Raw genomic sequence first — 72,089 nt, 5'->3', positions numbered from 1 at the left:
GTCGTTGAAGGTTACGTAGTATCGGCATCCGCCGATCGTCGGCGTTTGAGTCGGTCCCCATACATCCGAGTGTATGACGTCGAGGAGGCCTTTGCTTGCGGAGCCCTCCTTTGGGAATGGGAGTCAATGTTGTTTGCTGAGTTGACACGCTTCGCATACTCGGTCGACTTGAATTTCGGAAGTCCGATGACGACTCCCTTTGTTTGCATAGCTCGAAGGAGTTGGAGGTTTATGTGGTCGATTCTCTTATGCCACAACTTGATGCTTGTCTCGGTTTTGAGACCTTTGGTGTACATTGCCAATTTCACCTCGTTCGAATCGAGGATGAATATTCGGCCGTCTCTCCACCCCTTTGCTATTAGTCGGCCATCTTTCTCGATGAAACAACCTTCGTTGTTGAAGCGGACTTGCATGCCTTGCTCCATGATTTGGCTGAACGAGACCAAATTCTTCGTTATTTTGGGCACGTGCAAGACATTCTTGATGCAAGTTTGCTCGCCTTCTTTCCCGAATGGGACATTGCCGATGTGCCGAATGGGATGCGTGGTGTCGTCTCCCGTCTCTATGTAGCCGGGTTGATCCACTGTACGCAAGTCATTGAACCACTCTTTGTGGGATTTCATGTGATGTGAGGTGCCGGAATCGACGAACCACATGTCTTATGAATTGGAGGTGCTTGCGGAGTTGGAGGCCTTCATAGAGTTCGCTCTATGCCTCATTACGAACATTCTGCCACGGTCGCCATAGTCGGAATTCGTGCCATAATTTGTAAACATTTCACTACGATCGTCATAGTCTGAATTCGATACGTGATTCGTGAACATTCCGCTATGATTGTTGTAGTCGGAGTTCGATGCGTAGTTTGTGAGTTGTCAACTTGTTGAAGCCGACTCACGTCTCTTTTTCCGACACTTCGCCTCGTAGTGCCCAATTTTGCCACAATAATTGCAAGGTGCGAGCCTCATTTGCCGATCATGTTCGGCGTGGAAGCTCCCCCTTCTTCCGAAGGTTCCTCGATGGCTTCCGTGAAGGTTTGAGTTCCCTTTGTGTGATGGGCCGAATTGGCCTCTTCTACCGCCGTGACCTCGTCCTCGGCCACCATCTGAACTTGAGAAGAACATTTGTCCTTCCGACGTCTTCATCTTGGTTTGGACATGGTTCTCTTTGACCAATAACATTGATTGGAGGTCAAAGAACAAAGGGTTTTATCTTGCCTAGATTGCCGTCCGTAATGGATCGAATCGTCGTGCAAGGCCGCCCAAGCATACTTGAACCATCTCGTCTTCGTCGACGTTTATTTTGATGGAGCCAAGTGAGTCGCAAATGCTCTTGATCTTGGTAGTGTAGTCCGACACAGACATGTCTTTTTGCCGAATGTTGTTCAACTTTTGTCGGAGTTGAAACTTTCGGGCGGTTGTGTTGGCGGCGAACATTTTCTTTAAGTTCTCCCACGTCTCTTTGGGCGTCTTGGCGTCTCGAATGTGGCTAAGCATGTGGTCGTGGACACATGTTGCCAAGCAATGCATGACTTGACTAGCCGCTTGCTCCCATATTGCGTAGTCGGTGTTCTTTGGGTCGGGTCGATTTTCTTGAGTGCCATTGATGTAGCTCCAATACCCTTGGCCAATGAGGTATTGGTTCATCTTGTACTCCCAAGATGAATAATTGTTTCGGTCTAGCTTTTCACTAGGGAGCGAGCTACCCATTTGTGTGTTCATGTTGATTGTAAGCAAGAGTTAATTAGTACCTAATTATGTGATTAGTTGATAAGCGGAAGATTATGTGATATGTGTGTGTGTGTGTGTGTGTGTGTGAGAGAGAGAGAGAGAGAGAGAGAGAGAGAGAGAGAGATTTATGAACAACACAAGATGGGGGATGAGTAACTATATTAAATTGGCATTATCATCATCATCATCAAATACAAAAATACCCACAATGAGGTATATATACATCCAATGTGCAAAGGTGCACATGTGAGTAGAATATAGGTACTAAGGTGTAAGTCCTATATTAAATGTACTTAGGAGTGGAGGATCTAGAATATCCCACTTAAGTACAAGGTCCTATTTAAGCCGTTATAGTCAACACTTCTAACTAGATTCTATCTAGGTAACTATGAAGTTACATGGTTGACTAACTAACTAAACTAAGTTGAGCTTGATCTCTCAACACTTTGTTTGACCTCTTCATCATATGAATTAGCTTTGACCTTTGCTTCCTCTCCTTGACCTTCCTTCTCTTGGGTCTTAATTTGGCTCGGGTATGTCTCTTCGGTGTTAGCCCTTTCTCCACGGACCGATATGTTCCCATCTACCATTACGCAAGTCTCTTGAAATAGTGGGGAGGAAGTCTCAGTACACTTGTCGTCCTCCTTCATTGTGTTGTCCATAGCCACCTCTACCTTTAAGTCGTTATCTGTGGCCATCTCTTCAAACTCATTGGTCTCGTACCCATTGACCTTCTCGATCGAGCAAGCCTCGATTATGCTTCCCTCTTCGTCATATGTATCAGTTTCGACCTTCACTTCCTCGCCACCACCTTCCGTCTCTTCATTGTGTTGTCCATAGCCACCTCTACCTCTAAGTCATTATTCGTCGCCATCTCTTCAAACTCATGGGTCTCGTACCCATTGACCTTCTCGATCGAGCAAGCCTTGATTATGCTTCCCTCTTCCTCGTATGTATCAGCTTCAACCTTCGCTTACTCGCCGCCGCCTTCCGTCTTTTGGGTCTCACATTGGCTTTCAGATGCAACTGCCCAAGTCTCTAGAACAAGTGTGGAGAAAGTCTCGACACGACCATCTGCCATTGACTCGTCCATAACCACCTCTGACTCGATGTCATTTTTCGTGACTATCTCCTCAATCATGTTGGCCTCACATTTTTTATCTCCCTTCATCACTTGATGTTTCTGAAACAACATGTGTTCCAAAACGCTTGTCCACTCTCAAAGCAGTGTTCCCTACTATCGAGTCTTCAGCCTTATCCTTGACCGTTGTTACTCCTCCATATGAGAAAGAAACTTGTTCCACACCTTCTCTCTCGGTATTTTTGTACCAAATCTGGGCTTCTGTATTTTTGTACCACTTCATTAACCCACATTTCTCAGAGGTCTCTTCTTCCTTGATCTCCATTTGCCTCAGTTTTTGCTCCCTTTTAAGCTCCTCTTCAACATCGACTTGTGATGTTAAGTTCTCGAATGCTTCTCTCATCAAAGCTTCTATGTTGGGTGTCTTTGAATCTTCTCTCTTTGATCTCTCTTCCTTTGGTGGTGGCGTGGTGCCACATCTCATCCTCCTTTGATCGTCCCTAGTAGAACATGATGTTGTCGACAAGATTGCCATCTTTCTCTTGTCATGTTGCCGACACACTCTTTCAACATAGGCCCAATTTTTGGTGAGGCCATTTACACCATCGTCATCCTCAAGTCGGATTCCAATGACCTTCCTTTCCTTCAGATTTGTTAGAGTTATGATCTAACGTAAGCATATGATAAGGATAAAAGATATAAGAAATAAGAAAGGTGAGAGAGAAAGAAGGCACCCGACCACCCATACCACCGCTGTAGTGTCGAGTCGTACATGGTGTTGGCGCGCTCGCTACGAGAGTTGACCCACCACAACATCAGAGTTTCGACGTAGTCAAAAGATGATGAAATGAGGGTAGCAAGGCCTCATATTTATAGCGATACCCAAGCGCCCCAGACAAGTTCACACTTGGCCTAATGGGTTGTCTCAATCCTGAGGATTAAAAGTAATCCTCCCCTTCTTTACACTCTCATTTAACCCTCACACTTATCCACGCGTATAGAATATTACGGTAAATTCTCACCACAGGATATTATGTGGTCATGCCCGTAATATACTCCCCCCTCTTTAAAACATTGCACTCTTGCAATGGAAAGTTAGGGAAGTTAGTTCTAAGAGTATTTTCGTGTTCCCATGTGGCATCTTTGATAAATGTATCCATCCATTTAATTTTAAATTCTCGGATTATTTTAGTATGGAGATCTTTTGTTTTAACATCGACAATTCTTTTTGGTACATGTGGTTTAGAAGATAATTCTTCAGAAGTAATCAGAGTTTCAGTTGTAATTGTATTGTCACCAGAACCTAGAAGTTCTTTTAGATGACTTACATGAAAAACTAGATGAATTTCAACGTCATCGGGAAGAGTGAGACGATAGGCTGATGAACCAATGCGTTTGAGGACTTGAAAAGGTCCACAAAATCGTGGGGCTAACTTAGCGCACTTACCCATAGACAATGTCTTAGAATTGTGAGGTACATGTAAAAATACCTTCTGTCTAGGGTTGAATAGACGAGGTTGCCTATTATGATTGGCGTAAAAATGCGCTCCATTTTGAGTTGTGTTTATATTATCTCGTGCAATATGCAAAATATCTTGCATATCCCGAAGAAAGTTTTGCGTACTTCGCAACTCATCATGATGTATATTAACATCAATCGAGGCTTGTGGCTGAAAACCATACATCAACATAAAAGGACTATATCCCGTCAACGTATGGTTGGAGTTGTTATAAGCAAACTCCAAAATTGGGAGATAACGTTCCCATTTTGTTGGTTTTGCACCAACGTATGCTTGAAGCATGTCCTCAATAATTTGATTTACTCGTTCAGTCTATCCATTGGATTGAGGATGATCCGTGGAGATCATGCTCTACGTAGTTTCTAACTTCTTAAAGACTTTTGTCCAGAAGTCACTAGTAATCTTTGGATCTCGATCACTCACAATATCCATCGGTAACCCATAAAAATGAAATAACTCATCAACAAATTGGTAAGCCAATTCAGGAGTTGTTACCGTGGTTTTAGTAGCAATAAATTTGGCCATTTTAGTTAGTTTATCAACCTAGATGGCATCATGGCCTTTTTGGGTGCGAGGAAGGCTAACAATAAAATCCATGGATATACTTTCCCACTTATTATTGGGAATGTCCAAGGGATGTAAAAGTCCTACGGCTTTAAGTCACTCGGCTTTGTTAACTTGACATTGGTGACATTTAGTCACATTGTTATGTATGTCAGGACACATCTTAGGCCAATAAAATTGAGTGGAGATGAGAACGAGTGTACCATGTATTCCAGGGTGCCCTACTAAGGGTGCATCATGACATTCAAAAAGAATTCTCTTTTTGACCTCAGGCAAATCTGGAACACAATGTTGGGATTTCGGTCCCTTCGGATGGGATGGTCGGATTTCGGAGTTGAATGCCGACAAGCCCGGTTGCGGTTTCGGAACCGGATGATGAAGACCCCGGCTTCGGAGCCGGATGACGAATGTACCCGGAGAGAGATCCGGATGCGGGGACATATCTGTGAATATGTTTGCCAAGGGCCCTTGAGGCTATAGTTGTAAATAGCCCCAAAGTCATATGTGTATAAATATGACTTAGGGCAAACAGTTTTAATGTTACTACTCATTTTTCTGTTTTTCCACTCAAGAGGAGTGAAGAGAGAGCAGCCGTGAGAGAGATAGAGCGTGAGAGAGGAAGAGGTCGACGCCTCTGTGTATTTCCGCCGCCTGTGGCGAGGACAGCGAGCTCAAGGTCGTCGCCTTGCAGCTCGCCATTGTATATTTCTCTGTGCATAGTTTTGGTTCGGAGTCTTGTACTCCCGTGGTTTTTTTTCCCGTACAGGGTTTTCCACGTTAAATCATGTGTCCCATTTTCTGCAACAACGATTCGTGTGTTTCCTTGGTTGTGGCCGAGAGGTGAAGTTTGGAAAGTGTTGATTAATTTTCCATCAATTTGGTATCAGAGCGAGCTGCTGCAGAAAATGGAAGGCGGCGGCAGCGGGCAGCCGGGGATGATGGTGCTGAATGCGCAGAATTACGCCGACTGGAAGATCAAGATGGAGGATCTTCTGATTGTTCGGGACCTGTACGAACCGATTGACAGGTCGGAAATACCGAAGGGAGTACTTGAGTGAGAATGGAGGCTTCTGAACCGGAAAGCCGTTGCAACCATTCGGCAATACGTAGACGTGAGCGTTCTACAACATGTGGCGAACGACATCAACGCATATGAGATGTGGCGGAAGCTGTCGGGCCTCTACGAGAGGAAGAATGCGTTGAACCGGACCTCCCTGATGAGGAAGATAGTGAACCTCAAGTACCGGGACGGCGAGAGTATGGTGGAACACGTAAGCACGTTCATGGGATTCGTGAACCAGCTTGCGGCGATCAAGTTCCCGCTGGAGGATGCAATGCAAGCCATCATTCTGATGTGTACATTGCCGGAAAGCTGGGAGAACTTGGTGGTGACTCTCAGCACCTCCTGCACGGAAGATAACTTGTCCCTACAAACGGTAAATACAAGTATCTTGAACGAAGAAGCGCGTCGGAGAGATAAAGAACCGGCCTCCGACTCGAAGGCGCTGCTTACCGAATCGGAACGGGGAAGACAATGGAACCGGAGTCCGCAAAGACGGGAGAAGTCGGGGACCCGGTCGCAGTCAAGAGGAAGGCCCACATGCTTCCACTGTGGGAAGCCGGGGCACTTCCGAAAGAATTGTCGGCATTACCGAAAAGACAACGGAGCCGACGACACCGATTCGAAGAAGTCTTCGGAACGGAACGGTGCTTACCGGGGAGCCACGGACCGAAATGGTTCGGATCGGCGAGGGCAGGACCGGAAAGGAACGACGGCACTCGCGGCAAGTGAAGAGGAGATCATGCTCATCACCGAAGAAGGTGAACTAAACATTGCCGGCGATGAGACGACCTGGGTGGTCGATTCCGGAGCATCGTTCCACCTGACCCCGGAGAGAAGATACTTCTCATCCTACACAGCCGGTGAGCATGGCTGTGTTCGGATGGGAAATGAAGGTACGTGCCGGATTGCCGGCATAGGAGACGTGTGGTTGACAACCCCGACCGGATGCAAAATGCTGCTGAAGGATGTCCGACACGTTCCGGAGGTTCGATTGAACCTGATTTCGGCCGGGAGGCTAGACGATGAAGGCTACACGGGTAGCATCCGGAACGATGTCATGAAGTTCAGCAAAGGGAGCCTGATAGTGGCTCGGGCCCGGACGGTCAACACACTGTACCTGATGAATTCCCGGCTATGTCCGGAGGAGCTGAACGTAGCAGCCGACACTGCCGGTGAGCTGTGGCACAAGAGACTGTGCCACATGAGTGAGAAGGGGATGAAGAGGCTTGCAGAAGACAACCTTATTCCAGTGAAGCATGTGCACCTGGAGAAGTGCACCGATTGCCTGGCCGGTAAGCAGAACCGAACCTCCTTCCACTCAAGGCCACCGACGAGACGTAGCGCACCATTGGAGTTGGTGCACACTGATGTGTGTCAGGTAGAAACGAAGTCACATGGCGGAGCCCAATACTTCGTAACATTCATAGATGATCATAGCCGAAAACTGTGGACGGCACTGCTGAAGACAAAGGACCAAGTGTTGTGCGTCTTCAAAGAACTCCACGCAAGAGTGGAAAGGGAATCCGGCAAGAAGCTGAAAGCGATACGAGCGGATAACGGAGGGGAATACCGGGGGCAGTTCGCGGAGTATTGTCGCTCGAAGGGAATCCGGCTCGAGTTTACTGTGCCGAAGACGCCGGAACTGAACGGGCTGGCCGAGAGGATGAACCGGACCATAATGGAGAGGGTCCGGAGTATGCTGGCGCATGCGGAATTACCCAAGGGGTTTTGGGCTGAGGCAATGTCGACGGCGACATACGTGATAAACAGATCACCCTCAGTACCTTTGGACGGAGACACGCCGCAGAGAGTGTGGACCGGCAGGGAAGTATCCTACCGGCATCTGAAGGTGTTCGGGTGTCTCGCATACGTGCATGTGGCAAAGGACCGGAGAGGAAAGCTAGATCCAAAGACCCGGCCATGCATATTCCTCGGTTACGGCGATGACGAGTTCGGCTACCGAGTATGGGACCCGGTCGACAAGAAGATATTCCGGAGTCGTGATATCATCTTCATGGAGAACAAGACACTCGCCGACTGGGAGTCGGAGAAGAAGATGAAGAGCTCCAAGTCGACCGGTGAGGATCAACTCTACGAGGAGCAGTCCCGACCGGCAAGGGACCGGTTAGCACTCGAGGATCCGGCCGAAGACGGTGAAGAAACAGAACTGGCCGAGGAAGATGAAACTGATACCGGAACCGGCCCCGATCCCGAAATAGATTCGGATGAAGAAGAATCGGAAGAACCGGTTACCGAAGCTCCGGAACGGAGATATCCTCTAAGAGAGAGAAGGGCCCCCCGGAGATTTCCGGAACCAGAGCACGTGCTGCTAACCGACGAGGGGGAGCCGGAGAGCTTTGAAGAAGCAAAGCATGACACCCAGAGCCGCAGGTGGTTGAGTGCCATGCAGGACGAGATGGATTCCCTGCATGAGAACCACACATATGAACTTGTGGAGTTGCCGAAAGGAAAGCGGGCACTCCGAAACAAGTGGGTGTTCAAGCTGAAACCGGGAGATGCCGGAAACCCCCCGAGATACAAAGCCAGGATCGTGGTGAAGGGGTTTCAACAAAAGAAGGGCGTCGACTTCGACGAGATATTTGCCCCGGTGGTGAAGATGATCTCCATCCGGACGGTGCTGAGCATAGCGGCAAGCATGGACCTCGAGGTAGAACAGATGGACGTGAAGACGGCATTCCTTCACGGTGACCTCGAAGAAGAGATCTACATGCAGCAACCGGAAGGATTCGAGAAGAAAGGGAAGGAGCACCTGGTATGCCGGTTGAAGAAGAGCCTTTACGGACTGAAGGAGGCTCCCCGGCAATGGTACCGGAAGTTCGACTCCTTCATGACCGACGAAGGGTACCTCAAAACGCAGTCCGACCACTGCGTGTTTGTGAAGAAGTTCGAAGGAGGAGACTTTCTAATACTCCTCCTGTACGTGGACGACATGTTGATCGTCGGACGGGACCAGGTCAAGATACGGATGCTGAAGAAGGCTCTTCACCGAACCTTCGCAATGAAGGACCTGGGTCCGGCGAGGCAAATACTAGGGATGCACATCATCTGGGACCGGAAGAAGAAGCAGTTGTGGCTGTCACAGGAGAAGTACGTGACAAAGGTGCTTCACCGGTTCAACATGTCGGAAGCAAGACCGGTCGGGTCAACACTCCCGGCAAACTGCAAGCTGTCCAGCAAGCAAAGCCCCAAGACAAAGGCTGAGAAGGAGGACATGATGAAAGTACCATATGCCTCTGCCGTCGGGAGCTTGATGTACGCAATGGTGTGTACCCGACCGGACATAGGATATGCAGTCGGAGTGGTGAGCCGGTACATGAGCAATCCCGGCAAAGAGCATTGGAACGCGGCCAAGTGGATACTCCGATACCTGAAGGGCACGGCAAACGTGTGCCTCCGATTCGGCTCCGGTAAGCCCGAACTCGACGGCTATACCGATTCGGATATGTCGGCTGATGCAGATACCAGCCGGTCCACATCAGGGTATGTGATGACGTATGCAGGGGGAGCTGTTTCATGGCAGTCGAGGCTGCAGAAGACGGTTGCGTTGTCAACCAGGAGGCGGAGTACATGGCGGCTGTTGAAGCCGGCAAGGAAATAATATGGATGAAGGACTTCATTAGAGAGCTCGGTATCCGGCAGGAGGAGTACCGACTCTACTGCGACAGTCAGAGTGCAATCCGCCTTGCGAAGAACGCGGCCTATCACTCCCGGACGAAGCACATCCAGTGAAGATATCACTGGATCCGGGAAAGGATAGAAGACAAGGAGTTCGTGCTGACGAAGATCCACATGGACGAGAACGGGTCGGATATGCTGACCAAGGTGCTCACACCCGACAAGCTGGAAGCATGCCGGAAGAGGATCGGATTGGAGAGACATCCCATGCCGAAGTGAAGGGGGAGTTTGTTGGGATTTCGGTCCCTTCGGATGGGATGGTCGGATTTCGGAGTTGAATGCCGACAAGCCCGGTTGCGGTTTCGGAACCGGATGATGAAGACCCCGGCTTCGGAGCCGGATGACGAATGTACCCGGAGAGAGATCCGGATGCGGGGACATATCTGTGAATATGTTTGCCAAGGGCCCTTGAGGCTATAGTTGTAAATAGCCCCAAAGTCATATGTGTATAAATATGACTTAGGGCAAACAGTTTTAATGTTGCTACTCATTTTTCTGTTTTTCCACTCAAGAGGAGTGAAGAGAGAGCAGCCGTGAGAGAGATAGAGCGTGAGAGAGGAAGAGGTCGACGCCTCTGTGTATTTCCGCCGCCTGTGGCGAGGACAGCGAGCTCAAGGTCGTCGCCTTGCAGCTCGCCATTGTATATTTCTCTGTGCATAGTTTTGGTTCGGAGTCTTGTACTCCTGTGGTTTTTTTTCCCGTACAGGGTTTTCCACGTTAAATCATGTGTCCCATTTTCTGCAACAACGATTCGTGTGTTTCCTTGGTTGTGGCCGAGAGGTGAAGTTTGGAAAGTGTTGATTAATTTTCCATCACACAAACCTTCCCATTACGGTCGAGCAGATTGTTAGGAATGTGGAAGGATTCCTTTGAGGATGTGGTGGTGTCTATTCCAGACTCAATTCTTGCCCAATATTTCACAAAATAACTGTCATCAGGATACTTTCCTCCAAGGTGATCATAAAGATCTAATGTTATTTCACTAAAGCTAAGCATGTTAACTTCGCAGATGTGACTTAGTGCATCAACAACAATGTTCATGGAACCTTTACGATATCATATGGAAAAATCAAAGTCCTGGATGAGATCAACCCATCATGCCTTACGACCTTTCAAGTCTTGTTGGTCACAGAAATATTTCAGGGACTTGTGGTCCGTAGTTACCACAAAACGATTTCCATAAAGATAATGACGCCATGTTTTGAGCGCATGTATAATTGCAAATAATTCATTTTCTTGAACCATATACTGAGATTGAGCAGAATCAAGTTTCTTACCCTCGAATGCTATTGGTTTGCCATCTTGATATAAGACAACACCTATAACATAATCACTTGCATCGGTTTCAACTTCAAAAGGTTTTGAAGGATCGGGTAAAAGAAGCAATATGTAAAACCGTGCGCAAAATATGTAAAAGAAGCGGTTTCAACTTCAAAAGGTTTTGAAGAATCGGGTAAAACCGTGCGCAAAATATGGCCGTAGCGGTATGTAAAGCAAGAGGTCATTAGAATGTTATTCCTCATAAGGAATAATTTTGAGAGTAAGTGTAGGATGCTCAACTGTCAGTAGTGTAAGTACTTGTGTCAGCCCAACTATGAGGGCTTGTATAAAATGTGCTCACTGAGCACGAAGTATGTACAGAGAACATATAAAGAATTCTTTTTTAATATAGTTTCGTTTTGCTCTCTCTCTCTCTCTCTCTCTCTCTCTCTCTCTCTCTCTTTGTGATTTCTGCATTTTACGGAACTATCGTACTTCCGAACTGTTGTCGTAGTGTATTTCGTACACTATGTGAAAAACGTATATAGTATTCGATTCAATAAATATGAAGAAATAGAAGAAAATGTTAAAATAGGTGATACATGCATAGGGTAAGATTTGAACCTTGTACCTCCATGTTAACGATTTTAAGCCGTACTATTGAACTAGCATATTATGAGTTTTTAAAGTTATACTAAACTTTATCCCATCTAAATATTCTAGATAAGCATGATAGAAAAAGTTATTCATGCATACACACTCGAGTTAAAAGAAAAGATGTGATAGAAAGCTAATCATGCACATGTAGTGTGCATGAAAACTAAAGTTAGAAAAAGCATGATGTTTGCATGTGATAAACTTAGACTCTTCCATTACTATATGATGAAGTAGAGATGATAGAAAGGAGAGATAAGGAAGATAAATAGACCCAAAACCACAAAGATGTATTGCTAATGAATAATTATGATGGAAGGAAGAGAGAAAGAAGATACATAAATCCAAGTCTACAAGGATAAATTGATAACAACTCAACCAAGACTACGTGAATAGGCTAGAAAACATCACAAGAAAGAGACTCTCACGCACCACCTTACTCTTCTTCCTTTATATAAAGTTCTCTTCCATTGGATTAGCTTCCCTTGCTTTCTTTTTTATGCTTTTTTTAGAGTTTTCATCTAGTCCTATTCTTATCTATGACACAACGATATTCAAATCATCATATTTTCCTTCGTCCGAGCTCCAAATTTAACGATTTAAAAACCTATGGATAACTCTCTTCACAAGCTTTCTAACCCATATTTTCACGTTATATTTGGCTTCCAAACGAATGAGTTATGAGCGTTCGTTGCAGACTGCGTTCTAGTGGCCCGCTTTTTTCTTCTTTTACTTTTCACCATGTGTCTTGCTTTTAAATTGACCTATCCTCAAAACCTTGGCTCGTGATCTTGCCCTCCGGATGTGAACGCACCATACCTTATATTCTTGTAGACTTCAATACCTTGAATTCTAAAAACACTTTCACACTATATAAGGGAGAGAGAAAGATGTATAGAGGATGTTGATTTTTTGTAAGGGGAATTAATATAAAATATTCGTGGGATTCATGATTTTACCATGAAGCCACGAAGATGCGCCCTCGAGTCGTTGAATTTGTCAGGTAGGTTTACGTTAGGTTCGAGGACATATGAATGGCAAGAGGAAGGGGTTGGGTTAGATGCTGACGGAACGTGAGGCTCAACGGGTGAAGGATTGTTGGTTGTGCTATTTTGAAGCTCTCGCAATGACTGACGAAGGCTTTCATTTTCTAATTGAAGTTGCTCCAAGGCTACCATTACTTAGTTTAAGGCCGAGGCAGACATGGTAACAAGAAGGGAAGGTGAACAAACTATCACAGACGTAGACGAGGGCAAGGACAAGTAGGCGAGCTCAATATTAAGAAAGAGAGAAAGATAGATATATAGATAGAGAGGAGCATAGACAAGAGAACAAGAGAGAGAGAGAGGGTAGACAAAAGAGCGTGAACTAAATTATGCTTCCGTAAATAGTGTTGTTCACCTTGATTGTAATCAAGGTGCACTGAAGTATTTATACAAGAATGTGGTGCTATGCATGTAAGCTAGGAAACATCTAGAGAATGCATGGAAACTTCTAGAGAGTGCATGTCTATGCATTCTCTAGAAGTTTCTTGAAAGTTCTAGTGATTAACTTACAATGTAATAATTTGAAACTTATACAATACAATAATGCATAGATGGAATGTAGCTCAATTGGTAAGGTTGCCCATTAAGACTAAGAGGTCATGGGTTCAACCCCCTACATTCCATTGTGTCTATGACACATACCACCGTTGTGGCATCGAGTTGTACCTGGTGTTGGCACACTTGCTACAAGAGTTGACCCACCACAAAACAGAGTCTCGACGTAGTCAAAAGATGATGAAATGAGGGTAGTTAGGCCTCTTATTTATAATGATACCCAAGGCCCCCAAGCAAGTTCACACTTGTCCTAATGGGTTGTCTCAATCCCGAGGATTAAAAGTAATCCTCCCCTTCTTTACACTCTCGTTTAACCCTCACGCTTATCCATGTGTATAGAATACTATGGTAAATTCTCACCATGGGATATTATATGGTCATGCCCGTAACAGGATGGATGTCAAAAATTCATCTCGAATCATATTGCAGATTGTGAAGACATATTGAAGTATTTAGAGGAGGTGCATCTGATCAACAAAGATTTTACATTATCAACAAAGACGGTATGCTCAAATAAAGAGAGAGTTGTGGAGTATAGTTTTTGTGATTAAAGCATACAAGGATTATTTGATTGGATTGGAAGTGGTTATAGAGACAGATTGTCTACCAATCCTTAGAATGATTTGAAGATGCTCTTCTACAAACATATCCATGCTAAGATGGATTACCTATATTAAAACATTAAACCAAAGATCCGACACATTATAGGGAAAAACAATGCTATGGCTGATATGTTCCCGAGCACGGACTATTCTAAATCTATGCTCTCTAGAGGAAGAGGATGATTTTGATAATGGATTCTTTTGTAATGATATTGGTGTATAGGTTCTTGAATTTAGAGAGGAGGAATATGAAGGGGAGTTATTGCAAATCGGGAAATTCCTGCAAACACAAGAAGGAAGCCTTGTTTGGACACCAAAGGATTTTCGGCTATTCAGGAAGAAGGCTTATAGATTTTTCTTGAAGGATGGATATCTTTGGAGACTTGCAAAGAAAGTTAAGGAACCTCCAACTCGAGCTATTAGTTTACAGGCTCAGAAAGATCAAATTATTTCAGATTTTCAAGATAGTGATTGGGCTGGTCATAAAGGAGTGGTGAACACATTTTTGAAGATTAAGGATCGGTATCAGTGGAAAGGAATGTATGAGGACATTCAAAGGTATGTGGTGTCATTCATTGAATGTCAAATATATTCTAATTACATGGTGAGAGATGAGCTACATCCAGCGTACTCACCTATATTGCATTATAAGTGGATGGTGGATGTAGTTCATATGGCCATTGGTCGAAATCAAATGATATATTTGGTTCTTGCTCGTGAGGATTTGTCCAACTAGGTGGAAGGAAGACCTCTTTGAAACAAGTCTGCATCAGTTGTTCTAAAGTTTTTATTAAAGGATGTAACTTGTAGATATGGTAATGTTGGGCAAATTGTAACAGATCGAGGGGAGCATGATTCAGATGAAGCTCAAATGTTCTTCCAAAGATTCGGGATCCGATTGGCTCTAACTACTGCATATAATTCGGAGGGAAATGGTAAAGTGGAAAGGGGCCATGGTCCAATTGTCAAAAGCTTTGGTCAAACCATGTGATCGTCGAATTTCTATGTGGTCTGACATGCTACCTTATGCTCTCTGGGGCTGATAGATGCACTCACAACTCCGTTACAGGATTTATGCTATCAAAATTACTTTAAGGTCAGAAGTGAAAAGAATTGCATGCAGAAGCAATATAGGAAAACCGAACAACAGAAAACGCAGGTTTAATGGAAAGCTTAGGTTTGCACAGTACGCACGGGAGAGACAGAGAGAGAGTAAGACACAGAACTTAATTCAAAAATAATACTCAATCTGTACATAGGATGTGCTCAATGAGCACTTTTATACAAGCCCTGACAATCGGGCTGACACAAGTACTGACAGTACTTGACCGCTCATAAATGAGCTTCGACTCTTACTCCCAAAACTATTCCTTACGAGGAATATCTCTCTAACGGCCTTTCGGTTTACGCACCGATACGGCCTTCCTACGCACCGGTCTGCGTACCGGTCCGGCCTAACCTATCCAGTCCTCGGCTTGCTCAGCCGATCCGACCGATGTTGAGCTTGTCTCTTCACACTCCCCCTCAAGCTCAACTTGAGGTTTTGCCTTCTCCTCCGGATCTACGCTCCGGCTTCTCCTGGCTCCACGCCTTGCTCGCGCTCCTTGGCCTGTTCGACTCCGCGTGCTTTGATCCTTCCGGTCAGCTTGTCTGCTCCCACGACCCTTCTCAGCTTCCTTGTTGTTGCGGTGTTGGCGCCTCTTATGCCGCCTTCTCTTCCGCTTGGCCCTTGGTTGATTCAGCGTATCTGAATCAAACATCTGAACCGACTCGGCTACCTCCGATCGGTTTTCGCTCTCATCTGAGTTTGCTGTCTCCAACTCTTCTTCAGTCTTCTCGCCCTTGACGGTGCCATCTCCCCCATGCTTGATTGGCTTCGGCTCTTTCTCCCAACTGCTCCCTTCGTGTCCGCTTTTGGACTCTTCCACGGGTCCGCCCTCGGCTTCTTCAGCTGATCCGAAATTGAACTCATTATCCAACTCGGTTCGGTGGTCATTCGGGACACCATTCAGGACACCTCTCCCCCTCAAGTTCGGCACGTCGAGGTGATGCAACCCAAGTGCACTCTAGAATTGCCGCAACTTGTCTAGACCAAGAGGCTTGGTGAAGATGTCGGCGGGCTGCCGATTCGTCGGAACATACTGAAGTTCGACTTCACTGGAGAGAGCACGCTCACGGACGAAATGGTAGTGCACCTCAATGTGCTTAGTCCAGGCGTGGAAAACAAGGTTCTTGGCAAGCTGGATGCTGCTGAGGTTGTCGTAGTAGATCGTCGTCGGATCGGACACCTCCTCTTGCAAGTCCTTAAGTAGCCGTTTCGACCAAATGGCTTCGCATGTCACGACAGCCGCTCCTTGGTACTCAGCTTCGGTGCATGACAGTGCAACTGCCGGCTGCTTCTTACTACTCCACGCGATCATGGCACTCCCAAGACAGAACGCGTATCCGGACGTGGATCGGCGATCAACGATGTTCCCAGCCCAATCAACGTCAGTGTAGCTTACCAACGGCGAGGCTGTACCAGTCCGATATAGCAGTCCCCGGTCCTTAGTGCCGCTTACATACCGTAGTACGCGTTGCGCACGCTGAAGGTGCTCCTCGGTAGATTGCGCCATAAACTAACTAATCACCTCGACCGGATAACTGAGATCGGGTTGGGTGATGGTCAAGTATATGAGGCTGCCGACTATTTGTCGGAACCTCGTCGGGTCGCATACCTTGCCGGACTCGGGGCGAAGGTTGATGGTTCTATCCAGAGGAGTCGTGACGGACTTATAGTCTGCCATCCCGAATTTGAAGAGCATATTCAGCGCGTAATGACGTTGGCTTATCAATATGCCTTCGGGGGTGCGAATCACCTCGATCCCGAGGAAGTAATGAAGGCCCCCCCCAGATCCTTCATGTCGAATGATGCTGCAAGCTGGAGCTTCACGCGGTCGATTTCACCTAGGTTGGCGCCGATGATGACCAAGTCATCAACATATAGTAAAATACTAACCGGCCCAAGTCGACCTTTCCGGATGAACAAGGAAGAGTTCAATTTTGACGTTGCAAAGCCCATCCGACGCAGTTGCTGCGTGATCTTCGCGTTCCAGGCACGCGGGGCTTGCTTCAGTCCGTAAAGGGACTTCTTCAATCGGCACACTGCCGAAGTGTTCGTTCCAGAGTGAAATTCGGGGGGTTGTACCATGTACACTTACTTGTTCCTCAAGCTCACCTTGCAGGAACGCATTCTTTACATCCATCTGATGTAAGTGCCACCCCTTTGCCGCAGCTACCGTGAGCAAAACACGGACGGTCATCATCTTCGCGACCGGCGCAAACGTCTCATCGTAGTCAATGCCGTGTTTTTGCGCGTAGCCTTTCGTTACTAACCGGGCCTTGTATGGGTTGACCGTGCCGTCGGTGTTGTACTTGACCTTGTACACCCACCTACATCCGATCGGCTTCACACCCTTTGGTGCGTCAACTAGGTCCCAAGTCTCGTTTTCCGCCAATGCGTGCATCTCTTCCTCCATCGCGGCGCGCCAATTCGTGTCCTTAGCCGCTTCAGCGTAGCTCTCCGGCTCACGCACTTCCGCTACACGGGTCATGTATGCATAATGATGCGCCATGTACTCGTTCTATCCGAAGCGCACAACTGGGTTCTTCTGGTGGGTAGATCAGCGTAATCGGTCTTTAGCCGATGTCGAGGTCATTCGGCCGACGCGGACTTCGCTCCATCATGGCTTCCCTCGGAGTCGGACTCGCGTCGATCCGACTCGTTCCTATCTGTGTCGTAATTCGACACCTTCTTCTTCCCTTTTTCTTTGCGCGTGAGCCGTCTCCTCAGCTTCCTGCGCGGGGAATGTACGGCCGAGTCTCCTCTACTCACCGGCTCTTCATTGGACTGGTCGAACTGACTCAGTCGTCCATTCGGTCCACTTAACCGAAACGAAATCGGAATCTCTTCGGGGATCCCGATTTCAGGCTCAACCGGAGGAACCTCGGCCTCGCTGCCCTCATCATCAGAACTCGGATTGGAGGTGAGGTCCGGAGTCAGAGGCAAGTACCAAGACGCGGACTCATCAAACACAACGTCGCGGCTCACGCGCACTTGTTTGGTGTGTGGGTTATAACACTTGTAACCCTTCTGCTCGTTCGAATAGCCGACCAAGATACACTTCTCAGCTTTCGCGTCCAACTTCCTCCTTTTCTCTTTCGGCACATGCACATAGGCAATGCTACTGAAAATTCGTAAGTGTCGCAAGTTCGGCTTCATTCCAAAATATAGCTCGTGCGCCGACACTTTGTCTCCGATCCGGTTTTGGATTTATACCGCAGTCCTTACCACCTCAGCCCAGTAGAACTTGGGCAAGCTCTTCTCCTCCAGCATTGCCCATGCCGCTTCCACCACCGACCGATTTTTCCTCTCGGCCACGCAGTTTTGCTCTGGCGTGAATCTACAACTGAATTCGCGCCGAATTCCCATCTGTTGTAAATAACTGTTGAATTGACCGGAAAAGTATTCTTTTCCGCCATCCGACTGCATGCACTTGATCTTTCTTCCTGTTTCCGTTTCCACGAACCCTTTGAGGTCCCAGAAACAGTCGAAGACTTCGCTCTTCCTCTCAATGAGGTAGATCCACGTGTGCCGCATGTAGTCGTCGATGAAGGAGACGAAATATCGGCTCCCGCCAAGACTAACGTTTTGTGCCGGCCCCCACACATCGGAGTGTATCAAGTCGAGCTTGTTCTGGCTCTGGTTACACTCGTTGGGGAAGAGAAGTCGGTGTTGCTTCCGAAGCTGGCAGGCTTCACAAACTTGTGCCTTCCGGCCACTAAATTTGGGCAATCCGAACACCACTTGTTTCGATTGCAGGTCTTGAAGCCGCTAGTAGTTGACGTGGCCTATCCACTTGTGCCATAAGTTGATGTCCGACTCGACTTTCTGTCCCTTCGTGAACATTGCGGTGCCGCCATCAGTAGAGTCGAGGATGAACATCCTCCCATCTCTGCGCCCTTGCGCAATAATACGACCTTCTTCCTCAATGAAGCACCCGAGGTGTGTAAACCGAACCTGTATCTCCTGGTCACCGATCTGCCCAACCGACACCACATTCTTCGTGATGGTCGGGACGTGTAACACGTTCATAAGTTTCCCTTTCTGCCCGACATGGCTCAAGGGAACTTCACCGACATTCGCGATCGGATGCGGAGTGTCGTCTCCGGTTGCGACTACTCCTGGTTGCGTCGGTTTCTCAAGATATGAGAACCACTCCTCGTGGCACGTCATGTGGTTTGACGTGCCGGAGTCGACGTACCACACCTCGTCCGATTTCAGGGTAGACTGCTTCATTGAGTTTGCTTCGTGTCTCGTCACGAAGACTAACCCTTTTCCGGCTTCTCCGGATCCTTCGGCATAGTGCGATTGTTGTCGGTTTCCTTTGTCAGTATATCCGAAACCAGATCCGGAACCGATCCTCTCCGACTCGGCGCGCTTTTTCCAGCACTCGCTCTCCCTGTGGCCTTTCTTGCCACAGTACCAACATTCCGCGGCAGATTTCCCTTGCCGGTTCTCGTCGCCCCGACTCCCCCTGTTTCCGGAGGGTCCAGAATTGTTGTCGGCATCACTTCGGTGCCTTCTTCCTTGATCCCGTCGGCTGCCACCATTGTGTTCCGACTCGCCTCATCCGCCACGACCACAGGGCCTCTCTCCCTCCGTGTACAACATCTTGCTATCGGCATGCGTGCTTGTCGACGCACCGGCGTGGTTCTCCTCTATAAGGAGCATCGACTGTAAGTCAAAAAAGGACAGCGTATTCTCCCGGGTACACAAAGTAGTTTGGAACACCCCAAACTTCGACGCCAAATCCCGAGACAGACCTGGACAATCTCGCTTTCCTCGATGTTCACATCGATGGAAGCTAAGGAGTCGCATATGTCCTTAATCCTCGAGGTATAGTCAGCTACCGGCAAATCGTGTTGTTGTAGGTTGCTCAACTCTTGTCGGAGTTGAAGCTTCCTAGTTGTGGTGCTCGTGGCGAAAATCTTCTTCAGATCTTCCTAGTTGTGGTGCTCGCATTTTTGCATACCGAATGTAGCGTAATAGTTGTTCACCCACACAAGACGCGAAACAGTACACCACTCTGCTCGCCGATTGTTCCCACGCTGGGAAGTCTTTGTGTGTCGAATCGGGTGCTGTGTCATTTGCACCATCAACATAGCTCCAGTAACCGTGTCTGAGCAAGTACTGGTGCATCTTGTAAGACCAAGACGTGCAGTTGTTTCGGTCGAGCTTCTCCGTTGGAAGCGAGCTAGCCATTCCACTATCCATCGGTTTTCTTGTTCTTCTTCATTGGTTTTTCCTTCAAGCAAAGTCGGTTGTAGAGGTTCTCAACCCTCGCACTCTGATACCATGAGAAGAATTGCGTGCAGAAGCAATATAGGAAAACCGAACAACATAAAACGCAGGTTTAATGGAAAGCTTAGGTTTGCACAGTACGCACGGGAGAGACAGAGAGAGAGTAAGACACAGAACTTAATTCAAAAATAATACTCAACCTGTACATAGGATGTGCTCAATGAGCACTTTTATACGAGCCCTGACAATCAAGCTGACACAAGTACTGACAGTACTTGATTGCTCATAAATGAGCTTCGACTCTTACTCCCAAAACTATTCCTTACGAGGAATATCTCTCTAACGGCCTTTCGGTTTACGCACCGATACGGCCTTTCTACGCACCGGTCTGCGTACCGGTTTACACACACGTTTTACACACCGGTCCGGCCTAACCGATCGGTCCCAACCGATCCAGTCCTCGGCTTGCTCTGCCGATCCAGCCGATGTTGAGCTTGTCTCTTAACAAGAAGCCTATTATGCCAACAGAGGGGATGATTCCCACTTGGGGAGTTTTACCTTGGGAAGATCGGATGGAACGTGAAAATTTCTTGGCTATTAGAATTTGTCAATTAGAAAATAGACTAGAGGATATAGCTAAAGCTGCTAGGAAACAACAAGAAGTTCAATTGAAGAATAAGGATCGGTTTGACAAGAGACATCGACTTCGAAATATTCCCATTAAAAAAGGAGATTGGGTTTTGGTGTTTGATTGTAGTTACGAACATCAACACAAATCTATTCGAAAATTCTCTCATAGTTGGTTTGGGTCGTATCGAGTGGTAGAAGTCCGACAAAATGGAACATATATTTTATCAGAATTTGATGGAACTCTTCTTCAAGTTCCAATTGTTGGTAAATGAATTAAACTCGTTATTCAAAGAATCTCTCTTGTTCGTGACATTTTGCAAGATGAAGGATCAGTGGAAGCTAATTCGAATTGGGAAGAAGATGTTGAAGAAGAGGTGGTTCATGAAACGACAGCTACAAGTATCCAATTAGAAGCGGTAACGACAATTTCATCACAGGATACTGGTCTAGAAGAGAATGTAAATGAGGAGTTAGCTTTTCGAGCAAAGGGGATGAAGATGACTCTCGTGTCGATTCCAGAATTGAATGAAGATGATTGGTGTGCATCAACTTTTCAAATAAAGGGAAAGAGGAATTTGGTGCCACATGTCCCGCATGCAAAGGTGTAGATTTAGAATAAGAAGGGAAAGGATTATTGTTAAGGGGGGGACAATCAAAGAGACATATTTTGTAAAGGGTTTTTTTTCCTTCTTGAAATAATGGAGATTCTTCTATTTGGCATTCTTTCTTCTTCCGCGTTTGAGGGTTAACTGTGTAGGGTGTTTTGTTCATAACTCTCAACTCTGACGTCCGTTTTTTACGTTCTATAGCTCGTTGGAAAGAGATTTCTTATTTGTGTCTGCACGCTTGATTTGGTTATATATATGAAACGTTATAAGGATTTTCTTCTTCACACATAGGGTTGGAAGCTACACCGGACTATTCGGATACTTTCAGCTCGACTTCCTACTCTATCCTTCCTTCCTCTTATTTTCACGCTCCTAGTTCAGAACCCCAGAGGTTCCACCTGGACACGCAAATTTCTTTGACATGACACCGGAGAGGAGGGTGCCCACAAGGCCGACTTGTCGAAGACCATCTGCATAACATTGAGGTTGTAGCCGAATGATAAGATGAATTTGGTTGATGAGCCCCTAGAAACATGACCTCGTTCCATCAAAAAAATTTGGGAGGCTAACCTTAGGCTCAAGAAAATGAGAAGAATCTAGGCTAGATGTCAATAGAAGATTGGGCTCCGGGCTAGGTTGTTGTGGAAGATTAGGCTCCGCGGTCTATGAGTATAGTAATGCGCCAACTTGAAGTTCTCGTAAAGAATCCCGAAGAGCTTTATTTTCAAGCTGGAGTTGTTGTAAGGTTGTCATTATCTGACTTAAGTCACTAGCTTGGTCGGCCATAGCTACGACTAATGAGAGGGAAAGCTACAAGAATGGGAAGGTGAACAAACAGTCCCGGATAGATAATATGTACAAGAGATTAGAAGAGAATCAAATGGATGAGTTTAATTGAAAGACTTTGTAATTGGTGTTGTTCACATTGATTGTAATCTAGGTGAACACACATATTTATACAAGTTCCGGGATTGAATATCTCTAGAATATACCCGTCTAGAATATACCATAGAATATTTCTAGAATATACTAAAGACTAAAATATTCTGTAATGTATTATATCCTAGACTATACAATATTAAACCATATACAAGTTCACATATAACTTAACAATTTTCATATGGTTTATCTAACACTATGTACTGGGTGTGTTACAGGTTAGAGGTTCAAGTCTAGAATGTGACAATTTCCATATTAAAATCTCGTGTCTTTGTGTCTGTGCATTTGTCTATTTTGTTTTCGGTTGTTTCGGTTATTGTCTTTCTCATTTCTGCTTGTGAATTAGTTATGACCCATCCCATATGCTAATCAAATTGGTATCAGAGAAATGGATGAATCTCTTAGAGGAATGTTCAAGCTTACTGGCTCCAACTACTCCGTTTGGAAGTCAAAGATGAGAGATATGCTCATGTGCAAAGTCTTATGGTTGTTGGTGTAGTACGACAACAAAAAACCGAACAAGATCGATGCATTGATTTGGGAAGTCATGCATCTGAAGACAACTGCATACATAAGGTGTTTAAATTATAGACATGAGTCTATACAACAACTTTAATAAAGAAACAAAAACTAGTGTCCTTTGGAAGAAGATCAGGTTCATGTTCGAAAACAAGAACGTCGTAAACAATCTTTGTCTTCAAGAAGATAGTGAGGTTGAGATATCAGGATGGCTCAAGCATAGTTGAGCACATGCATGCCTTCCAAGGACTGATCAATTAGACCACCTCTCTAGAAGTACCTCTAGCCGACGAGGTACTAGCATTGTTGTTGTTGGGATCCTTTCAGGACAGCTGAGAGACGCTCTTGGTGACTTTGGGTAATGCAGGACCACAAGGAAAACAATTGTCTTTGGAGATGGTGAAGTTGAGCTTGCTTAATGAAGAAGCTCGTCGGAAGGACAGAGAGTCCATCTCTGATCATAAGGTCCTAGTCACAAAAGGTGACTCCAATAAAGGAAGTGGCAGGTAGAGAAGTCCGCAGAACAGGGATAGGTCCAAGCCGGGGTCGAAATCGAAGGGAAAGCTCACATGCTTCTACTATGGGCAGTTGGGACACTTCTAGAAGAATTATCAACATTACCAGAAAAACAAAGGTGTTGAGCCGAAAAAGATTTCAGATGGCAAGATCACGTCAGCCATCGCCATGAGTGAAGAGGAGTTGTTGTTCATTACTGAACAGAATGAAGTAAATCTCGTTGGTGATGAATCGTCATGGATGGTCGATTCTGGTGCGTCGTTTCACCTGATCCCCAACAGAGAATGCTTCTCATCCTACACGGCCAAAGATTACGACTATGTGAAGATGGGAAATGACAATGCATGCAAGATCATCAGAATCGGAAATGTATGTTTGCTAACCTCAACAGACTGCAAAATGATGCTAAAAGATGTGCGCCATGTTCCAAATATCAGCCTAAATTTGATATCAACCGGATGGCTAGATGATGAAGGTAACAATGGTAACTTCCGAAATGGCACATGGAAATTCTGCAAGGGAAACCTAATTGTGGCTCATGCCGGAAGCAAAATACATTATATGTGATGCATGCATGGCTGAGCTGGAATGAGGCAAATGTGGCGGCCGACATAGCCATCGAGCTCTAGCATAAGAGGTTGTGCCACATGAGTAAGAAGGGCACGTAGATGCTAGCTGTAAAAGAACTCATGCCGAAGGTGAAGAATGTGCATCTGGACAAAATGTGTTGACTACCTAGCGAGAAAGCAGAATAGGGCCACCTTCTGCCCTAGGCCTCCGTGCACAATGATGTATGGTATGTAGATGCAAAATCACATGTTGGTGCACAATACTTTACTTTGTTACCTTCATAGATTATTATAGCCAGAAGTTGTATTATGGGCTTTCATGCTAAAGATAATGGACCAGGTCTTGTCCGTCTTCAAAGAGTTCCAGGTGAGGGAAGAAAGGGAATTCGGACAAAAGCTGAAGGCCGTCTGGATGGAAAATGGAGGAGAGTACAAAGGGGAGTTTGAAGAATACTACTGATCATAAGGTATCCAGCTAGAGTATAAAGTGTTGAAGACTCCGAAACTAAACGGAATGGCCGAAAGGATGAACCAGACCATAATGGAAAGGACCAGACCGTAATGGAAAGGGTTCGATGTATGTTGGTACATGCTAGGTTGTCAAAAACCTTTTGGTTAGAAGCATTGATGACGACGGCGTATGTAATAACCAAGTCTCCCTCAATTCCTTTAGATGGTGATATCCCATAGAGGGTGAGGACGGGCAAGGATGTGTCATGGACAAGGATCTAAATCAGACTCAGATGACAAACCAGCAAAAGAGAACGATGCAGAGCTGACTAATCAAAACCAAGGCAGCAGATACACCCTTGAGAAGCAGAACTAGGTCATCAGGACCCGGTACATAGTCTTCATGGAAGAAAAGGCTATTGCCAATTAGGAGACAGAGAAGATGAGATCATCCTCCTCGTTGACCAGAAGAGAACAGTTAGATGAGATATGCACCATCCAGCCGGAAGTCAAATATTAGCTCCAGAACACATTGGGCCAGTCAAATCGATCGGAGAACATTTGGAGGCCAGATCCAGACAAGGAGCCGGACCATCCGAAAGGGCATCCGGAAGACGGACATTGACAAGGATCCAAATCGAACTCGGATGAGAAGCCAACAAAAGAGAACGATGCAGAGCCGACTAATCATAACCAAGGGAAGAGACACCCTTTAAGAAGTAGAACGCCCCCCTGAGAAGTAGAACCAGGTCATCAGGATCCGGTACATAGTCTTCATGGCAGAAAACGCTATTGCTGATTGGGAGACGGAGAAGATGGGATCATCCTCCTAGTTGACTGGAAGAGAACACCGGATGAGATACGCACCATCCAGCCGGAAGTCGGATGTTAGATAAAGAACACATTGGGCCAGCCAAATTGGTCGGAAGACATTTGGAGGCCAGATCTAAACAAGGAGCCGGACCAACCGAAAGGCATCCCGAAGCCAACCATAAACAAGCATCCGAATCAGACTCAAATAACGAGCCATCAAAAGAGAATGATGCAGAGCCGACTAATCTGAACCAAGGCAACAAATACCCCCTAAGAAGAAGAACGCCCCCCTGAGATGCAGAACTAGGTCATTAGGACTCAATACATAGTCTTCATGGAAGAAAGGCTATTGTCGATTGGGAGACAAAGAAGATGGGATCATCCTCCTAGTTGACCGGAAGAGAACAATCGTATGAGATACGCATCATCCACCTGGAAGTCGGATGTTAACTGAAGACCACATTGGCCCAACTAATCGGTCGGAGGACATTTGCAGGACAGATCGAGAGAAGGAACCGGACCAACTACAATGCATCCCGAAGAAGGACATGGACAAGGATCCGAATCAAACTCGGATGAGGAGCCATCAAAAGAGAATAATGCAAAGACGAGTAATCAGAACCAAGGCCGGAGATACCCCCTAAGAAGCAAAACTAGGTCATCAGGACCCGATACATAGTCTTCATGGAAGAAAAGGCTATTACTGATTGGGAAACTAAGAAGATGGGATCATCCTCCTAGTTGATCAAAAGAGAATAGCCAGATGAGATATGCACCATCCAGCCGAAAGTCAAATGTTAGCTGAAGAACACATTGGGCCAGCCAAATTGTTCGGAGGACATTTGGAGGTCAGATCCAGACATGGAGTAGACCAACCGAAAGACATCCGGAAGAGGGACATCTCCAAGGATCCGAATCGGACTCGGATGAGGAGCCATCAAAAGAGAACGATGTAGTGCCAACTAATCAGAACCAAGGCAGGAGATACCCCCTGAGAAGCAGAGTGGCCCCCTGAGAAGCAGAACTAGGTCATCGGGACCCAGTACATAGTCTTCATGGAAGAAAACATTATTGTCAATTGGGAGACGGAGAAGATGGGATCATCATCCTAGTTTACTAGAAGAGAACAACCGGATGAGATAAGCACCATTCAGCCGGAAGTCGAATGTTAGATGAAGAACACATTGGGCTAGCCATATCAGTCGGAAGACATTTAGAGGCCAGATCTAGACAAGGAGCCGGACCAACCGAAAGGCATCCGGAAGATGGACATCAAATATGAAGATGAATTTGGCTAATCAGAACCAATGCAGGAGATACCCCCTGAGAGGTAGAACGCCCCTGAGAAGCAGAACTAGGTAATCAGGACCTGATACATAGTCTTCATGGAAGAAAAGGCTATTGTCGATTGGGAGACGGAGAAGATAGAATCATCCTCCTAGTTGACCGGAATGAGAACACTAGTTTTCCTCTCAACATTGTTTTGTCTCTCTCTCTTTCCCTTTCTCTCTAGTTTCTTCACGCTCAACCCCCTTAGGAAGGGGGTGGAGCCGTTCTTGGCTGAACCCCCCATCCCTCAACAAACACATTGGGCTAACTAATCAGTCGGAGGACATTTGGAGCTCAGATCAAGAAATGGAGCCGGAGCAACTGCAAGGCATCCCGAAGCCGGACAAAGACAAGGACTTGAATCAGACTCCGATGAAAAGCCAGCAAAAGAGAATGATGCAGAGCCGACTAATCAGAACCAAGGCAGGAGATATCCCCTTGAGAAGCAGAACTAGGTCATCAGGAACCGGTACATAGTCTTCATGGAAGAAAAGGCTATTGCCGATTGGGAAACAGAGAAGATGGGATCATCCTCCTAGTTGACCGGAAGAGAACAGCCAAATGAGATACGCACCATCCAACCGAAAGTCGGATGTTACCTGAAGAACACATTGGGCCAGCCAAATCGGTCGAAGGACATTTGGAGGCCAGATCCAGACAAGGAGATGGACCACCCGAAAGGTATCCCGAAGTCAGACATGGACAAGGATCCGAATCGGACTCAAATGAGGAGCCAACAAAACAAAACGATGTAGAGCCAACTAATCAAAACCAATGCAGGAGATACCCCCTGAGAAGCAGAACTAGGTCATCAAGACCCGATACATAGTCTTCATGGAAGAAAAGGCTATTGTCGATTGGGAGACGAAGAAGATGGGATAATCCTCCTAGTTGATCAGAAGAGAACAATCGGATGAGATACGCACCATCAAGTCGGAAATCAGATGTTAGCTGAAGAACACATTGGGCTAATTTATCAGTTCGAGGACATTTGGAGGCCAGATCGAGACAAGGAGCTGGACCAACTACAAGGCATCCCAAAGCCGGACATAGACAAGGATCCGAATCAGACTCGGATTACGAGCCTGCAAAAGAGAATGATGGAGAGCCGACTAATCTAAACCAAGGAAGGAGATACCCCCTAAGAAGCAGAACTAGGTCATCAGGACCCAAGACATACTCTTCATGGAAGAAGAGGGTATTGTCGATTGGGAGATGGAGATAATGGGATCATCCTCCTATTTGACTGGAACAGAACAACCGGATGAGATACGCACCATCTAGCCGGACGTCGGATGTTAGCTGAAGAACACATTGGGCCCACTAATCGGTCGGAGGACATTTGAAGGCTAGATCGAGACAAGGAGTCGGACCGACCGCAAGGCATCCCAAAGCCAGACATGGACAAGGATCCAAATCTGACTCTGATGAGAAGCCATCAAAAGAGAATAATGGAGAGACAAGTAATCAGAACCAAGGCAGGAGATACCCCCCTGAGAAGCAAAACTAGGTCATCAGGACCCGATACATAGTCTTCATGGAAAAAAAGGTTATTATCGATTGGGAGACGGAGAAGATGGGATCATCCTCCTAGTTGATCGAAACAAAACAAGCGGATGAGATATGCACCATCCAACCGGAAGTTGAATGTTAGTTGAAGAACACATTGGGCAAGCCAAATCGGTCGAAGGACATTTGGAGGTCATATTCAGACAAGGAGCGGACCAACCAAGAGACACCCGGAAGAGGGACATCTCCAAGGATCCGAATTAGACTCGGATGAGGAGCCATCAAAACAGAACGATGTAGTGCCAACTAATCAAAACCAAGGCAGGAGATACGCCCTGAGAAGCAGAACTAGGTCATCAGGACCCGGTACATAGTCTTCATGGAAGAAAAGGCTATCGGCGATTGGGAGACGAAGAAGATGGGAAGAGAACAAGAGGATGAGGTACACACCATCCAAGTGGAAGTCGGATGTTTACTGAAGAACACATTGGGCTAACTAATTGGTCAGAGAACATTTGGAGCTTAGATCGAGACAAGGAGCTGAACCAATCGCTAGGCATCCCGAAGGTAGACATGGACAAGGATCCGAATCAGACATGGATGAGGAGCTAGAAAAAGAGAATGATGCAGAGCCCACTAATCAGAACCAAGGTAGGAGATACCCCCTAAGAAGCCGAACTAGGTCATCAGAATCCGGTAGATAGTCTTCCTGGAACAAAAGTCTATTGTCGATTGGGAGATGGAGAAGATAGGATCATCCTCCTTGTTGACCGGATGAGATATGCACCATCCAGCTAGAAGTTGAATGTTAGCTGAAGAACACATTCGGCCAGCCAAATCGGTCGGAGGACATTTGGAGGCCAGATCCAAACAAGGGGTTGGACCAACCGGAAGACGGATATCGACAAGGATCCATATTAGACTCGGATTAGGAGCCAGCAAAAGGGAATGATGTAGAGGTTACTAATCAGAACCAAGGCAAGAGATACCCCCTGAGAAGCAAAATGCCCCCCTGAGAAGTAGAACTAGGTCATTAGGACGCGGTACATAGTCTTTATGGAAGAAAGGGCTATTGGCGATTGGGAGACGGAGAAGATGAGATCATCCTCCTCATTGACCGAAAGAGAACAACCGGATGAGATAGGCACCATCCAGCTGGAACTCGAATTATAGATGAAGAATACATTGGGCCAGCCAAATTGGTCGGAAGACATTTGGAGGCCAGATCTATACAAGGACCCGGACAAACCGAAAAGCATTCGGGAGCCGGATATGGAAGATGAAGATGAATTTGGCTACTTGTTGTGGGACCTGATTGACAAGAAGGTCATCAGGACCCGGTACATAGTCTTCATGGAAGAAAAGGTTATTGCCAATTGGGAGACGGAGAAGATGGGATCATCGTCCTAGTTGACCGAAAGAGAACAGCTAGATGAGATACACACCATCTAGCCAGAAGTCGGATGTTAGGTGAAGAACACATTGGGCCAGCCAAATCAGTCAAAGGACATTTTCAGGTCAGATCCAGACAAGGAGACGGACCAACCAAAAGGCATCCAGAAGATGGACATGGACAAGGATTCGAATCGGACTTGGATGAGAAACCAGCAAAATAGAACGATGCAGAGCTGACTAATCAGAACCAAGGAAGGAGATACCCCCTGAGAAGCAAAACTAGGTCATTAGGACCCGGTACATAGTCTTCATGAAAGAAAAGGCTATTGCAGATTGGGAGACGGAGAAGATGGGATCATCCTCCTAGGGGACCGGAAGAGAACGGCGAGATGAGATACGCACCATCCAACTAGAAGTCGAATGTTAGCCGAAGAACACATTGGGCCAGCCAAATTGGTCGGAGGACATTTGGAGGCCAGATACAGACAAGGAGTCGGACCACCCAAAAGGCATCCTAAAGCCGGACATGGACAAGGATCTTAATCGGACTGGGATGAGGAGCCAGCAAAAGAGAACGATGCAGAGCTTACTAATCAAAACAAAGGCAGGACATACCTCCTGAGAAGCAAAACTAGGTCATCAGGACCCGATACATAGTCTTTATGGAAGAAAAGGCTATTGCCGATTGGGAGACGGAGAAGATGGGATCATCCTCCCATTTGACCAGAAGAGAACAACCAGATGAGATACGCACCATCCACGCGGACGTCGGAGGTTAGCTGAAGAACACATTGGGCCAACTACTCGGTCGGAGGACATTTGGAGGCTAGATCGAGACAAGGAGTCGGACCAACCGCAAGGCATCCCAAAGCCGAACATGGACAAGGATCCGAATCTGACTAGGATTAGTAGGCAGCAAAAGAGAATGATGGAGAGCTGAGTAATCAGAACTAAGGCATGAGATACCCCCTAAGAAGCAGAACTAGGTCATCAGGACCCGGTACATAGTCTTCATGGAAGAAAAGGCTAATGACGATTGGGAGACGGAGAAGATGGGATCAACCTCCTAGTTAACCAGAAGAGAACAGTGAGATGAGATACGCACCATCCAGCTTGAAGTCGAATGTTAGCTGAAGAACACATTGGGCCGGTCAAATCGGTCGGAGGACATTTGGAGGCCAAATCCAGACATGGAGCTGGACCAACCGATAGGCCTCGGAAGTCGGACATGGACAAGGATCCGAATCGAACATGGATGAGGAGCCAGCAAAAGAGAACGATGCAGAGCTTACTAACAGAACCAAGGCAGGAGATACCCCCTGAGAAGCAGAACTACGGCATCAAGACCTGGTACATAGTCTTCATGGAAGAAAAGGCTATTTCCGACTGGGAGATGGAGAAGATGGGATCATCCTCCCAGTTGACCGGAAGAGAACAGTCGGATGAGATACGCACCATCTAGCTGGAAGTTGACCCTGAGAAGGAGAACTAGGTCATTAGGACTCAGTACATAGTCTTCATGGAAGAAAAGGCTATTGTGGATTGGGAGACGGAGAAGATGGGATCATCCTCCTTGTTGACCGGAAGAGAACCGCCGGATGAGATACGCACCATCTTGCCAGATGTCAAATGTTAGCTGAAGAACACATTGGGCCAGCCAAATCGGTCGGAGGACATTTGGAGGCTAGATCTAGACAAGGAGCCGGACCAACTGAAAGGCATCCCAAAGCTAGACATGGACAAGGATCCGAATTTGACTGGGATGAGGAGCCAGCTAAAGAGAACGATGTAGAGCCGACTAATCAGAACCAAGGGAGGAGATACCCCCTTAGAAGCAGAACGCTCCTCCCCCCACCCCTAGATTTCCAAAACAAGAATACATTCTCTTAACTGATGAGGGGGAGTCGGAAAGTGTAAAAGTGAAAGTGTGGAAGTGTAGACAAAATCGCCATAGTCGGATAACAATAGAACACAGTATACAGGAGAGATAGAGTTAGAGCAGAACCATACTCAATTTCAAAATGACTCTGTATATACAATGTGCTCAGGAGCACTTTTATACAAGTCCTTCAAAGGACAGATAGATGTACTGACATGCACCAATCTGGTTCTTTGTTCTGGACTCCGATCCTCTCTAGCTTATTCAGCCGATCCGAATCGGCTCCCCCCCGTCTGTCATGAAGACAACATTTTTGGCTTATCATGAATCGAACCCACGACTTCTTGGTCTATGTGTTGAACCCTTAACCATTGAAATAACATATATGTTGTGTGATTATAATAATTATATTTTTAGTTATTACGAGATATTAGAATATTCTAGAACATTCTAGATTATTCTAGAACATCCTTTAATATTTCATGATTATATTTCTTATCATAAAAATCTAAAATATTCTAGAACATTCTAGAATACTCCATAAGGATCTATAAATAAGTGTCCATACATTCATTTCAACTCATTCGGTTCAAACTATCGAGACTCTATACATCAGTTATGAGAGGATGGAAGGAAGGAAGACATGATGGTGTTTGCGGTTTTAGCGACTCCCTCATCTAGCTCCCAAGAATTGGGGGTCCAATTACCAAAGAAGTACATAGAATTCTCCGATGTGTTCGATAAGGTGAAGGCTAATAGATTACCAGAGCATCGACCATATGATTGCCCGATTGATTTGCAGCCAGGAAAAGAGTCTCCATGGGGGCCAATTTATAACCTTTCACCCACGGAGTTAGAGGTTCTTCGAGAATATATCGATGAGAACCTGGAAAATGGTTTTATCCAACATTCAAGATGTCATGTTGGTGCACTCATTTTTTTCGTTAAGAAGAAAGATGGTACGCTTTGTATGGTCGTGGATTATCGGGGCTTGAATAAAGTGACTATTAGAAACCGATATGCTCTACCATTGATCTCATGCCTTCTAGAACGCCTCAATGGAGCAAAGTATTTCACAAAGTTAGATCTTCGAGGTGCCTACAACCTTGTTCGAATTCGTCTTGGGAATGAATGGAAGACCGTGTTCTGCACTCGCTATGGTCATTTTGAGTATACCGTGATGCAATTTGGTCTCACGAATGCACCAACAATTTTCCAACATATGGCAAATGACATTTTTCGAGACTTCCTTGATATCTTAATCATAGTTTACCTGGATGATATCTTGATCTACTCAAAAACTCAAGAGGAGCATGAGATACATGTTCGCCAAGTTTTGCAATGGTTATGAGAGTATGGTCTCTATGCAAAATTGGAGAAGTGTAGTTTCGACCAATGTCAAGTGGAATTTTTGGGGTACATAGTCTCTTCAAATGGCATCTCTATGGATCCATCAAAGGTTCAAACAATTTTGGATTGGCAAACACCACAGTTTGTGCGAGATGTACAATGTTTTTTGGGGTTCGCAAACTTTTATCACAAGTTTATCAAAGATTATTCAAAGATTGTATTGCCCCTCACTCAACTAACGTGCAAGAATCAACCATTTGTAGGGGTATAGATGTGAACTTTGCATTTGAGGGTTTAAAGCAAGCGTTTACATCTGCACCAATTTTAATGCATGTTGATCCAATGAGGTGCTTTATACTTGAAGCTGATGCATCTGATTTCACACTCGGAAGCATACTATCCCAGATTGGCGAAGATGGCGAACTGCACCCTATGGCTTTTCACTCACGGAAATTTGAAGCCGCAGAAATCAACTATGAGATTCACAACAAAGAGCTTCTTGCCATTGTGGATTCTTTTCCACAATGACGTCATTTTTTGGAGGGTTCTTCTCAACAGATTATTGTCTACAATGATCACAAAAATCTAACATACTTCCAAAGTGCTCGAGTCTTGAATCGTCGACAAGCTCGTTGGGCATAGTTCTTGACTCGTTTTGATTTTGTAATTCTATATTGCCCTAGGATGCAACAAGGTAAAGCAGATGCTTTATCTCGACGTTTGTATATGGAACTTCAACCAGGAGAGGCTGCATTTGAAAGTCAAAAGAAAATCCTCTTAGGTTCTGATCGTCTACGAGTAATAGCAATACATACTATCAACACACCGGGAGATTCAAGGCTTCTTGATTCCATTTGGGAGCAAATTGCGACCGATGCATTCGCCCAAGAGGTTTTGAATCATATTATCCCTGTAAAGAATCGGGTATGATTCTTGTGTAGCGCAATAGGTGTGAACTGTGTATGTGTGTGTGTATGTATGAGAGAGAGAGAGAGTGAGTGAGAGAGACAAGGAGTAAAACACAGAGTATACGCAAGAGTAAGTATTTCACAAAGGAGAAAGACTCAACACAATACAAGGTGGGAGGAGGGTGCTTTATATAGTCACCCTCTCTTCATTAACTACAAGAATCATGGAGCATGGGGAATGTGAAAGCTCATAAGTTATGTGTCATAGAATATGATTCTATGACTCATACTAAATGCTAGAATACAAAGAGGTGACATAATGGTGACTCTTGACCGTTGGAGTGTCTATTCACTCTCAAGGTGAGTTCACACACTAGACCAAGTTGAGCTTGATTCTCAACAATCCCAGATCGTGCTTCCAGCTCCCAATCTCAAAATCCTCGTCTAGACTACACCCAGTTCAATTGGCATGATGGTTTGCTTTTTCGACAAACTCTCTTGTATGTGCCTAACGGTTCTTCTCGACTCAAAGTTGTGCAACAATGTCATGACATGCCAATGGCTGGACATTTTGGCATCCACAAGACTTTTGAGTTGATTTCTCACCGATATTGGTGACCACGGGTTCGCCATTTTGTTACAGATTATGTTCGTAGTTGTGATACATGTTGCCGATCAAAAAAGCCTCGACATCATCCATATAGCCTATTACAGCCAATGCCTATTCCGGAGAGCCCATGGAAATCTATTTCCTTGGACTTTATTACGGATCTTCCACCTTCCAAGGGATTTGACTCTATTCTCACGGTAGTCGATCGTTTTACGAAGATGGCGCATTTCCTTCCATGCACGAAGACCATTACTAGTCAAGAGAAAACCGATTTACTCATGCGGGAGGTGTTTCGTCATCGTGGTCTTCCGGATGATATTATCAGTGATCGGGGTCCCCAATTCATCTCGAAATTTTGGCGGCACATGTTCAAACTCTTACATACTTCTTGTAAACCTTCCGGCTACCATCCAGAGACTAATGGGCAAAGTGAGCACACCAATCAAACAGTCGAACAATATCTACGTTGTTTTGTCAACTATCAACAAGATGATTGGATGGATTTATTACATTTGACGGAATTTGCTTACAACAACTCAGAACATTCTTCTACTGGATATTCCCCATTTTTTGCTAACATTGGATACCATCCTCGTTGGACAATGCTTGAACATCCCGAACTCCCGCAAAACCTGGCTACTGAAGATTGGCTCACTCGACTCCAAGAAGTTTAGGATATACTTTTGCATCATTTATGTGATGCCCAAAACACTCAAAAGAAGATTGGTGATCGTCATCGGCGTGATTCATAAACTACGTTTCAAGTAGGAGATCGTGTATGGCTCTTACAAGGTAGCATTAAAACCACCCGACCTTGCTACAAATTGGATTATCAACATTTCGGCCCATATGTGATCTCTGGTAAGATCAATGATGTGACATTTCATCTTGCTCTCCCTCCTCATATGCGTCTTCACCCGGTCTTCCATGTTTCACTTTTGGATTCCTACACAACAAGCTCTATTCCAGGTCATCTTACACCTCCCCCACCTCTAATCGAAGTTTCCAATGGCTCTGAATATGAGGTTGTTGCCATTCTCGACTCCAAGATCATCCGCAACAAACTATATTATTCGGTTGATTGGTTAGGTTATACACCTAATGATCGAACATGGGAGCCTGCCGAGCATCTTGCTAATGCCTCCGACATGGTTGTTGCATTTCACAACAAATATCCCCATAAACCAAGTCCGAACTCGTCTTCCGACTCATGGAACTCGTCATCGAAAGGGGGGATAATGTCATAAAGACAACATTTTGGCTTATCAAGAATCGAACCCACGACTTCTTGGTCTATGTGTTGAACCCTTAACCATTGAAATAACATATATGTTGTGTGATTATAATAATTATATTTTTAGTTATTACGAGATATTAGAATATTCTAGAACATTCTAGATTATTCTAGAACATCCTTTAATATTTCATGATTATATTTCTTATCATAAAAATCTAAAATATTCTAGAACATTCACAATACTCCATAAGGATCTATAAATAAGTGTCCATACATTCATTTCAACTCATTCGGTTCAACACCAGTCTTTAGCCCTTAGCCTACTCATTGTAATCTTGCTTCATCATAATATAATCTCATTTCTATTTCAAGTCTTATCTCTCTCACTCTCTCTCACTCTCTCACTCTCTCTCACTCTCTCTCTCACTCTCTCTCTCTCTCTCTCACACACACACACCCTCTCTCTTTCACTATCGCTCTCACTCTCACTCTATCTCCTACCCGCGAGTCTCGACACCCTCAAGCTCAACTTGAGGTCGGATCATTGTGTCTGTTTACGCCGATACATGTTGTAGGCTTCTCCTACTGTCCCTGCACCTTGCTCGCGCTCCTCGACCCGTCTGGTCCGGTGCACCACGACCTTCTCGGTCGGCTTGTCTGCTCCCTTGGCCCAAGTCAGCTTCGTCATTGTCACAGTGTTGCTGCCCCTCGACCCGTCGGCTCCTCTGTGTCGGTGTCGGTGTAGACTTCGGCTGCCTCCTTGTCCGCTTGGCCTTCAACTAATTCAGCTCTTTTGAATCAAGTTCCTCAACTGAATCGGGTATCTCTTATTCGTTCCAACTCTTGTCCGAATCGGTTGTCTCCGATTCGTCCTCCTTCATGCCCTTGACCACATCTTCCCATGTCTTGTTCTTGGCCTTCTCTTGGTTGGATCTGTCCTTTTCGACTCTGCCGCCTCTCTTGCTCTTCTCAGCTTTTCCGTCCCTTGGCTCGGTTAGCTCCGGTTCTAGCTTTTGTGTGACTAGTCTCCACGATCTGAACATTCTGACTTCTTTATTCAATCTAACATCAAATTCTCATCCGATTCGGCGTTTCGGACATCATCTTCCCTTTGGCTCTATCTCTCCCCCTCAGGTTTGGCATATCGAGGTGTTGGAGACCAAGCATGCCCGAAAAATGCCGCAACTTGTCAAGTCCTAAGGGTTTGGTGAAGATGTCGGCAATCCACCAATCACTCAAAACACACACTAGTTCGACTTCACCGGAGAGGACTCGCTCACGGACAAAGTGATAGAGCACTTCAATTTTCTTTGTCAGGGCGTGGAAGACCGGGTTCTTCACAAGTTGGATGTTGTTGAGGTTGTCGCAGTAGATAGTGGTTGGGTCGGACACCTCCACTCACAGATCCTTCAATAACCATTTGAACCAAATGGCCTCACATGTTGTGATAATCACTGCTCTATACTCAGCGTCGGTGCTCGATACTGCTACAGTCGGTTGCTTTTTGTTGCTCCAGGCGACCACGACACTTCCAAGTGAAAATGCGAATCCAGATGTTGACCTGCGATCGATGGCATTTCTGGCCCAATTGGCATTCGTGTAACCAACAAACTGTCTGGTGTTTCTGGCCTGATATAGCAACCCCCTGTCCTTAGTGTCGTTGACATACCTACCTATTCATTGCACGCACGGAAGGTGCTCCACGGTCGGATGCGCCATGAATTGACTAATTAGGCCGACCGGATAGCTGAGGTTCGGTCGGGTGATGGTCAAGTAGATAAGGCTTCTAACTATCTGTCGAAACCGTTTCAAATCCCATGTCATTTCAGAGTCAAGGTGAAGCTTCACATTCCTATCCAGAGGAGTTGAGATGGATTTGCACTCCGTCATACCAAACTTGAAGAGCATACAACTGTGCTTTACATCACAATTTATACAAGTCCTTAAAGGACCAACTAAAGTACTAAAAAGTACTTTATTGCTCGTACAAAGCATCAGACATTGACTTCCAAAAATATGCCTATGTACTACGCTAGGGTTTTAGACCTCTAACGGCCTATCGGTTACAATATGATTTGGATTACGATCTGGCTCTCCGACTGGCTCCTAGTTCCGGACACCAATCTTGTTCTTCATTCCGGACTCCGATCTGGCTTTGGCTTATTCAGCCAATATGGATCTGGTTGAGCTTGTCCGCTCGACACTCCCCCTCAAGCTCAACTTGAGGTCGGTTCGCAGTGTCTGTTTTCGCCGATCTTTGTTGTCAGCTTCTTCTGGTGTCCCTGCACCTTGGTCACGCTCCTCGACCCGTCCGGTCCCTCAACATTCTCGATCGGCTTGTCTGCTCCCTTGGCCTATACAGTACTAGCGCTCCTCGACCCGTTGGATCTTTCGTGTCTACGTCGACTTTGGTTGCCCTTTCATCCGCTTGGCCTTCAACTGATTCGGTTCTTCTGAATCAAATTCCTTGACTAAATCACGTATCTCTGATTCATTCCAGCTCTTGTCTGAATCAGTTGTCTCCGATTTGTCCTCCTTCAGGCCCTTGACCACATCTACCCATGGCTTGGTCTTGGCCTTCACTCATTCGGCTCTGTCCTTCTCGACTCTACCGCCTCTCTTGCTCTTCTCAACTTTTCCGTCCCTTGGCTCAGTTGGCTCCGGTTCTAGCATTCGTCTGACTAGTCTCCACAATCCGAACATTTCGACTTCTTTAGTCGGTCCAAAATTGAATTTGTCATCCGATTCGGCTTTTCGGACATCATCATCTCTCTCCTCCTTTTCCTCATCCTTTTCGGCTTTACCTCTCCCCGTCCAGTTCGGCATATCGAGGTGCTAGAGACCAAGCATGCCCGAAAATTTCCGCAACTTGTCCAGGCTGAGAGGTTTGGTGAAGATGTCGGTATTCTGCCGATCCGTCGAAACATACACCAGTTCGACTTCCACGCCTAGACAAATGTTGGGATTACGGTCCCTTCGGATGGGATGGTCGGATGTCGGAGATGAATACCGACGAGCCCGGTTTCGGTTTCGGAACCGGATGATGAAGACCCCGGCTTCGGAGCCGGATGACGAATGTACCCGGAGAGCGGTCCGGATGCAGGGACATATCCGTGAATATGTTTGCTATGGGCCCCTGAGGCTATAGTTGTAAATAGCCCCAAAGTCATATATGTATAAATATGACTTAGGGCAAACTGTTTTAGTGTTGCTTATCATTTTTCTATTTTTCCACTCAAGAGGAGTGAAGAGGGAGCAGTCGTGAGAGAGAGAGAGAGAGATAGAGCGTGAGAGAGGAAGAGGACGACGCCTCTGTGTATTTCCGCCGCCTGTGGCGAGGACAGCGAGCTCAAGGTCGTCGCCTTGCAGCTCGCCATTGTATACTTCTCTTTGTATAGTGTTGGTTTGGAGTCTTGTACTCCCGTGGTTTTTCCCATCTAGGGTTTTCCACGTTACTCCCTGTGTATTCGTGTGTTCCTCTCTGTGGTTCCTATTTTCTGCTGCATTGATTCGCAATTACTTGGTTGTGGCCGAGTGGTGAAGGTGAATCGAAGCGTCGATTCTCAACAAATTGGTATCAGAGCGAGGTTCTGCAGAAAATGGAAGGCGGCGGCAGCGGGCAGCCGGGGATGATGGTGCTGAATGCGCAGAATTACGCCGACTGGAAGATCAAGATGGAGGATCTTCTGATTGTTCGGGACCTGTACGAACCGATTGACAGGTCGGAAATACCGAAGGGGGTACTTGAGTCGGAATGGAGGCTTTTGAACCGGAAAGCCGTTGCAACCATTCGGCAATACGTCGACGTGAGCGTTCTACAACATGTGGCGAACGACACCAACGCATATGAGATGTGGCGGAAGCTGTCGGGCCTCTATGAGAGGAAGAATGCGTTGAACCGGACCTCCCTGATGAGGAAGATAGTGAATCTCAAGTACCGGGACGGCGAGAGTATGGTGGAACACGTAAGCACGTTCATGGGATTCGTGAATCAGCTTGCGGCGATCAAGTTCCCGTTGGAGGATGCAATGCAAGCCATCATCCTGATGTGTACATTGCCGGAAAGCTGGGAGAACTTGGTGGTGACTCTCAGCACCTCCTGCACCGAAGATAACTTGTCCTTACAAACGGTAAAGACAAGTATTTTGAACGAAGAAGCGCGTCGGAAAGATAAAGAACCGGCCTCCGACTCGAAGGCGCTGCTTACCGAATCGGATCGGGGAAGACAATGGAACCGGAGTCCGCAAAGACGGGAGAAGTCGGGGACCCGGTCGCAGTCAAGAGGAAGGCCCACATGCTTCCACTGTGGGAAGCCGGGGCACTTCCGAAAGAATTGTCGGCATTACCGAAAAGACAACGGAGCCGACGACACCGATTCGAAGAAGTCACCGGAGAGAAACGGTGCATACCGGGGAGCCACGGACCGGAGAGGTTCGGATCGGCGAGGGCAGGACCGGAAAGGAACAACGGCACTCGCGGCAAGTGAGGAAGAAATCATGCTCATCACCGAAGAAGGTGAACTAAACATTGCCGGCGATGAGACGACCTGGGTGGTCGATTCCGGAGCATCGTTCCACCTGACCCCGGAGAGAAGATACTTCTCATCCTACACAGCCGGTGAGCATGGCTGTGTTCGGATGGGAAATGAAGGTACGTGCCGGATTGCCGGCATAGGAGACGTGTGGTTGACAACCCCGACCGGATGCAAAATGCTGCTGAAGGATGTCCGACATGTTCCGGAGGTTCGATTGAACTTGATTTCGGCCGGGAGGCTAGACGATGAAGGCTACACAGGTAGCATCCGGAACGGCGTAATGAAGTTCAACAAGGGGAGCCTGATAGTGGCTCGGGCCCGGAAAGACAACACACTGTACCTGATGAATGCCCGGTTATGTCCTGAAGAGCTCAATGTGGCAGCCGACACTGCCGGTGAGCTGTGGCACAAAAGACTGTGTCACATGAGTGAGAAGGGGATGAAGAGGCTTGCAGAAGACAACCTTATTCCAGTGAAGCATGTGCACCTGGAGAAGTGCACCGATTGCCTGGCCGGTAAGCAGAACCGAACCTCCTTCCACTCAAGGCCACCGACGAGACGTAGCGCACCATTGGAGTTGGTGCACACTGATGTGTGTCAGGTAGAAACAAAGTCACATGGCGGAGCCCAGTACTTCGTAACATTCATTGATGATCACAGCCGGAAGCTGTGGACGGCACCGCTGAAGACAAAGGACCAAGTGTTGTGCGTCTTCAAAGAACTCCACGCGAGAGTGGAAAGGGAATCCGGCAAGAAGCTGAAAGCGATACGAGCGGATAACGGAGGGGAATACCGGGGGCAGTTCCAGGAGTACTGTCGCTTGAAGGGAATCCGGCTCGAGTTTACTGTGCCGAAGACGCCGGAACTAAACGGGCTGGCCGAGAGGATGAACCGGACCATAATGGAGAGGGTCCGGAGTATGCTGGCGCATGCGAAATTACCCAAGGGGTTTTGGGCTGAGGCAATGTCGACGGCGACATACGTGATAAACAGATCACCCTCAGTACCTTTGGACGGAGACACGCCGCAGAAAGTGTGGACCGGTAAGGAAGTGTCCTACCGGCATCTAAAGGTGTTCGGGTGTCTCGCATACGTGCATGTGGCAAAGGACCGGAGAGGAAAGCTAGATCCAAAGACCCAGCCATGCATATTCCTCGGTTACGGCGACGACGAGTTCGGCTACCGAGTATGGGACCCGGTCGACAAGAAGATATGCAGGAGTCGAGACATCATCTTCATGGAGGACAAGACACTCGCCGACTGGAAATCGGAGAAGAAGATGAAGAGCTCCAAGTCGACTGGTGAGGATCAACTCTACGAGGAGCAGTCCCCACCGGCAAGGGATCGGTTAGCACTCGAGGATCCGGCCGAAGACGGTGAAGAAACTGAACCGGCCGAAGAAGATGAAAATGATACCGGAACCGGCCCCGATCCCGAAATGGATTCGGATGAAGAAGAATCGGAAGAACCGGTTACCGAAGCTCCGGAACGGAGATATCCTCTAAGAGAGAGAAGGGCCCCCCGGAGATTTCCGGAACCAGAGCACGTGCTGCTAACCGACGAGGGGGAGCCGGAGAGCTTTGAAGAAGCAAAACATGACACCCAGAGCCGCAGGTGGTTGAGTGCCATGCAGGACGAGATGGATTCCCTGCATGAGAACCACACATATGAACTTGTGGAGTTGCCGAAAGGAAAGCAGGCACTTCGAAACAAGTGGGTGTTCAAGCTGAAACCGGGAGATGCCGGAAACCCCCCGAGATACAAAGCCAGGATCGTGGTGAAGGGGTTTCAGCAGAAGAAGGGCGTCGACTTCGACGAGATATTTGCCCCGGTAGTGAAGATGACCTCCATCCGGACGGTGCTGAGCATAGCGGCAAGCATGGACCTCGAGGTAGAACAGATGGACGTGAAGACGGCATTCCTTCACGGTGACCTCGATGAAGAGATCTACATGCAGCAACCGGAAGGATTCGAGAAGAAAGGGAAGGAGCACCTAGTATGCCGGTTGAAGAAGAGCCTTTACGGACTGAAGCAGGCTCCCCGGCAATGGTACCGGAAGTTCGACTCCTTCATGACCGACGAAGGGTACCTCAAAACGCAGTCCGACCACTGCGTGTTTGTGAAGAAGTTCGAAGGAGGAGACTCTCTAATACTCCTCCTGTACGTGGACGACATGTTGATCGTCGAACGGGACCAGGTCAAGATACGGATGCTGAAGAAGGCTCTTCACCGAACCTTCTCAATGAAGGACCTGGGTCCGGCGAGGCAAATATTAGGGATGCACATCATCCGGGACCGGAAGAAGAAGCAGTTGTGGCTGTCACAGGAGAAGTACGTGACGAAGGTGCTTCACCGGTTCAACATGTCGGAAGCAAGACCGGTCGGATCGACCCTCCCGGCAAACTGCAAGCTGTCCAGCAAGCAAAGTCCCAAGACAAAGGCTGAAAAGGAGGATATGATGAAAGTGCCGTATGCCTCAGCCGTCGGGAGCTTGATGTACGCCATGGTGTGTACGAGACCGGACATAGGATATGCAGTCGGAGTGGTGAGCCGGTACATGAGCAATCCCGGCAAAGAGCATTGGAACGCGGCCAAGTGGATACTCCGATACCTGAAAGGCACGGCAAACGTGTGCCTCCGATTCGGCTCCGGTAAGCCCGAACTCGACGGCTTCACCGATTCGGATATGTCGGCTGATGCAGATACCAGCCGGTCCACATCAGGGTATGTGATGACGTATGCAGGGGGAGCCGTTTCGTGGCAGTCGAGGCTGCAGAAGACGGTTGCGTTGTCAACCACGGAGGCGGAGTACATGGCAGCTGTTGAAGCCGGCAAGGAAATAATATGGATGAAGGACTTCATTAGAGAGCTCGGTATCCGGCAGGAGGAGTACCGACTCTACTGCGACAGTCAGAGTGCAATCCACCTTGCGAAGAACGCGGCCTATCACTCCCGGACGAAGCACATCCAGCGAAGATATCACTGGATCCGGGAAAGGATAGAAGACAAGGAGTTCGAGCTGACAAAGATCCACACGGACGAGAACGGGTCGGATATGCTGACCAAGGTGCTCACACCCGACAAGCTGGAAGCATGCCGGAAGAGGATCGGATTGGAAAGACATCCCATGCCGAAGTGAAGGGGGAGTTTGTTGGGATTACGGTCCCTTCGGATGGGATGGTCGGATGTCGGAGATGAATACCGACGAGCCCGGTTTCGGTTTCGGAACCGGATGATGAAGACCCCGGCTTCGGAGCCGGATGACGAATGTACCCGGAGAGCGGTCCGGATGCAGGGACATATCCGTGAATATGTTTGCTATGGGCCCCTGAGGCTATAGTTGTAAATAGCCCCAAAGTCATATATGTATAAATATGACTTAGGGCAAACTGTTTTAGTGTTGCTTATCATTTTTCTGTTTTTCCACTCAAGAGGAGTGAAGAGGGAGCAGCCGTGAGAGAGAGAGAGAGAGATAGAGCGTGAGAGAGGAAGAGGACGACGCCTCTGTGTATTTCCGCCGCCTGTGGCGAGGACAGCGAGCTCAAGGTCGTCGCCTTGCAGCTCGCCATTGTATACTTCTCTTTGTATAGTGTTGGTTTGGAGTCTTGTACTCCCGTGGTTTTTCCCATCTAGGGTTTTCCACGTTAATCCCTGTGTATTCGTGTGTTCCTCTCTGTGGTTCCTATTTTCTGCTGCATTGATTCGCAATTACTTGGTTGTGGCCGAGTGGTGAAGGTGAATCGAAGCGTCGATTCTCAACAACAAAATGGTAATGCACCTCAATGTGCTTTGTTTGGGCATGGAAGACGGGGTTGATCGCTAGTTGGATGTTGTTGAGGTTGTCGCAGTAGATCGTCGTTAGATCGGACACCTCCACCTGCAGATCCTTCAATAACTGTGAGCCAAATGGCCTCGCGTGTCGCGACAGCCGCTCCTCTATACTCGGCTTCGGTGCTCGACAGTGCTACTATCGGCCGCTTTTTGCTACTCTAGGTGACCGCAATGCTTCACTCCTTTCATTATATCAACCAAGTCCCATGTCTCATTTTCCATGAGCATGTGCATCTCTTCCTCCATGCCCTTCTACCAATTCGGATCCTTAACCACTTTAGCGTAGCTCTCCGGCTCACGCACAGCTGCCACCTTCGCCATATACGCATAATGATGCGCCATATACTCGTTATACTCGTATCGGATCACGGGATTCTTTTGGCGGGTGGATCGGCGACATTCTTGCTTCGCCAATTTCTTCCTCGTTACCGGAGGTTCCTTATTGCTCTTTCCAGAGTCGGATTCACTCTAATCCAACTTTTTATTTCCGGTGTAGTATTTCGGCATCTTCCTCTTCCCCTTCTCTTTGCGCGTGAACCATTTCCTTAGTTCCTTGCACGGGGAGAGCACAGCCGAGTCTCCACTACTTGTCGACTCGTCATCCAGTTGACCACTTCAACTCAACCAGTCTGGGTTTGTTGCACTTATCCAGAGGGAAGTCGGACTATCTGGCTGATCAGATTCGGTATGCCTCCCTCTATTCCGAAGTCTGTGGCAGCAACTTCAGCAATCGGCTCGAGTTCGGGTCATGGGAAGTACCAGGATGCTAATTTGTCAAAAATGACATCACGGCTAACTCAGACTTGCTTCAACCAGGGGTTGAAGGTGTGCCAAGTTCGGCTTCCGCTCGAAATATAGTTCATGCGGCGACACCTTCGTCCCTGAGGCAGAAATCCGATTCTATATGTAGACGGTTGTCAGAATTGCTTCGGCCCAATAAATCCGGGGCATGCTCTTCTCCTCCAGCATTGCCCTCGCCGCTTCTACTAATGTCTGATTCCAATGTTCAGCCACGTCATTCTGCTTCAGTGTGTATCTACAAGAGAACTGTCGTCGGATTCCCTTGGTCTATAGATAACTTGTGAATTGGCCGGAAAAGTACTCTTTTCCGCCAACCGATCTAAGACACTTGATCTTCCTTCTGGTTTCTCGTTCTACATGATTCTTTAAGTCCCGAAAGCATGAGAAAAATTCTCTCTTCTTCTTGATCAAATAGATCTAAGTGTGGCGGCTGAAATCGTCGATGAAGTAGACGAAATATTGACTCCCACCAATACTCACATTTTGTGTCTGTCCCCACACATCCAAATGGATAAGATCAAGCCGATTGTGGCTCCGATTCTTCTCATTGGGGAACACAAGCCTATGCTACTTCCCGAGCTAGCAAGCTTCACAAATTTGGCCTTTCCGGCCACTAAACTTCGGTAGTCCACAAAACCACGTGTTTCGACTGCATCTCCTGAAGATTCCGGAAGTTGGTGTTACCGATCTGCTTATGCCACAGGTTGATGTCCGACTCAACCTTTTGTCCTTTCACGAACATATTGGTTCCTACATTATTGGTTTCGAGGATGAACATTCTTCCATCGCAATACCCTTACACGATTATCCGGCCTTCCTCCTCAATGAAGCATCTATGGTGAGTAAATTAGACCTACATTCCTTGATCCACAATCTGTTTGACAGACACCAAGTTCTTGGTGATCGTCAGAACATGCAAGACATTCGTCATGATTCCCTTCTGGCTTAGATGGCTCAGAGGGACATCTCTGATGTGCTCAATGGGATGTGGACTGTCATCTCCGGTTTCGACCACCCCTGGCTTCTCGAGAAAGGAGAACCACTCTTTCTGGTTCGTCATATGGTTTGAAGCTCTGTCGTCCACATACCAAACTTCTTCCGACTTCGAGTTGGCAGCTCCCATGTTGTTGGCCTCATGCTTCATTACGAGGGCCATTCCTGACCCGGCTCCCTCCAAGCATCCGCGAAGTGCGATCGGTGACGCCTATCTACGTCTCTCCGGCTCAATCCGGCTTTGTCGGAATCGGCCATTTTTTCCAGCACTCGTTTTCTCTATGGCCCTCCCGACACCGCCTTGACTCCCCTGGCTTCCGGAGGGTCTGGTACTATTGTCTGCACTTTCTTTGTGCCTCCGATTTTGTTCTTGTTGGCCGCCTGCATTACGCACTAATCCAACTTGACGGCCACATTCACGGGGCATCTGCCTCCGTGAACAACATCTTGTTGTCGTTGTGCGTACTCGTCGATGCATCCGCGTGGTTCTCCTCTACAAGGAGCATCGGATGTAAGTCGAAAAACAAGGGCATATTCTCCCTTGTACAAACCGCCATATGGAATGCTTTGAACTTCGACAATAGGCCCCTAAGACAGACCTACATTATCTCATCCTCCTCGATGGTCATGTTGACGGAGGCAAGGAAGTCACAGATCTCTTTAATCCGGGTTGTGTAATCGGCCACCGACATGACATGTCTTTCTGTCGGTCGTTGCTCAACTCTTGTCGAAGTTGCAGCTTCCGAGCCGTGGTGCTTGCGGCGGAAACCTTCTTCAAGTTTCCCCAAGCTTCCTTTGGCATCTTGGCATCCTGGATATGCCTCAACAGCTGATCGCCGACACTGGATGCAAAGCAATACATCACCCTGCTTGCCACTTGTTCCCAAGCCGGAAAGTCCTTGTGTGCCGCATCAGGTGCTATATCATTAGCTCCGTCAACATAACTCCAGTAGCCATGCCGAGCAGGTCACGATCATCCGAGTATACACAAAACGGTCGTTTGAAAAAAAATTAAATTAAATTCAAATTCAAATTTTTCGACCAAAGTTCATCGAAGAAGCACATTTCGACGAAAGATCAAAGTTCAACGAACCCGCAAAGTTTGATGAAAGATCGTCTTTCGACAAACCCGCAAAGATTGACAAAGAAATATCTTTCGACGAAAGATCATCTTTCAACGAACCCCCCAAGTTTGGCAAACAAATATCTTTCGATGCAAGATCAAAGTTTGGGGAAAGATCATCTTTCAACAAACCCCCAAAGTCTGCGAACCTCAAAGTTTGACATCAAGACAACACCAAGAACATTCAAAATCCTTCGTCGTACATATGGCGGGATCCTCATGGACGGGGATGTTCAAAACCCGACCTACACATCAGGAAGAGGTCATGAAAACCAATCAAACACATGGTGTTGGACCAAACTAACCCGACTCGATACCACAGTGGGTGGCTAATCCCATGGATGCTACCAAACATGAACCTCCTACCAAGCCCAGCAACCAAAGCACCTCTTAACACACCCCCCACTACAAGAGAGCCCAACGGCAGACTCACCCAACATAGAGCGACACATACGGGATACCACGCAGGAGCTGCGTGCGATAGAACAGGAAATCAATATATGGACGATGCAACTCGCGTGAGGAGGACAACCGAAGGGGATCACCCGAGACATCGAAGCTACCCTGGCGGAAAGGAAAGACATCTTCCCGCAAGTTCAACAAAAAATTAACCTCCTATAAGCATCATCACACACACACCGTTGAGAACACGAGCCCAGCCCCGTACTGCATTTGAGCACAATGGGCAACAACCCAAACAATTCAATGAGCGGGTTGCGAATACCCACACAAGGACCTAAGAACAACTGTGAGAAGACCTCGGAACCCGCTCCACCCACACCACTGAGACCACCCCATATGAAAAGACCCCAAGCATATGCCCAAAGAGAAAATATAAGGTGTGTCTTATGCCACGGCCATCACACCGGGCATGAGTGCCCTCTCCTCCACCAATGACGACCTCAATACTGTAAGTGGTGCAAAGCCTTCGTGATGCATTCTCAAGAGAACTACTGGCAAGCCCCAAATGGAAGATATGGCCAAACACCAGTGGTTGAACATCCATGATCACCCCCACCACTTAGCCGCCCATAATTGCCCACAATACTTCCCCAACAACCCCCACTACCTCACATTGGAGCCCGCCTTGTCGAACTAGAATACGCCACTGATAACCAAGCCTAAGGTGGGGAGGGTGCCCAAGAATATGAAGACCCTTATTGGGAGTATGCCGGTGGAGAAGAAGTGCTTTCTCACTTTGTGGACTTCAAAGGCGACCAAATACCAATCTACATCTTACGAGGAGAACAGAGGGGCCCACCGATGGTATATCGACAAAACAATGGTTTATGAAGGCCGGAATTGAAATGTTTCAATTGCCAAGGGCCACACATGGTTAGGAGTGCCCAACTAAACATGATTACTATAACCGGATGGCACAACAACCACGACACGCCCCACCGGAAGCACCCCCAAAACCACCGATACAAAGTCTCAACCAACAGTCACAGAACCTCATCGAGTGGTTCCAACGGGAAGCATCATGCCCAGGGTGTGGTAAAGAACACTTGGTACCTGACTGCCTGGAGAAAAAGAAACGGATTTGCACCAACTTATTATCCATAGTACCATCAATGATTGGCACCAACGTCATCACACGAGCTCAAAGAGTAGCTCATAACTTGAAGTATCATGACCAAGGCCTTCCCGCGAGCACATGGAAGAGACGTAAATCTAAAAAGATTGCATCCACGAAAACCTCCAAGCAAGATCACGAACCTCAAGGAGACGTAGACGCAATACCTATCAACCCTAACCAAGACTTACCCGCGCACCTAGCAACGTACCCAAACCCAGTAGCTAAAAAACAACAGGTCGAAGAATACATCAAACTCATACACCATGAATAGATCAAAGGGTCGCTTAGTCTCCCAAGTCTAAACTTTGACCAACTAGAAGACTAGGTAAACCTGCCACCCCGATACGCGGATATGCCCCCCCCCCCCCCCCCCCCCCCCCCCGGTTGCCGCAACACCAACCAACACCCCCATCTCTCAATCTACTCTGATTCACGAAGTCCACACAGTCCTACTCCAACAAACGTTAAATCTAAAGTTACGCCTAACATTACATGAAGTACAGAGCTACATCGGCACCTTCGTGACTGACAATCACGAGTTATAACCTATACTCGCTAAAGAAGTCCAATTCACACTCGAAGAGCTACTCAAACTCAGCATTCAGCCATGGCATGATGTCCTCCGTCACCTCAATGGAGGTTTATCTACAGGTTATGGGGAGAAGGTACACACCCACATCCCTCATACAACCACATTCCCCAACCAACCCAAAGAAATGCCGATAGATATCTATGGAGCTAATTTCGAGAGTGATGACACTAGTTTCACTCTCCTCGTGGCGTCCATGGCATGACTTTTCACGCGATTATTGACACCGGAGTAGGGGTAAACATAGTCAACTACAAATGTTGGTGTAAGTGGGGCAACCCAAAATGCTTCCTTCAGATGTCAAGCTCCGAATGGCGGATTGTTCCATCCAATGGCCAGAAGGCATGATCCTGGCACACAACTTCACTATCCATGGGGTCGACTTCAATCTTACTTTCGTCGTCACGAGATCATCTAATCACATGGCTTACAAGTGTTTACTAGGACAGCTATTCCTAAGAGTAAGCCGCCTTGTGATGGACTTCAGGAATGACACAATTTACATGTGGAAAAACAACAAAACATTTCGCATCAAGGAGTATACACAAAAAGTCCACGAACAAGAAGGCAGTCCCCTTGTCGACAACTAGTCAGAGACACCAAGTTCGAGACCAACCTCCTCGAATGCCACCCCACAAGAGCAATCCAGATCTTGGTCAGAGGCCAACCCCTACCCCAAAGGCCTACTACTCCCAAGGCAAAGAATGTGAGAGAAGACACATTCGTAGCCTCTGATTCATCAAAAATGAATTGGGTACATGCTCTGGCCACGACCGATGCCATATACCCCATCAGTACAAAGTGTTGTGATGAAGTTGGGGATACAATTTTGTGTTTCAATGTCACCATCCTCGCACCAAAACAGAGACAAACCAATACAAAGGACAAATGCCAAGTGAAGCAAGCGACACGAAGAGAAGAAAATTTGCCCAACGGGAGGACCCCTGAAGAAGTTGACTTCCCCGAGAAATTCAAAGTCTACGAACAAGGAAATAGAGCGGTGGCTTGTAAACGACCACAACGCACGCCTAACACCTTAGGAGAAGCATGTGATGGTCCGGCTAGAGTTAAAGAAGTCAACCTAGGAAATGGGATGGACTCCAAACCAGTGTTCATAGCCGCAAATCTCCAGCCGGATGAAGAGACATCTTTAATCACCCTCCTCGCAAAATTTAGAGACGTGTTCACCTGGACGTATGTAGATATGAAAGGTGTACCGGCTGGAGTAGTCACCCATAGCATTCCCATACGAGCCGATGCCCGCCAAATCTGACAACGACCATGCCCAATGAACCCTAACTACACTCAACAAGTAAAAACCGAAATCAATAAAATGCTAGACACTGGCATCATCTTCCCGATTGAGCATACGACTTGGGTCTCTCCAATAGTAGTCGTCCCAAAGAGGAACGGACAAATTTGCATATGTGTCGACTACCGACAAGTCAACGATGCTACTATCAAGGACAACTACGCGGTACCCTACATCGAGCACTTACTTGAAAGAGTCGCGGGGGCAAAAGCCTATAGCTTCATTGATGGGTTCTTGGGGTACAACCAAATCTTGGTGGTTCCTAGATCAACGCAAGACGACCTTTGCAACCGAATTTGGTATGTTCATGTACAAACAAATTCCTTTTGGGCTCACAAGTGCCCTAAGCACCTATCAAAGGGCAGCGGACCACATCTTCGTGGCAAGGCTACGACAAGGAGTGGAGTCTTACGTCGATGATTTATGTTTCCATTCGAAATGGCATGACCACCTCACACTACTCCGCTTAACGTTCGAAAAATGTAGGGAGTACCAACCCTCTCAAGTTTCAGTTTTGGGTTAAACACGGACTCATACTAGGTCATGTGGTGTCTCGACATGGGATGTCAAACGATGAGGCGAAAGTAAAGGTCATCCTTGACATGCCACCACCCATGAACGAAAAACAACTACAAGGTTTCATGGGGTATGCGGGTTACAATAGACAGTTCATTAAGATGTTCGCAAAGAAAGCGAGACCACTCTATGCGTTACTAAAGCAGTACACATGGACTGAAGAGTGCACTCGTTCATTCAAGCTCTTGAAGGAGTGCTTAACCAAAGCCCCCATCCTCCGATCTCCAGACTGGAGCAAAGAATTCCACATTCACACCGTTGGTTCCGCCTTCGCGATCGGGGCAATACTCGCTCAATCCGGTGAAGGAGCACTTGATCTACCGATCATCTTTGCTAGCTATCAGCTAAACTCTACGGAACAAAATTACTCTACAACAAAACAAGAAGCTTTAGCAATGGTTTACAGCGTGAAGAAGTTCTGACATTTATCTATTGGCATCACATTTCTCATTTTTCGTAGATCACCAAGCCCTCCTCTACTTGGTAAACAAGACTCATGCCACAGGACACATATCCTGATGGCTCGTAACTCTAGTCGAGTTCAACTTCAAAGTGGTAGTGAGAAAAGGAAAAGACCATGTACTCACTGATCATTTCTCGCGAATACCAAATGGAGAGGACGCCATTGGAGTCGACGACGAAACGCTAGATGCATTCACGATCGACATTGTACCGGCATGGGCATCGGACATCGTTCGCGTCTTAACCGAATGAGCCTTCTTCTTAAAACAACTAAGTTGTGCCCAAGCACATGTCTTCTTGAAGACGTGTGGCCCCTTCATGATGCTCAGAGGCAACTTGTATCGACGAGGCAACAACGATGTACTTCGAAGGTGCATAGCAAACCATGATGTCATCGTTGTCATTTAACAAGCTCATTACGGAAGCGGAAGTGGTCATTTCAATCACGAGTCCATTGCACGCAAGGTCCTTCACTCAGGTTTATGGTGGCTGACATTGTTCAAAGACACATATGAGTATGTACGTCGGTGTGACGAATGCCAACGTTTCAAGCACCCACAAAAAGCGGATTTCAACACATTAAACCCAGTAGTTGCCTGGCAACCATTCGAGAAATGGGGTATTGATTTTATCAGCCCAATTAGCCCAACTTCCAACCTCAACCAATACATAATCACTGCCACGGATTATGCTACCAAGTGAGCTAAAGCCAAAGCCTGCATTAACGTCGATGCACACACCACTGCCAAATTCCTATATGAAAATGTCATCACACGGTTCGGATGCCCACTTGAAATAATTAGTGACCAAGGCTCTCATTTTCTCAATCAGGTGGTAGCACACCTACAAGGCGAGTTTATAGGGACGCATCGCAAGAGCTCCCCTTATTACCCCCGGTGCAACGGACAGGTGGAAAGCACGAATAAGGTGTTATGTACAGTGCTCACGAAGATAATCGCAGCCTCTCGGTTTGATTGGAGCATCAAACTCCAAGCCGCATTGTGGGCCTTCCGCACCTCCTATAAAGTAGAGACTCGCCACACGCCGTTTAAACTAGTATACGGACAAGAAGCAGTACTGCCCATTGAATTCCTTGTCCCTAGCCTCACAATAGCCATCCAAGAACGATGGAACGGGAACCCCCTCCCATCACATCTAGAGAACTTAGAATGACTAACAGAAACTTCACTACTCGCATTCAAAGCACTCCTCGCAGAGAAAGCCAACAGAAAGGCGTGGCATGACAACAAAGTAAAAGAAAAAGACCTAGTTGAAGGGGACATGGCCCTCAAATTGGCCTCTCAACGACATAAAAAGAAACTCAAACTACGGGGCAAAGGCCTGTATGTAGTCTTAGAGATTACCAAGACCGGAGCATGCCGAATACGCACACTCGAAGCAATAATCGACACTGGAGCCTCACTAACCCTCTTCTCCTTTGAAACATGGGAACATCTAGGGTTCCCAAACCTCGAACTGTGACACGACAACTTCCTTGGCTTCGATGGCTCCACACCAGGCTGCCTCGGAACCTTCGAGTGCGCAATCAAGACACAATATAGCGCCCATTCAATTCGAGTTCGGATCCTTCCACCAAAAGTGTTGTATACACCTTGCCTCCTCGGTTTGGATTGGTGTCACATGAGTGCTTGTCTACTATCACCAAGCAAGAACACCGTCTCCTTCCAAACTATGAATGGTCTGAAGTTAGAAAAACTCGTCGCAACAACAACCCAACCACCTCCAACCAATCTCAACAAACCCCAAACCATGACAACGTCCAAACAATAAGAACTCCCACAACCACCAATCACCCAAGATCAAAGCAATGCCAACATCGGAGGAAGGAAAGGCACGCCGCATAAGTGGGTGAACGTCCATGCAACTTTCGCTGAAGGGCCACGCCGAGGGGAACGTACTGTTTGGCGAGTCCGAAAAGAGCTCACAAATGCCCAAGGTTGGCACAAAGGTGCCACCCGATTCTAGGCCCCTAAACGAATTTGGCTCCCCACCCGCGAACACACCATGATCGCACGAAACACTCAACGACTCCGCACATCAACCAAACACCCCACCCAGATAGCGGCTACCTCATTTACCAAGCTTCTCCACGCATATTTCCCTGACACTGGTTGTGGCTCTTTGGCAGTTCAAGATGAGTTCAACAACACTCGATGTACCTACCGGGTACCCACTGCAACCACGCAACTCAAGTACCTAGAGCCTGATGTCTTTAGCGCCCTTTCATGGCTCGGCCTCAAGTTTTTCCTTGGGATTGGCCCTTCGGGTGTCTTCCCTGAATTAGTCAATAGGTTCCTAACCGGGTACAACCCCAATAGCAGTCATATTCGTATGCAAGCCTTCGCAGATGTTGCCCTTATCAAGTTCGAGTTCAACGTAGCTAACGTTTTATCTACACTCCAATTACCAGTTGACGGCACTCCCTTTCGAACAACAAGGTCCCCCGGCGTTGTCCCCACCATCATAGCCGCAACCTACACCAAGTATTTTGGACGAAAAGGTTGGCGTTTCACCAAAATCCCCCTTCCCCTCCACGGCCGTTGTAGCGCCATCGCTCAGATCGGTGACACCACTTCCACAGACGCCATCTCCCACATCACCGGAGAGTTTATCAAGTGGGGACACAATCCTCACCTGGTCATGTGGGCCCACGAGTTCATTCAACGTGTCAAAGAACGGCAAACACGACCCAAATCAGTAACCAATTTCGCGTGGTTCCTCACCCGTTACTTGTGTCCAAAGTTCAATATTGGGCCTCCAACCCCCCCTTTCATACGTTGCTAGGAACGATGCCGCATGGTAGCCATACAGGGTCAGACCGAGTGCCTCCGCATTCAGGAACGTGACTTCTTAAGACAAGGGCACCAAGGCCAGCGTGATCGCCCGCCAGCACACAAGCAACCACAAATCACCCACGTGGCGGTTGAGGATACCCTCGACATCGCCGAGGATATCCCTCTACGCTCAAAAGCACTCCAGACACGCGAATTCACACCCGTGGAGATCCAAGAATTTTCGTCGACGTTCTATCACGTCTCCCATCATACCAGGGCCATGACCACTCGTAGACGTAGTTGCACCACCAAAACGATCCTCCACATCCCTCAGGACTCGATGGACTTACCTCGACAACCTCTCTTCACAATGAAACCCAGCCATCCCCACTTGGCACAACCACCCAACCATCCCCTCCCATGCTTACCGCCGACATTCCGCAAACTTGATACCATAAAATCGCTCGCCCCAACCCACCTTCCGTCGACGATAGGGAACTCGAAACCCTGCTTCCTTCTCCCGAGAACCCTCACCCCGCATAGTCTCCACTCTCGTATGTTGGCCCCCAACCACCTCCCGATACCACCTTGACCACCACCTCCAGCCAGACCCATACCAACCCCCATTCCCAACTCCCACCCCACCACCACCACAATCGCCCACACTATCGTGACACACTCCGCCACCCCCAAACCCTTACACGATATGGTGACATAAATCCTCAAGATGAATTCCATCATGCATCGACGCCTCCTCCAAGTCCACGTGTGTGCCCAACAAATAGCCACCGAACAGGAGGAGGCCCACAAAAGGAACGAAGTCTTAGTCGCGGATGTACGGCATGCCCATCATACCAACACGTGCCAAGTTGTTGCCTTCAACCTCCTCAAGACGGAACTACTTGTTGAACAAACCCAACGCCACGAACACACCGAAGAGCTCCACCGAACCCAGACAACGTGGCAACACGACCAAGCACAAGCAGCGCAAGCCCACACCAAACTCTTTGTTGAGTACGTGTGTCTCACCACAGAACACCAACTAACTGAAACACAACTTGCGGTTGTGATTGTTGACCTTTGTGCAAGGTTTGAGGCCTTGGCCAATGTCGTGGCCACGAATCACATACTCACAAATGAGATTACCGCACTCAAAACTGAAAACAATGCTATGTTTCAACAAGTGGAGGCCGCAAACGAGAGGAATCATTGCCTCCTCATTCAACATTGTCGCCATTGCACCGAGCTCGAGAAAGACATCGCCCAACTTCGTATGACCAAGGCCGCCCTCGTGCACGCCCTCCTCCTAGTCACGCACGATACCTCCACCGTCTCAACCACCCCGTCCACTCCGCGTGTTCCCCCGAACAGGACTCGCACGCTCTTGGTGTGCGTCACCTCGACATCCCAACTCTCTGAACTCTTCAACACACCACGTACGCCACGAAACCTTCTCACGCATGCCACATGCATGCTTCGGTCATTAGCAACTACACATCGCGTGTTCTTTGACGAACCAACCCCCCCTTATTGGATGGCGTTCGTCCGTGTGCTCCCGGAAGACAACCATGCCAAAACACTATTTATGTTGTACCCGGCAGAGTTCATAGATGACCCCCCACCACCGACATGTGACCTCTTCCTCAAACCCCTCCCCGCTTTGTTTCTTGAAGGCATATCCTACCTTCATACAGCCATCGCACCAGACTTAGACGTCACTGACTTGGTATGCTTTGCTTACCCTTCTGATGTCACGATGCAAGTAAACGAGGACCAATTGGCCCACCTGTCCACCACACTTGTGCACCTACACCAAATTGTAGACACCCTAGCCCGTGCCACACTTGACAGCGCTACAGCCTATGTTCCTTTGGTTAATCTGCGCTTGGCAGAATGCCTGCAACGTTGCGGCCCATGCCCACATATTAAGTATTGAATGTGCCGCATTCAACTAGCCCATAGAACTTGAGGCAGACGACTCACAAGGGTTAGACCTCTACCTCGACATCTCTCGTAAGTACCAGCTTATGTCTTTTGACAAGGCCCGCACACGTGCGCTACTACACCCGAATCCCACCCACTCACCAACCGTTGTCAACTCAGAGTGGGACCCTGACTCACCCGATGATACCAACCACCACCCACCCCCACCCCCACCCCCACACCACACCCCATCCTCACCGCCACCTTCCCCCCTCCTCAACACTTCCCCCCTGCCCCCCCACACCTCAAGGAACACCACGTACCCAATCATGCTCACCCCATGTTCGGCTGCAACCCCTTCCGCACACCACCCCTTGCCCAACCACACTCCCCCCCACCACCCACATATCCCACCTCCCCACTAGTTGATCCTTTCTTGCTACACACAAGGGTCGTCACACACCCGGGTCGCGCATTCACGGACGCCATACTCCGCAAAGCCCTTCCTTTCAACTGTTAGGAAACAGATCCCTCTAGATGGGATAGGAGTACCCGGCAATGGAAGACCCGGTGAGAACCGGATGTGGAGTGCCCGGCAAGAGCCGGATGGTGAAGACCCGGTGAGAACCGGATGACGAGTGCCCGACAAGAGCCGGATGATGCAGGCCCAGTGAGGAGTGCTCACCGGATGAAGGGACATATTCATAAATATGTTTCTGAGAGTCCATTGGGGCTATATTTGTAAATAGCCGAAAAGTCATATTAGTATAAATATGACTTAGGGCAAACTTAGTGTCTGAGTTGTTGTAACTCTTGTACAGTGCGTAAGAGAGAGAGAGAGAGAGCGACACACAGTGATCGTGTCTCTGCTGTGACCACCACGAGGCGAAGAGAGGGAGCAAGAGGTCGTTGCCTCTGTGCCCCATTGTTGTAATCTTGATATAGTGATAGTTTGGAATCTGTGGGCTCCCGTGGTTTTTCCCTCTCAGGGTTTTCCACGTTAACATCCTGTGCATTCTTTCTTTTTTGTTCATGCACTTACCTCCATTCCTATTTCTTCTGTGTTCGATTGTATCAAGTGATTTCCCTTCGGTTGTTGTCGGAGATTATTCCGCGTTTTTCTCGTCAAAGTGGTATCAGAGCGAAACAACCAAGAAAAATGGACGATTCATTGGGAGGCATGTTCAAGCTCACCGGCTCCAATTACTCAGTGTGGAAGTCGAAGATGAGGGACATGCTCGTGGTTAAAGATCTTTGGTTGTTGGTTCAGTTCGGGGACAAGAGACCGGACAAAATCGATGCCACGATATGGGAGGTGATGCACATGAAGACAACGGCGTACATACAGTGCTTCATCAACATGAGTCTATACAACAACTTCAATGAAGAGAACAAGGCTCATGAGCTCTGGGAGAAGATTGGCATTATGTTTCAAAACAAAAATGTTGTTCATCAGGTTTCGGTATTTCGGAAGCTAGTAAGACTCGGGTACCAAGATGGCTCCAGCATGGCGGAGCACATGAATGCCTTCCAGGGGCTGATCCACCAGGCAACATCATTGGAAGTACCTCTCGCCGATGAGGTACTAGCACTACTCCTGCTCGGTTCCCTCCCAGATAGCTGGGAGACGTTGGTTGTCACTTTGGGCAACGCCGGGCTGGAAGGAAAACGGTTATCCCTAGCAAGAGTGAAGTCGAGCTTGCTAGATGAAGAGGCGCATCGGAAAGATAAGGATACGAGCTCCGACTCCAAAGCACTCCTTACCAAATTGGAACGCGGAAGACAAAGGAACCGTAGTCCCCAGAACCGGGAAAAGTCGGGGACACGGTCAAAGTCAAGGGGGAGGCCTACCTGCTTCTATTGCGGCAAGCCGGGACACTTCCAGAAGAACTGTCGGCACTTACGAAAAGACAAGGAAACCGATGGTACCGATTCGAAGAGGACACCAGACTGGAACGGTAAAGACCAGAAGGGAACGGACCGGAAGGGAACGACGGCAATCGCGGCAAGTGAAGAAGAGTTGATGCTCATCACCGAGGAGAGTGAGATAAACCTTGCCGACGACGAGATGACTTGGGTGGTCGATTTTGGAGCATCATTCCACCTTACCCTGGACCGGAAATGCTTCTCATCCTACTCAGCCGATGATCACGGCTGTGTCCGGATGGGGAATGAAGGTACATGCCGAATTGTCGGCTTAGGAGATGTGTGGTTGCCAACACCAACCGGATGCAAGCTATTGCTGAAGGATGTCTGACACGTACCGGAGGTTCGTCTGAACCTGATATCAGTCGGTCAGCTAGATGATGAAGGCTACACGGGTAGCATCCGGAATGGTGTTATGAAGTTCAGCAAAGGGAGCCTGATTGTGGCTTGGGCCCAGAAGGTCAACACGTTGTACTTGATGAATGCCCGGTTATGTCCGGAGGAAGTGAACGCGGCTTCCGACACTGCTGGTGAGTTGTGGCACAAGAGGTTGTGTCACATGAGCGAGAAGGGGATGAAGAGGCTTGCAAACAACAACCTCATTCCAGTGAAGAACGTGCACTTGGAGAAGTGAACTGATAGTCTGGCTGGTAAACAAAATCGGACCTCCTTCCGATCGAGGCCACCGATGAGACGTAATGCACCACTGGAGTTGGTGCATACTGATGTGTGTCAAGTGGACACAAAGTCACATGCAGGATCGCAGTACTTCGTGACGTTCATAGATGACCACAGCCAGAAGTTGTGGGCCACACCGTTGAAGACGAAGGATCAGGTGCTATCCGTCTTCAAAGAGCTCCACACGAGAGTGGAAAGAGAAACCGGCCCGAAAGCTGAAGGCGGTTCAAGCAGATAACGGAGGTGAATACCGGGGGCAGTTCGAGGAGTACTGTCGCTCGAAGGGAATCCGGCTCGAATTTACCGTGCCGAAGACGCCGGAACTAAACGGGCTGGCTGAGAGGATGAACCAGACCATAATGGAGAGGGTTCGGAGTATGCTAGCGCATGCAAAACTACCCAAGAAGTTTTGGGTTGAAGCACTATCGACGGTGACATATCTGATAAACAGATCACCCTCAGTACCCTTGGACGGAGACACGCCACAGAGAGTTTGGACCGGTAAGAAAGTGTCCTACCGGCATCTGAAGGTATTCGGGTGTCTTGCATACGTGCATGTAGCTAAGGACCGAAGAGGAAAGTTAGATCCAAAGACCCAGCCATGCATATTCCTCGGTTACGGCAACGATGAGTTTGGCTACCGAGTGTGGGACCCGGTCAACCAGAAAGTATTCCGGAGTCGGGATATTATCTTCATGGAGGATAAGACACTCGCCGACTGGGAGTCGGAGAAGAAGATAATGAACTCCGAATCGACCGGTAAGGATCAATTCTACGATGAGCAGACCCAACCGGCAAGAGACCGGTTAGCACTGGACGAACCGGCCGGTGACAGTAAGGAGACAAGACAGGCCGAAGAAGAAGGAATAGGTGAAACTGGAACCGGCATCTGAAGGTATTCGGGTGTCTTGCATACGTGCATGTAGCTAAGGACCGAAGAGGAAAGTTAGATCCAAAGACCCAGCCATGCATATTCCTCGGTTACGGCAACGATGAGTTTGGCTACCGAGTGTGGGACCCGGTCAACCAGAAAGTATTCCGGAGTCGGGATATTATCTTCATGGAGGATAAGACACTCGCCGACTGGGAGTCGGAGAAGAAGATAATGAACTCCGAATCGACCGGTAAGGATCAATTCTACGATGAGCAGACCCAACCGGCAAGAGACCGGTTAGCACTGGACGAACCGGCCGGTGACAGTAAGGAGACAAGACAGGCCGAAGAAGAAGGAATAGGTGAAACTGGAACCGGCCAAGAACCCGAATCGGATTCGGATGAAGAACAAATAGTGGAGCCGGTTGCCGAAGGTCAAAGACGGAGATATCCTCTCAGAGAGAGAAGGCCCCCCCGAAGATTTCCGGACGCAGAGCATGTGCTACTGACCGATGAGGGGGAGCCAGAAAGCTTTGAAGAAGCGAAGGATGACACCCACAGCCGCAAATGGTTAAGTGCCATGCAGGATGAGATAGATTCCCTCCATGAGAACCATACGTACGAATTGGTGGAGTTGCCAAAAGAAAAGCGGGCACTCCGAAATAAGTGGGTGTACAAGTTGAAATTAGGAGATGTCGGCAACCCCCCGAGATACAAAGCTAGGATCGTGGTGAAGGGGTTCCAGCAGAAGAAGGGCGTGGACTTCGACGAGATATTTGCCCTGGTAGTAAAGATGACCTCCATCCGGACGGTGCTAAGTATAGCGGCAAGTATGGACCTCGAGGTAGAGCAGCTAGACGTGAAGACGACATTCCTTCACGGTGACCTCGAAGAGGAGATCTACATGCAGCAACCGGAAGGATTCGTGGAGAAAGGGAAGGAGCACCTAGTTTGCCGGTTGAAGAAGAGCCTGTACGGACTGAAGCAAGCTCCTCGACAATGGTACCGGAAGTTCGACTCCTTCATGATCGATCAAGGGTACCACAAGACGCAGGCCGATCACTGCGTGTTTGTGAAGAAGTTCGAAGGAGGCGACTTCCTGATACTCCTTCTGTACGTGGACAACATGTTGATCATCGGACGAGACCAAGTCAAAGTATGGATGTTGAAGAAGGCTCTCAACCGAACTTTCTCAATGAAAGACTTGGGTCCGGCAAGATAGATGTTGGGGATGCACATCATCCGGGACCGGTCAAAGAAGCAATTGTGGCTGTCACAGGAGAAATACGTGACAAAGGTGCTTCAGCGGTTCAACATGTTAGAAGCGAAACCGGTCGGATCGACACTCCCGGCAAACTGCAAATTATCCGGTAAGCAAAGCCTGAAGACGAAAGCAGAGAAGGCGGATATGATGAAGGTTCCATATGCCTTTGTCGTTGGGAGCTTAATGTACGCAATGGTTGTACTCGATCGGATATTGGATATGCAGTCGGAGTGGTGAGCCGGTTTATGAGCAATCCTGGCAAGAAGCACTGGAACGCGGTCAAATGGATACTCTTGTACTTGAAGGGCACTTCGAATATGTGTCTCCGATTCGGCTCCGGTAAACCTCAACTTGATGGTTTTACCGATTCAGATATGTCGGCTGATGTGGATACCAACCGGTCTTCATCCGGGTATGTAATGACATATGTAGGGGGAGTTGTTTCGTGGCAGTCGAGGTTGTAGAAGACGGTTGCGTTGTCAACCACGGAGGCGGAGTACATGGCGGTTGTGGAAGCCGGCAAGGAAATATTATGGATGAAAAACTTCATCGGAGAGCTCAGTATCTGGCAAGGTGAATATCGGCTCTATTGCGACAGTCAAAGTGCCATCCACCTTGCTAAGAACGCAGTGTACCATTCCAAGACGAAGCACATCCAGCGTAGGTATCACTGGATCTGGGAGCGAGTAGAAGATCGAGAGTTCGCGCTGATGAAGATCCACACGGCCGAAAACGGGTCAGATATGCTGACCAAAGTGCTAATACCCGACAAGTTGGATGCATGTCGGAAGCGGATCGGACTAGTAAGACATCCCATGCCAGAGTGAAGGGGGAGTTTGTTAGGAAACAGATCCCTCCGGATGGGATAGGAGTACCCGGCAACGGAAGACCCGGTGAAAACCGGATGTGGAGTGCCCGGCAAGAGCCGGATGGTGAAGACCCGGTGAGAACCGGATGACGAGTGCCCGGCAAGAGCCGGATGGTGAAGGCCTGGTGAGAACCGGATGACGAGTGCCCGACAAGAGCCGGATGATCCAGGCCCGGTGAGGAGTGCTCACCGGATTAAGGGACATATTCGTAAATGTGTTTCTGAGAGTCCATTGGGGCTATATTTGTAAATAGCCGATAAATATGACTTAGGGCAAACTTAGTGTGTGAGTTGTTGTAACTCCTGTACAGTGCGTAAGAGAGAGAGAGAGAGAGAGAGAGAGAGAGAGAGCGACACACAGTGATCGTGTCTCTGTTGTAATCGCCGCGAGGCTAAGAGAGGGAGCAAGAGGTTGTTGCCTCTATGCCCCATTGTTGTAATCTTGATATAGTGATAGTTTGGAGTCTGTGGACTCCTGTGGTTTTTCCCTCTCAGGGTTTTCCACGTTAACATCCTGTGCATTCTCTCTTTTCTGTTCGTGCACTTACCTCCATTCCTATTTCTTCTGTGTTCGATTGTATCAAGTGATTTCCCTTCGGTTGTTGCCGGAGATTATTCCGCATTTTTCTCGTCATCAACCACCCCCTCACCCGCCTCATGATCCACCAACAACTCCCACCTCCCATCATCACCACCCCCTGTAAATGTAAACGTGTAGAAGTGTTAGACAGAACCGGCTCCACCGGATAGCAATAGAGAAGAAGAGGTTTAATGGAGAAGTTTAATACACACACAGAGTATACACTGGAGAGACAAAGAGAGCAGAACGTAAACATTTCTCAAAATAACTCTACAACTCTGTACGTACAACGTGCTAAACATCACTATTTATACAAGTCCATAAAGGACTGACAGAAGTATTGACGGGTACTTCAATATTCCTACGTGCGATTGACACTAACTACGAGACAATGATTACCTAGTAGTCTAGGCTACTACTAGGCTTCCGGTTCCCGCTCGAATCTGGCTCTCTGATCCGTCTCCCCGATCCGGCTCATCCTTCCGAATGTCGATCCGACTTATGCTTCTTCAGCCGATCCGGATCCAGTTGAGCTTGCTTGCTCAACACTCCCCCTCAAGCTCAACTTGAGGTCGGATCATGGTGTTAGTATCTGTGGCAACCGGTCCTTCCACCTAACTCCTTCTGGTGTCGTCACGCCTTCCTTGCGCTCCTCGTCCGGTCTGGTTCCACTTCCTGCGACTTGATCGGTACTACGCGCCTCGACCTCCTCAGTCGGCTTGCTTGTCTGTTCAATAGACCCATTTCAGCTCCTTCACTGCTGCGACTCCGGCGCTTGTCGACCCGTCAGTTCCTTCGTGTTGGCGTCGACTTCCATTGCGTCCATGTCCGCTTGGCCTTTAGTTTATCTGGCTTCTCCGAATCTTGAACCGAATCGGTTTCCTTCGATTCGTTCTAGCTCTTGTCCGAGTCGGTGTTCTCCAACTCGTCTTCCGGTTTCAGGCCCTTCACCATATCAGACCATGTCCGGGTCTTGGCCTTCTCCTCCTCGTCAGCTCTATCCTTCTTGACTCTGTCGCCACTACCGCTCGTTCCGACTTGTTCGGATGTGCCGACTTCCTTCGTCGACTCGACTTCCTTATTCCTCTTGTCTCCCCTTTTGTTGGTTCTTTCTTCCTCTCTGGCTCCTTGTCCAGTGCCATCCTTTCCCTTTCCTTTTCTCCTCCTCAAGTGCGGCACGTCGAGATGTTGAACACCAAGAATTTTGTTGAAGTGTTGTAACTTGTCCGATCCGAGTGGTTTGGTGAAGATATCGGCAACTTGCCGATCCGTCTGAACATACCGAAGTTCAACTTCACCACTCAAAACCCTCTCACGCACAAAGTGATAGTGGACTTCTATGTGCTTCGTCCGAGCATGGAACACGGGGTTCTTGGCGAGCTGTATGCTGCTCATGTGTCGCAGTAGATTAGGATCGGGGTCGGCACCTCAATCTGGAGATCTCATAGCAGTCTCCGAAGCCAAATGGCTTCACAGGTTGCATTGGTAGTGCCCTGATACTCAGCCTCAGTGCTCGACAGAGCCACTATTGGCTACTTTTTGCTGCTCCACCCAACAGTCACGCTACCTAGAGAAAACATGTAACCAGAGTTGGATCGGCGACCCGATGCATCACTGCCCCAGTCGGCATCTGTATATCCGACGAGATCTTCGATTATACCATGCCGGTATAACAGTCCCTGGTCCTTCGTGTCGCTCCAATACCGCAATATTCGATGTGCGCACTGAAGGTGCTCCACGGTTGGCTTCTGCATGAATTGGCTGATCACACTGACCGAATAACTAATGTTGGGTCGAGTGATTGTCAAGTATATCATGCTTTCGACAACTTGTTGGAACCATTTCTCATCGCAGGTTGGTCCGGAGTTGGGATAAAGCTTCTAGTTCCGGTCTAGGGGTGTGGAGACAGGTCGGCATTCTGTCATGCCGAACTTGTACAGCATATTCAACACATAGTGTCGTTGTGAGACCAATATGCCATCGGGGGTTCGAACCACCTCGATCCCAAGAAAATAATTAAGGTCCCACAGGTCCTTCATTTCAAATGCGTCTGACAACTAGGACTTTACTCAACCAATTTCATTGAGTCCGGGTCCAGTGATGACTAAATCATCAACATAAAGTAGGATGCAAACCGGACCATCCGAACCTTGCGGGAAGAACAACGATGAGTTTGATTTAGAGGTCACAAACCCCATCTTACGCAACCGGTGCGTGATATTCGCATTCCAAGCTCGATGAGCTTGTTTCAGACCGTAAAGCAACTTCTTAAGCCCGCCACCGCCAACTTGTTCATCTCCAGCTGAAATCTGGGAGGCTGGATCATATAGACCTGATCTTCAAGGTCACCTTGAAGAAACACATTCTTCACGTCCATTTGGAGAAGATGCCACCCCCTTGCCGCAGCATTTGCCAGTACCATACGAACCATTGTCATCTTCGCTACCGGAGCGAATATTTCATCATAGTCGATTCCGTGGGTGTGTGCGTATCCCTTCGCGACTATCCGGGCCTTGTACCGGTTAACCGAACCGTCAACATTGTACTTTACCTTGTACACCCATTTGCAACCGATTGGTTTACAATGTCGGGGAGGATCAACGAGGTCCCATGTGTCGTTGGCATCGAGTGCCCGCATTTCTTCCTCCATAGCGGCACGCCAATTTGCGTCCTTTGCCACTTTTGCGTAGCTCTCCGGTTCACACACTTCCGTCACTTTGGTCATGTACACATAGTCATGCGCCATGTACTCATTGTACCCATACCATGTAACGGGGTTCTTCAGGCGGGAAGACCAACGTAACTTGTCGTTACCCGGTTTGGGGCCCTTCTTGGCCGGTTCAGACTTCGTTCCCAAAGATCCGCCTTCATCCTTTCCGGAGTTGGATTCGCTCTGATCTGACTCAACGTTTCCGGTTTCGTATTCCGACATCTTCTTCTTCCCCTTCTCCTTGCACATGAACTGCCTCTTCGGTTCCTTGCGCGGGGAGAGCACGGCAGAGTCTCCACTACTCGCCAGTTCCTCATCCGACTGGTCATCCCGACTCAGCCGCTCATTTGGTCCACTTAGTCGGAATGAGATTGGACTCTCTTCTAGAGTCTCAAGATCGTCATCTTCTATCTGGACCTACTCGGGCTTACTAGCCTCATCTTCCGGAATTGGGTCGTCGTCGGGAGTTGGAATCGGTAAGGAGTACCATGATGCCGTCTCATCAAACTCGACATCTCAGCTTACTCGCACCTGCTTAGTCCAGGGGTTATAGCACTTATACCCCTTTTGCTCATGCGAGTAGCCGACTAGGATGCACTTCTCCGACTTCAGATCCAGCTTCCTCCGCTTCTCATCCGGTACATGCACATATGCTATGCTACCGAATATCCAAAGGTGTCTCAAATTCGACTTTTGCCCGAAATACAGCTCATGTGCTGACACCTTGTCACCGATCCGGTTTTGGATGTAGACGGTCGTCCAGACCGCCTCAGCCCAGTAGAAATGGGGCATGCTCTTCTCCTCCAGCATTGCCCTTGCCGCATCGACAATCAACCGATTCTTCCTTTCGGTCACACCTTTTTGCTCCGGTTTGTATCTGCAGCTGAATTCTCTCCGAATTCCGTTCTGCTGCAGATAACTGCTGAATTAGAAAAGTATTCTTTTCCGCCATCTAACCGCATGCACTTGATCTTCCTCTCTATTTCCCATTCAACTAAACTTTGAAGGTTTCGGAAACATTTGAAGACTTCGCTCTTCCTCTCAATGAGGTAGATCCATGTGTGTCGGATGTAGTCGTCGATGAAGGAAAGGAAGTATCGACTCCCGCCAAGACTAACGTTTTGTGTTGGTCCCCATACATCCAAATGTATTAGATCAAGCTTGTTACGGATCCGGTTTCGTTCGGTGGGGAATGGAATCCGGTGTTACTTTCCAAGTTGGCATGCTTCACAAATTTCGGCTTTCCGGCCGCTAAATTTCGGCAACCGAAAACGACTTGTTTCGATTGCAGGTATTGAAGCCTTCGATAATTGACGTGGTTGATCCGCTTGTGCTACAGGTCAATGTTCGATTCGACCTTCTGCCCTTTCGCAAACATAGCGGTGCCAACGTCATTGGTGTTGAGGATGAACATCCTCCCGTCTCTGCGCCCTTGCGCGATTATCCGGCCTTCTTCCTTGATGAAGCACTCGAGGTGCGTAAACCGCACCTGCATCCCCTGGTCGACAATTTGTCCGACCGATACCAGGTTCTTTGTGATTGTCGAAACGTGTAGTACGTTCATCAGCTTCCCCTTTTGTCCGACATGGCTTAAAGGGACTTCTCCAACATGCCCAATAGGGTGAGGGGTGTCGTCTCAGGTTTCGACAATCCCCGGTTGTTCCGATTTTTCCAAAAAGGAGAACCATTCTTCATGGCTCATCATGTGGTTGGACGCTCTGAAATCAACATACCATACTTCCTCCGATTTGGAAGTATTCTTCTTCATCGAGTTAGCCTTGTGCGTCATCATGAAGACTGGCCCTTTATCGGTATTCCCGGTTCTGGATCCTTCCGATCCTTCTGCGTAGTGCGAGCTTTGCCGGTTTTCCCCGCCGGCCTTGCCGGATCCAGATTTGTCCGAATCGACGTGCTTCTTCCAGCACTCGCTTTCCCTCTAGCCCTTTTTGCCACAGTACCAGCATTCCATGTCGGTTTTTCCTTGCCAGCTTCCGGCGCCACTTTGACTCCCCTTGCTTGTGGAGGGTCCGGAATTGCTGTCGGCACCATCTTTGTGCCTTCAGTTCTACTCTTGTCGGCCGCCTCCATTGCGTGCCGAACCACCTCGTCCACCACGTCCATGGGGCTGATCTATCTCCGTGTACAGCATCCGGTCGTCCGATTGAGTGGTCCTTGACCCACTCGTGTGGTTTTCTTCGACCATCAGCATCGATTGCAAGTCGAAGAAAGACGATGGTTTCTCCCGAGTGCAGATCGTTGTCCGGATTGGCCCGTACCTTTGCGCTAGACCACCGAGGCAGATTTGTACCATCTTGTCTTCGTCCACCGTCACATTGATGGACCCGACTACGTTGCAAATCTCCTTTATCTTGGTGGTGTAATCCGTAACTGACATGTCTCTTTGCATGATGTTGTTCAGCTCTTGCCGGAGCTACAACTTACGGGTTGTGGTACTCGCTGCGAAAATCTTCCTAAGATTTCCCTAGGCCTCCTTCAGTATCTTTGCATCCTTGATGTAGCCGAGCATCTGATCGTGCACACAGGACGTGAGGTAGTACAATACTCGGCTCGCTCCTTGCTCCCATACTAAGAAGTCCTTGTGTGACGGCTCCGGTGCTACTTCATTTGTTCCTTCCACGAAGCTCCAATATCCATGCCGCAGTAGGTACTGGTGCATTTTATATGACCAGGACGCGTAGTTGCTCTGGTCGAGCTTCTCTATTGGAAGTGAACTTGCCATTCCTCTGTCCATATCTTCTCTCTATCTATTGTTACTAAGTTCTAGGGTTCTTCTACGGAAGCAAGTGTCGGCTGCAGAGGTTCTCAACCCTGGCACTCTGATACCATGTAAATGTAAACGTGTGGAAGCGTTAGACAGAACCGGCTCAACCGGACAGCAACAAAGAATAAGAGGTTTAATGGAGAAGCTTAATACATAAAGAGAGTATACATAGGAGAGACAAAGAGAGCAGAATGTAAACGTTTTCAAAATAACTCTACAACTCTGTACATACAATGTGCTAAACAACACTATTTATACAAGTCCATAAAGGACTGACAAAAGTATTAACGGGTACTTCAATATTCCTACGTGCGACAGACATTAACTATGAGACAATGATTACCTAGTAGTCCAGGCTACTACTAGGCTTCCGGTTCCCGCTTGAATCTGGCTCTCTGATCCGTCTCCCCGATCCGGCTCATCCTTCTGAATGCCGATCCGGCTCAAGCTTCTTCAGCCGATCCGGATCCGGTTGAGCTTGCTCGCTCAACACCCCCCCACTGCTCCATGAAACGAGTTCCCGATTCAACACTGCAACATTCTATGCCGGCTTGGTAGACCACTACCAACTCACCCATGGCCTCCAAGCCACTCTAGACTACATCGAACACGGTGAGGGTTGGGACACCCGCCTCGATAGCCTATCTGCAGCGCCCATCCCTTGGGAGTTTGATTTATGTGACCTTCCCTCCTACTTACACGCTTCTAAACCTACTACCCTGAAGTCGCCACCGAACCCCAAACCAATATCTTCGTCTATCTGCATCTTTACCGAAATAAGATGTCCAGTTGGGCAAATGCCAACCCCCCATCAACTCGAGGCTGGCACCAACCGGTTGTTGCCCCGCTACTTGAGCCACCAAGGATCCAACTCTCCCGTGGTTCGAGTAACCGTCATTCCGCGAGTGCTTTGCCCTTCATCCTCTAGAATTGCGAACAAACCCTTTTTGTTTCTACTGCCACAACGTTGGTTGTGGCATGAATTTCGGGCAGCTCAAGAACGTTTACCTACCCTACAATTCAACTAGCTCGTGTTCCCACGGCCCCTTACAACCTCTCCGACAGAAGCTGGGATGATATGTGGCATGCGGCGTTTCCTACGTACATACCCAGATGTCCCTAACCCAACCATCCAAGCCAGTATTCATTTTTTGCAATTGTTGTTAATTCTCCTCGAATCCCCTCCTTACGAGACCCCCGAGTTCAAGCAGTGTTGCCGCCCATCGTAGGATCTCACCTTCGATTTGAATAAAGGCCCAACACATCGTCAACTGGTTGGCCTCTAGACCCGTGTCAACATTCTCCCCGCCATCTATAAATGGGATTTTGAAACGATGATTGTCACACGTTTCTTTCCTGCTTACATTAGTTTTGGTAGGAACCCCCCCCTCTTCCTTCACCAGCTACAACACATCAACGTGGCTCGCCCGTCTCAATAAGGATTTCTTCAAGACGACTGCTCAAATGCAAGATATTCGCTTACCTCCCCTCAACATCTGTCGTCTTCGCCACCATCTTCGCCACCAACCACCCCCTAACGAACCAACATACTCCATCCTTCTCGCCCCCGACGCCCCAAGCTCACCTCCCATAGTGCACCCGGGAGTGTGCACTCATTAGGTTGGGGGGGATGTTAAGTGTTTGGATTGCACCATGATTAGTCACGAAAAAGAGTGCATCAACAAAGAAGTAGTACGGCTAAAGAAACTATGAAGAAGAAATGGCAAGAGAAAAAGGAGTTAATTGGTAACTAAGTGTGAAAGAGGCAAACCCTAAATGAAAATACTATATAAACCACAGTTGTGGTGGCTTTGTAGTGGTGCTTCCATTTTAGTAAAGTTCTCCCTATCGATTAAGAGTTAAAGCTTCCTCTCCTCCTTGTATCTCTTAATCTTAAGAGAGAGTAATGAAGTGTTTAGTTAGAGCACACTAATCTCTCTTCTTTGTTGGTGCTAGACCTCTTAGCAAAGAGGTTTAATAAACATATTCATTACTCCTATTGTCTATGAGAGAGAGTGAGAGAGATATTGTGCTTATTAATCAATTAATCGTTAAGTGAAGGTGAGGCTCGGAGGTGTCTGACAACCATCTCCACCCCCCGATTGGCCATCAAAAGGGTATACGCCGGTCCGAGCTCCACCAATGACATCGAGGAGGGTTTAACTCCGTTGATACATAGATCCAACACAGATACCGACTGGGCCGGCTACAAAGCTGATTGATGATGGACTTCGGGCTTCGTATTTTCAATCGGTAGAGGAGGCGACCGTTGCATTGTCAAGCACAGAAGCCGAATACAAGGGCACGACTATAGCTACATGTGAAGCCCTATGGCTCAAGAGGATACTTAAGGATCTTGATGTCTCCATCAACGATCCAATCTTGCTCTATTGCGACAAGCTCAGCAATATCCATCTTGCTTGAACCCCCGTCTTCTGTGCTCAAACAAAGCATATTGAGGTGCACTACCACTTCATCCAAGAACGTTTCCTTGCAGGGGATGTCGACCTTCAACACATCACCACCAATCTTTAGATAGCCGACATCTTCACGAAGGCTTTGGGGACCGACAAGCTTCGTCTATTTTCGACTGAGCTTGGTCTTTCAACCTACGACGTGCCGAGCTTAAAGGGGAGTGATAGCCGACCTGCCAGCTAACTCAGTCATGACATGGTTGAGCTTGAAGGGGTGTGTTGTGAATCAAACTCAACCTAGTCTAATGTGTGAACACATCTTTTGAGAATGTGTGTATACTCAAAGGTCAAAGGTCACCACTACCTTCTCAACATTAAAGAGGTATCATAGAATCATATTCTATGACACAACTAATGAGTTTCCACATTCCCCATGACACATGAACTTCTATAGTTTCTAGAGAGAGTGAGTGTTAGTGAGAGAATGTAGAGAGAGGGTAACTTTATATAAAGCACCTCCCTGCTTCCTTTGTACTTGGTTGTTACTAGTTTTTTTTTCTTATTCCTTGTTAATATACATTTGAGTCTTTTACCTTATATCAATCTTCTATCTATCTTGTGTCTCTTCACACACACACACACACACACACACAAAGACACATCTAATATACTCTGCTTAACATCATTACTCTAGGTAATTATTTACAGTTGGGAATGAGGTAGGAACAATTTCAACTACATAATGACAATCAAAGTGGCATCCACCTTGCAAAGAATGCCGCCTACCACTCAAGAATTAAACATATCCAGTGGAGATATCATTGCCTTAGAGAGAGGGTAGAAGAAAGGGAGTTTACCTTGGTGAAGATCCACACAGATGACAATGGATCAAACATGCTGACAAAGGTGTTGTCAATGGATAAGCTGATCGCATGCCGACAGAGAGTAGGCCTGCTAAATTACCACATGCCAGAGTGAAGGGGGAATTTGTTAGGGAAATTGGTTCCTCCGGATGGAAAGAGTTGAAGAGCCGGATCAGCCAGGAGCCGATCGACTAAGAGCAAGTTGGCCGGCAAGCTGGCGAAGAGTCGAATAGGTTGTAGCCGATTAGAGGCTATATTTGTAAATAGCCATACTTGTGTATTAGTATAAATACACCTAGGGCTAGCATAGTGTGATGTGATCATCAGAGTTGTAATAATTGTGTGCTAAGTATCACTCTGTGTGTGTGTGTGTGTGTGTGTGTGTGTGTGTGTGTGTGTGTGTGTGTGTGTGTGTGTGTGTGTGTGTGTGTGTGTGTATCCATCTGTAAAACGAAGACGAGCTCGAGGTTGTTGCCTTTCAGTCTCATGTAAACTGATGTACATAGTGATTTAGTTTGGAGTCTGTGGGCTCTTGTGGTTTTTTCCCATTCAGGGTTTCCACGTTAAAATCTCGTGTCTTTGTGTCTATGTATTTGTTTGTTTTGTTTTCAATTATTTCGGTTATTATCTTTCTCATTTCTGCTTGTGAACCGATTGTGGCCGGTCCCATATACTCATCAAGTATAACACTTGGTGATCATGTGTTAGGTTGTGCGAGGTGATGACATTTCATAATATTACACACACAAACACACACACACACACACACACCTATATATCATCAATGATTTAATGAAAGTTATAAAAATAAATGATCATGCATTAGCTTCTACGAGGTGGTGACACTTGAAGAGGTCATGGGTTCAAATCTCTATTAAGAGTTTGGAGTTTTGGTCTATATGTTCTGTTGGGAAATAGGTGCCTCCGGATGGGAATAGAATGAACCGAATCGGATGGAATCAATGAGTATTTTGACCGAGGCTGAAATCGAAAACCGAAACCGAAATCAGGAGACCATATATGTAAATAGTTTGAATGTGCCCATGGTGGGCTATGTATGTAAATAATAAATACAACTAAGGCAAACTTTATAGTAGAATGTTGTTGATCATTGTGTAGAGAAACTAATCATTATTTAACAAGAAACTAATACGCTGAAATGCACAACTCGGAAACACAAGAAAAGAGTGTACATAGATTTAACATGGAAACCCTATAACGGGAGAAAACCACAAAGAACA

The sequence above is a fragment of the Azolla caroliniana genome, unplaced genomic scaffold (genome assembly GCF_043228905.1).
Source record: "Azolla caroliniana isolate FFs.n. ecotype wild unplaced genomic scaffold, voAzoCaro1.0.p SCAF_3, whole genome shotgun sequence".
NCBI lineage: Eukaryota > Viridiplantae > Streptophyta > Polypodiopsida > Salviniales > Salviniaceae > Azolla > Azolla caroliniana.
This window is presented reverse-complemented; position numbering follows the sequence as displayed.